The following is a 72,089-nucleotide window of genomic DNA, read 5'->3' on the forward strand; positions in this document are numbered from 1 at the left end:
ACCACAGTGTTATTGAATCAAGGACGTAGAGGAGGAAGGGATAATTAAAAATACTTCTGATTCATTGGTAGTTGTATGTAATTTTGAGCAATCTAAAATTGTATGTACCAGAATCAGAATTTATACGAGATATAAATGCATAAGAGCTGTTTCTGAACTGTGGCAAGCTCAGGCAAGGTTTTTACTGTTCAGGTGGTCACAACATCGATTAAACACAACATTCTCCCAAAAAATTATAACAAGACTATGCTATCTGTTTTCTCTGATTTGTCTCACAGAATCTGGCAACACTGCTAATGGCTCCCCATTGGCTTAGACCTGTTGCTTATTTCTCTCGCAGAATCTGGCAACACTGCCATAGAGGCGAGAGGCGTGTCTAGTACCATAGCTTGGGAGTTCAGAGTATGGGGAAGTATCCCCATTGGCTTAAAGAGCAGCCTATGATGAAAAAGTGTCTAGAAAGTGTTGACCTGACTCAGTCTCTTCTTAGACCAGCGTGCTTTGCAAGCTGGTAAAAATGGGAGTTTGGAGACAGGTGAAAAAAGACTATACATTTCCTGTCCCTTTGTCAGTCTTTGTTTATCTATGTTTGGTTGCTGTCCCCTCTGCAGGCATTATCGCGGTGGTGATTTTCAGCATTCTGTGCACTCTGGTGGTCCTGATTCGCTACATGTTCCGCCACAAAGGCACCTACCACACCAACGAGAACAAGGGCAGAGGAGACTCTGGTGGAGAGTCTGCCGACACGGCCATCATCGGCACCGACAACCCAGACACCATCAACGAAGCAAGGAAAGAGTGGTTCATTTAATGGCCACCTGTGACAACCCAGATACCATCAACGAATCAAAGAGAGAGTGGTTCATTAACAGTCAATCGTGACACATCAGGACATGGTTTTGCTTGGGGGCGGGGGTGGGGGGGTGTACAGAGATCAGGTACTTTTTTTTTTCAATCAACGCTATTGAGAGTGAAAAGTTGTTATTCAGAGGGAGGAATGCTGAGATGAGAAACTATATGTATGTACAAACTAATCTAAAGAGCGTGAACATATTTGTATTGTTTGGGAGTTTTAAGGAGTTCTTTGAATACTGTATATGACAAATAATTATAACTTCTGGGTTGTGTGCTAGCACATATTTATCACCAGTCTCCGTTGGATCTTCATTTTATTTAAAAGAGAATATAATATACATCAAACATTGAAGCACAATAAAATGAAAATGCCAAATGATTTCTTGATTAAGAACAGTATGCCAGCTCCAGTATCCATCACATTCAGCGTTAGTTCTTCATCCACTTATACTGTGGTCGTCTAGAGTTGGATATGGATGTTAAATGTGACTGTGTAAATACAATGTTGTGTTATTTTCTCTTTTTGTTACCGCCACTCAGTCCAATGCAACATTCATGACACATTTCAGATCTATCATGTTCCCTGCCTTTATAAATAATATTTGTACATACATTTTTTGTATTATGTCTGAAATGGAGTTTATATTTGATGACATTCCATTGTATCCATATGGGAAATTATGTCATGACATAATATTGTTGAGTTGAAATTGCTCAGCATGGCAGCTTCCTTTTCTTTTGACATGAGTGACTGCATTCTGCATTTATTGTTTGTTTCAGAAGTTTGCATACACTCTTTTACTCTGAGTTATGTAACTTTTTTCCCGTGCATGTGCAGTACATCGTAGTTCTAGTTGAAGTTGAAAAGTGTGCGTGCGTGCGTTCTTGAGTGTGTGTGTGTGTGTGTGTGTGTGTGTGTGTGTGTGTGCGCGTGCGTGCGTGCATGTGTGTGTGGTGCAGGTGTTATACATTTCAGGTATCAGTCACACCTTATTTGCAAACGCTAATTTGTTTGAGTCAGACTGCATGTAGGCATCTGATGATGTACTGTATGGTTTTATCCCCCCTTTTTTTAAATGGGGGTTGTCTACTTAAATGACAGTATCTGGATTGTCCCACTACAGTAAAATCCATGCACCCATTTAACGTTCCAAGCAGCTTTCAAGCAACTTCCCTGTAGTTCTCCATGACCACAGCATAGCCCGTACTCCTACAATAGACCAATTATTTGTTGCCAGACCCAGGGGGTCGGCCTACATGAGGCTTTGTCTGTCCCTCTTTCGTCCCTCTTTTGTCCCTCTTTTCCTCTTTTCTGTCCCTCTTTTCCTCTTTTCTGTCCCTCTTTTCCTCTGCACACACGTCATGCAAAGTCCGGCCATTCAGATTTCAACCACTAGGGGTCTGGCAGTACCAGGTCTCCTGGTTCTAGTTTACCAACATTGAGACTGTATGCACAGGTGATTGTTTCATGCAATCAATTCTCAACCTGTTGTTTTGGGGTGCGCTGGTTTCAGCGCACCCCAACCTCCTCTTGTGTGTTGGCTAGTGCTGCGCGCCCTAGCGAGACCTGACAGAATGGGTTTCATTTGCAACCAGTATGACGCTTGCAACGTCGTCTGTTAAGGGGTTTATTAGACAGACCGGAAGATTGCTTCCGATTCCAAGCATGTCCTGCACTCTGACTGCCAGTTGTCCTAAGACACTTCACACAGTGCAGCTCAATAGATAAACGTTTGTTTTACCCCTGTCCATAGAGCTTAATGAAAACAATTGGTTATTGATGGGAAAGGCCCATAGACAATGTTATGTTCAACATCTGGCATTGTACATTTAATTTGACCTTTTTATTTCTATTTCTTGTCCTGTATGAAATGTATGTTATGGAATGTTGTATGTTCGATACAGTAGACACTGTGTGTCAAATATCCTTCTGGACAATAAAGCTCATCTTATCTTAAATTATTTTATGTTGTATGGAGAGTGGAGAGTTGTATGCTTTAACCAGTGGTGGATGAAGTACAAACCCCATTACTTGACTCAAAGTATTGGTACTCCTGCGGTCAAATATTACTCCACTTACAAGTGATACCATTATTGAGTTAAAGTGCTAGAGTACTTGCTTCTAAAAATACTATAGTATTCATAAGTACATTTTGTTTTCAATATGGTGTGTTTGTGCATGTGAGCGTGTGTGTGTGCGTGAGTGTGAGTGTGTGATTACATGCACTCTGTTTTTAAAGGTGAAATTAGTGTACTGTACTTCTGCAGTCAATGTTAACAATTTGTTGGGAATGACTTCTACAGTGCTGTCCATCTCAAATTAGGTGGAACAGATCTGGAGATCCCTAGAGGTGACAGGTCAGAATTCTCAGCCTGGTCAAACTATCCAAACTTCCCTTGTGGTTAGAGTGTCCTCCCTGAGATTCTGAGGTCGGGGTTCAATCCCCTGTACGGGCCATACCAAAGACTATAAAAACGGGACCCAATTGTGGGTGGACGGTGGATGGTGTGGGCGTCACAAACTTAACATGCCCGTGAGACTATTATGGCGCGCAGTTATATAAACCTTGCTGGTGTTACTGATGCATTCCCAACTTGCATCATTCCAGACTTATGTGTTTCCCAAGTAGGCCGGTGCCCAAAGAGCGGTCTACAGTAGTTTTAACTGAGTTGTTATGACTACAGAATAAAACAAAACCCATTACCTTCTACAAGGAGCCATGACTCGATAGTCATAGTGTGCGTTAGTTGGTAGACTGTTTCAATTTTGGCTGCAAACATTTATGTTTTGTTTATTCCAATTATGTTTGCAGGTGTCACTGATATGTAATTACGTGTGAAAGCTCCAAGTATTTAATTGTTGTGTTTTCTTAAAAAATGTTTTCTTTTTTAATCTCTGACAGGCCTGAACAGGCAGGGATTATGTTTTTGCCCTGTCCGTCCATCTGTCTGTCTGTGAGCAGCTAATTTCGGGCACCGCTGTTTTGAAGAAAACACAAAATGCCTGGGCCACTCTGAAATTGACCGATATGGGGCGTTGTGTTATGATCCAAGGACTCCAGGGAAGTGAAACATTTTGATTGTACGACCTACGGTTCAAGAGTTATAGGCCAAAACCTGAAGTGGCCTACTATATTTGGGGCAGAGGTTCGTCCATCGGTGCCCGAGATTAGCTGCTCACAGATGGGCAGACAGATGGACTCACAAGATCGAAAACATAATCCCTCGCCTTCGGCCACTCCGGTCTGGCGGCGATAACAACCACATGACATTATAAATGTACTATTCATTGCATGACTGGTTGATTTCTATGTACGTAAAAATATATTATAATAATCAAATACAAAATATTGTACATCATGCTATGTAGTTCTGGGTCCGCCTTCACACTCTGAAGCCCATATAAAACATATTTACAAAGTCTAAATATTATCATAATTACATATGGAGGGCCCGGCCCATAGAGATCCATGAACTCTCCAAAGTTGGTGTGTCCTAAATGACTGACAGAACTGGCCTCCAAGTACTGTGCACTAATTACTCTTGACAACAGGTATCACTACACTAACCTGAAAAATGGCCTATATGAGATTAAGCTAACTAGATCAGGGGTTCACAAACTTTTTTATACCACGACCCCATTTTATGGGGAATATTTTTTTGCCGACCCCACGCTTTATTTATAGTGCTATTTCAAAGTGAAATGGAAATAAAGAATATCTGAAGATAAAAGGATACATTGCTGGCCTTATATATGAATATTTATTAGAACATGAAATTACAGCAGTGATTCCTGCTGATTTGTAGGCCGATGTTTTCAATGAAATTAATGAATAATATTGTAGCGATCGCGACTTTCCCCCACGTGAGTTTTCTTGACACAGCTGAGTCTGCTGATGACTGAGCTGGAGAACAGGGTTCGATTCCAACTCAGGGCACTAAAATTCCACAATATCAACTAGAAAAAGTGCTCCTCGGAGCACAAGTCTCAGCCAGGTCAGGTAGGTTATTATGGCCTCCTGGTGGCGCTATAATTGGCCAATGTGAAAAGGGTTCCATTTCTTCTTAGGCTTTTCACAGCAATGGGACTCATGATTTTGTCATGATTCATGATTTTGTTCCAAAAATGTGGTTTGCTATATTAGACCTGCTGGTGGCGCTATAACAGGCCAATGTGAAAAGGGGGGCATTTCTTCCTCGGCCTAGTGGGAATGTGCGTACAAGATTTCACGGAATTCGCACACTGCCTTCATGATTTGAGGAATTTGTAAGCCAATGTTAGGCAAGTAGGATGGAATATGAAATATGGGACACATCCATCTTGATCACATGACTATAGAGATACTGTGTACCGATTTGTGTGCTTTTTGGACAGAATCTGAAGGAGTAAGAGGAAAACATTTGTTTTACAAAAGTCAGCCTCCTGGTGGCGCTCTAAAAGGCAGATGTGAAAAATGCAGGGCAAAGGTTTTTCCTTGGCCTCTAGGGAGTGTGCGTGCAAAGTTGCACGCAGATCGGTGCAGCTTTAGGTAAAAACGTGAATCAGCCTGTTATAGCGCCACCATGAGGCTGATGTGAACGTTTTCAAGTGGCATTTCTTCCTGGGCCAACAGGGGACGGACAGGGGGCAAAACATACTCTCTCGCCATGCCTTTCGGCCTGGCGGAGACAATAAAAGCAGCGGAGGGGTTTCTGTAGGCTACACACATTATGTAAACTGCAGCATATTTAGCCAAAATATAATGCCAGAACCACCAGAGTTTCTTAATCCAGCTCTCAGTTTTTATCTTGGCCACTGACCGTGTGTTTTTTCCGTCCCTCCAACCTCACTTTTTCCTGAAAATGTCTTTAAAATCTTGGCTCCGGATAGTTGGTGTAACCGTCTTGGCACCTATAGGCTGGTAAGGTGTGTCGCGGGTTCGACTCCCGAACCCGACGACCTTTGCTGCATGTCACTCCCCATCTCTCTCCCCATTTCCTTTCAGACTACTGTCCTATCAATAAAGGCATAAAAGCCAACAGAAAAATCTAAAACAAAACAAAAACAAGCCATTTTTCATGCAACTTTCTTTTTTTTGTGGATCACCTTCATCTAGTAGTAGCTGAAGCTTGTTGCCATCCAATCACTCTCAAGTAGTGTGATATGACGTCATCACACATGTGGCTTAAAGTCAGTGACCTGCTGGACTTGGTTCAGTTTGAACAAGACATCCAGTACATAGCGTAGAATCTTACAGCAGGGATGATCGATGTCGTTGCCCATGGTTACCCAGACAAAATGAATTGTGCCTCTGATGACCACAATAAGTATGCGGTGACTGCCACCCCTGACTCCTTGGCGGAGGCCGAGAAGGCAGTGGAGCCTGCAGTCGTGGAGCTTAAAGCAGACACCCTGCTGGGGCCCCAGCCAGAGACACACATAGCTGAGGAGCCCCCACAGAAGACCCACAACCATGTCCTTGCCCCAACCGCTGCCGTCGCCTACGAACAGAATGGGCAATTACAACCTTTGCGACAAGCGGAATGTGATGCTGTGGCTGTAAAAAGCAATGGCGCAGAGTTGTGGCGTTTCTTGGTGGACACCGTCAAATCCGGCAAGTTCGAGGAGTTCAATAAGCTCATCATGCATTTTCAGACCATCGCCAATGCTGACGGCCATAATGACCTACTGGAGATCAGTGATGACAACGGAAAGGACGCACCAACGGCACACCCACTGCTGAGGAACTTCATACAAAGACAAGGAGAGGTTGAGAATGACAACTATAGTATGCTGACTTACAGGAAGGCGTTGGTCGCACTTTGGAAAGACGTAAGCAGCAAGCACCCGCACATCCGCATCAGCATGCCACAGGACGCCCGACACATATCCTCAATCATAGACGTGGACATCCTGCCCGAGTCGAGTGTGCACATCTACCGCCATGGCTCGGACAAGCCTCGTGGCCTGGAGATGGTCCCAGAGAACTTAAACTCCTTGATCGTTCCTAGGATGCTGGCTGTCACAGACGAGGTGCTGGAGGTCAACGGCATTGAGGCGCCAGGGAAACCACTGGAACAGCTCATGAGCATGAACACCAACAACCACAACTTGATCGTGATGGACAAGCCGGTGAACCAGCACAACGTTGTCAGGAGCAACAGGTTCATCTACGGCAGCTCTTGCCAGAAATCTGTGATGACTGCCAGCCCAGAACCCTTGGTGGAGGCTGAGAAGACAGTGAAGCCTGCAGCCATGGAGCTGAAAGCAGACACTCTACTGATTCCTACGCCTGTCCCCGCCTCCACTGCTGCTGCCTTCTACGAACAGAATGAAAAATATAATCTGAATTTTAATATATTTCAACCTTTGCAACATGCGGAATGTAATGTTGTGACCATGAAAAACAAGTATGGCTCAGCGTTGCAAGGCTCCCTGGTAGAACGGGTCAAACCCGAAAACTTGGACATCCTGCCCGAGTCCCAACACCATATACACATATACCCCCACGGCTCAGATCTGGGATTCTACGGCACCAGTGTCTGGCCAATACCACATGGCATAGAGAATGTCCCGGGGATCTCCCAGATGACTCCAGGGAGCTTGACCAAGAGCACAGGACTGCTGCCGGTCAAAGACGAGGTGCTGGAGGTCAAAGACATTGAGGCGACACAGAAACCACTGGACCAGGTCATGAACTTGAATTCCAACAGCCACGACTCTATTGTTCCAGACAAGTGGTTGAACCAGAGAAACAACGTGGTAAGGAGCAACAGGATCTCCAGAAGCTTGTGCCAAAGGTCTGCAGCAACTGCCAGCCCAGAACCCTTGGTGGAGGCTGAGAAGAGAACAAAGCCTGCAGCCATGGAGATGAACAAAGACTTTCAATGTCAAGCTTTTGAAAAGGCAAAGGCTGATGATCAGGATAAGCTTCCAAGGCTCTATGGCATTGACATGAACAATCACCTGGAGGTGTTTACTGCTCTATTCAACAAGGTGAGCAGCTCCCCAGTCTCCATGCATCTGTTGTCCATCCTGCAGACATTACTGCTGCTGGACTCTGAGAGCTGTGACATCTGGCAACAGGCTTTAGAGGCTCTGACTAACAGAGTCATCCTGCTGCCGCCAGACTCTCAGATGGAGCACTCAATATTCCCCAAAGGCAAGAGCAACATAGGTCATTATACTGCCCAGATGCCACCATGTGACTCTCCTCCTCCCCCACCGCCCTTACTCCCATGTATGACAGAGCCGCGACCACCAGGCACCAAACAGTGCCCAACACCACCCCCTGCCCCTCCCCCTACGCCCAACATAGGTAGTCATCCCGGGACCCCCCCTTCACCCCCACCTACCCCACCAGGCATCGGAGGCTATAGAGGGCCTCCTCCCCCTCCCCCTCCCCCTCCGCCTCCTCAGTGCATGATAGTGGATCAGAGCAGCCAGTCCCTGGGCCACTCCGACATAGCCCCAACCAGGGCAGGGCGACGCCCGACCGTGAGGATGAAGAAGCTCAAGTGGAGAAAGCTTCATGTTGTTTCTAATGGTAACAACTCCTTGTGGGCATTGGCTCAGAAAGACCCTCCCACCTTGGAGCCTGACTACAGCAGGATCGAGCAGCTGTTCTGTATACCGGTGGCCGAGCACAAAGACAAGGGTTCAGCTGTTCCTACCAAGGAGTCGAAAGCGATTACTTTCATTGATCCAAAGAAAAACTTGAATCTGAACATATTTTTGAAGAAGGTCAAATGCACGAATGAGGACTTTGTAGCTATTATCCAGAATGGGAATAAGGAGCTTGATAAGGAGCTGCTGAAACAGTTTGTAAAACTACTTCCAGAAGAATATGAGATTGAAAAACTGAAGTCATTCAAAGGAGAGAAAGAAAGTTTGGCTAATGCAGATCGCTTCTACAACTTACTTATCACTGTCCCATGCTATCAGTTGAGGATTGAGTGTATGCTGCTGTGTGAGGAAACAACTTCAGTGCTGGAGACGCTCAAACCTAAAGCCGAACTAGTCGAGAAAGCCTGCCAGTCCCTCAGGGAGTGCCACCTCTTGCCAGGTTTCTGCAGACTTATCCTGGATGTGGGAAACTTCCTTAACTATGGAAGTCGCATAGGGAACGCAACAGGGTTCAAGATCAGCTCTCTGCCAGAGCTTACTGAAACCAAAGCAAATGAGAGTTGCATCACACTGCTTCATCACATTGTGGAGGACATGGAGTTGAACCATCCAGAACTATTGGTATTAACAGATGATCTAAAGATCTGTGAAAAGGCAGCAGGAGTTAACCTGGAGAATAGCCAATCAGAGGCTCGTGACTTACTAAGACGACTGAAGTACGCCGCCAAGAAAGTCTCCAACTCTGATGAAGAGGTGATAGCGCAATATGCAGAAGTTATTGAGGAAAGCTTGCAGTTATGCAGAGCTTTAAATGATAAATTCTCTGGAATTGATGAAAAGAGAATTGAGCTGGCTTTGTACCTATGTGAAGATCAGCTCTCCCTGGATGAGCTCTTTGGAACTATTAAGACTTTTCGGGGACTCTTCATCAAGGCCTTGAAGGATAACAAAACCAGGAAAGATCTAGCAGCCAAGGCAGATAAAAAGAAGCAACTGGCAGAAGAATCCAAGAGACATAAAGAGGAGAAGGACAAAACAATCAAAATAGGTGTCCTGCCACAAAACGATGGCTGCATAGCTCTCCTGGCAGATCTCAAGAAAGGTCTCAGCATCAGGAAGACACGGTTCAAGTACGATTCGGACATAAATGAGGTCAATGGTCAGCTCAATGGAGGGCACACATCTGTGGACTTAGCGACTGCCAGCCTGGAACCCTTGATGGAGGCTGAGAAGGAGGCGAAGCCTGCAGCCATTGAGCTGAAAGTAGGACCTGCAGTACCAGAGCTACACATAGGTGGTGATGAGCCCACAGAAGCAAGGCCCACCCCGTCCCTGCCGCCTTCGCTGCTACTTTCTATGAACAGAATCAGGAAGTCACGGTTCAAGTATGATTCAGACATAAATGAGGTTAATGGACAGCTCAATGGAGGACACAAATCTGTGGACTTAGCGACTGCCAGCCTGGAACCCTTGATGGAGGCTGAGAAGGAGGCGAAGCCTGCAGCCCTTGAGCTGAAAGTAGGTGAGGAGCCCACAGGGGCAAGGCCCACCCCGTCCCTGCTGCCTTCGCTGCTACTTTCTATGAACAGAATCAGGAAGACACGGTTCAAGTACGATTCAGACATAAATGAGGTTAATGGTCAGCTCAATGGAGGGCACAAATCTGTGGACTTAGCGACTGCCAGCCTGGAACCCTTGATGGAGGCTGAGAAGGAGGCGAAGCCTGCAGCCATTGAGTTGAAAGTAGGACCTGCAGGACCAGAGCTACACATAGGTGGTGAGGAGCCCAAAGAGGCAAGGCCCACCCCGTCCCTGCCGCCTTCGCTGCTACTTTCTTTGAACAGAATGAAACTTAATTTCTTAAAGTTTGAATAGATTGCAACCTTTGGAACGACGTGAGCCGCAAGCATCTACACATCGACATCAACCTGCTACAGGACTTCTGGCACGCCTCCTTCATCATGGAGGAGTACCAGGAGTACAAGGAGTGAATTACTCATTGCCCTCCCCCCCCCACACACACACACACACACACACACACAGGGGACCATCTTGGGTTGTCCTTCCTGCCAGTGGCCATTAGGCTTTATAACAAGGCCTACGGGCATCCTTCCCTGTCATTGGATTAATGCTTAGTGCCTGCTCACCCATTCTGATGCCCTTGCCCATGGGCTACTGAGACGCCAGAGGAAAAGAATACGCCCTCTAGGACCGCCCACTCTGGTGATCCAGTCTATCTATATCTATCTATCTATCTATCTATCTATCTATCTATCTATCTATCTCTATCTAAGGCCATAATTACTGAACTCTTTAATTTATAATTGTTTTTTAGTTTTTTGTTGTCTATACTACCGGCCAAAGGCTAACCACAGTAACTAAATTTAGCGTTTAACAGCATTTAATCTTGCATGGCCGGGCCTCCAATCTCACTCCAAGCAAGCCTGGGATCTGAGGTTAGATTGCATTCAACAGTGCATACACAACACTGTAAGGTAACACTGTCTGCTAACTTATGCAACACACACAAAGATAAAATAAATAGTTCCCTTTAGTTGTAGTAGGGCTATTTGTCACAGTACATTTGCACGCAAATGAAATTTGTCCTCTGCCTTTACCCATCCTCGGAGCAGTGGGCACTATTAATTCAGAGCCTGGCAAGTAAGGGTTAAGTGTCTTATTCAGGGACACAGTCAGACTGGGTGAACTAGAGGGCAAACCAGTAAACTTCTGATCCCAGACTGCCTCTCTACCCGCTGCCCCATACCAGGGGCAGAAGTCACACTTCAACAAAATAGAAGGCAAATTGTCCCCAGTGTAGGATAGGTGGAACACAGTTACCGTTGCTCCTCGTCAGAGATGCTATCACATCTCAAAAGGTCGCATTAAACTGTCAATGTGAGCAAACATGAATGAACCATCGCAATATGTATTCAAGCTTGCAAGTGTCAAGTCCCAGAGACATGTATTTCTTTTCTTTTTCAGGCAAGATATGTTGCCATTTAATGCCATACATGGAGCCAGGCATGGTACACAGTTCCATCTAGAAAACACCTTCACTTCACATCTTGAAAAGACGCATGCTTAATGCGCATAGTCCGTGCACAATGCTTTAGCCAAAACGGACAGAGTAGCTATAGTATACCATGGACGCCTGGACCGAAAAGTGGGGCTTGGAGGGGTGGAAGGAAGATTAACAGACGTTCTTCTGTATTGATGGGTAATACAGGGAATAACGCAAATAATACTTTAACAACGTTTATTCAGGCCTGGGGAACTTTTACAAATCATGCATGTTTGTAGCTGCTTTTCCAGTGTGAGCTAGTAAGTTCAAATAGGACTGGTCAGCATATATATTTGACTTTACAACACTTCTGGGGTCTATTAACGTCTACTCTGGCTTTTGTGTGCACCTCAGAACCTTTTGAAGTTGCCCCCTTCATGCCCCCTTCCTATATGAACCCATTGTAACTTCAAACTCAATTTGAACCATTTTAGAATCCTGGTTCTAGTGACTGATATTTTCCTTCTAATAAGTGAGGAGGCCATGTTTTTATATCACTTTTTAAGTTAACACGAACCCTAGCATCCCAACTCTGTGCACGCACTGTAATAATATGTAAAAATAGGTGAACATTCTGTGACTAGGGGTCCCTGCTGACAGGGACCCTAGTCAAGGAAGTACGCTATAGAGTTTAAGTGGTTTTAAGAAATCTGAAAACAATGTGATGTGATATGAGTTACAACTCAAATAACAGGCAAAATAATCAAAACTGCAGGATGAATTGCTTTACTTATCAATGATGTTGCTCGTGAAATAAGTGTTTTGTAAATTATGTTAGATCACCCAATTTAAAAGAGTATACTTTACATCATAGAAGTAAAGTTATCTCCATAATTGCCATGACTAACTGACTGCTGTGTAACTTTTGAATAATATGGGCTTCCATGGTTCAATCAGGCTGATGGTCCACACTACACAGAGCCCACATCTTGTTTCCTTGTATGCTATATGAGAGAGAACAATGGCAGCAATCACTAGGCACAATCATGAGCGACCACAGATTCTTCCCCGCTAGCTTTAATTCTCGCTGTCGCCCAGTTAATGACATTGCCTCTTCCAGCATTCAGATTATCCTGCATGGCCCTAATCCTGTCAGGGCGGAGAACATGGTCCCACATGTTGAGGTCGGTGATCTCTCCAGCGAGACTCTGATGCCAGTCAAAGTGACCCAGGAGGCTGTCTGCGTCCTGCCCGAGGATGATCCTGCCTCCGGCTGTGAGCGTGTAGCCCCTCTGGAGACTCGTCATCATGGACCTCTGGCCGTTCCAGTAGGCGGTTGTCACGCCCATGTTTGACTCCCAGGTGAAACACATGTGAGACAGAAGTGCAGTCATCTTAGGGAGCTTGAACGGAGCACTCTTGCCGCCCACGTAAAGTCTGTATCTAGATTTGAGAAACAGAAATGTAAAAATGTTTTTTTTCATTTGTGCTTCGAACTGCTGTTTGCGTCATGAGCAGAATGTGAATATTATGCAGCGATACAGCAACATCATTGTGATTCTGAACTAGGTCGATTTTTCACTAAAAATAAGCCATTATGAATGAGGCATCTTTGAACAGTTTTGATGTTAAATACTCGCCGGTGATGTTCGTTTCCAGGGTTCAGTTTGCTGGGGGTGTAAAAGGGGGCATGCCTTTGCTCCCTTTTGTTTGTCTAAGAGCCTGCTCCACTGCACATGTTTGGACAGTGTCCCAGGGTTTGTTGTGTAGCCTCTAATTTACCTAGTGATCCATCAGGACTGACACTTGCATGTGTTAGAGAAGTGCGCCCACGCAAGTTCCCGTCCCAATTGGACGTCAGGCGGCACAGGACTTGGGGCATACTTTGTTCTTGAATATGTCCACATATAGCTTATGTCTGTGTGCCAGGATCAGTGTAGCATTTTTATATCCCGTATTTTACTTTGTTCTTCTTATGCACCTCAACAAAAAGGGTATGCGCCCTCAGATCGGGGCTCGTTCTGATGGTGAGACCATTTGCAAACGTATGGCAACTTTCAAATATTTTTTCTTTTTTTCATTTTATTTTTGATTGATTGATTGATTGATTGATTGATTGATAATTTTGCCCAATCAATCAATCAATCAATCAATCAATCAATCAATCAATCAGCCAAGGTGTTGCATAGCAAGAGTTGGTGCAGGCAGGGTTTGCACTCTTCACAGTCACCACCACTAACATGAACTTGTTTAACAACTAACTAAAGCCCTATTTTATACTTCATCATATGACGTGTTGCACGAAAATGCTGAGAAATTAACCGCATATAGCCACAAATTGCTCAAAAAATGATTCAAAATAAGCCTATTGGCGTCTCCTTCCCTTCCCGTTTATTTTCACAATCATTTAATTCATGATTAAATAAATTACAACCTGCTCCTGATGAGCAGGTTGGTGCCTTGCATGGTTTCCTCCGCCATCGGTGTGTGAATGTGTGTGTGAATGGGTGAATGTAATGCACAATCTATGTAAAGCGCTTTGGATAAAAGCCCTATGTAAATGCACCATTTACCATTTATGGAGAAATCAATGAGCCTACTGTATAGAACCCTGTGGGCCATCAACAAAGTATATAGGGTTTAAGTGGTTAACAAAAGCACAGGAGACAACCAAATGTGTCCATCTACTGTACCTGCCATCCTTCATGCGCCAGATGGTGAGCTCATCACGTTCTTTTGTGCGGTATTCAAAGAGGATGGTTTCCTTAAGGGGCAACGATGAGCCCACACGCATGCACAGAGTGACGGCCTTCAATGACATGGTCCTCAGTGGGAACAATTCCACGTAGCTGTCGTAGTTCTGCCTCGGGAACATCACAGACCTGCCCCCTGTGAAGTGATGGATGGACGTTGTATTGAATAGTAGCCCGTATTGTATTGGGATCAGCAGGGATTCATGAGTACTTCCTCTTGCTGTCAATGTCAAACACACCCAGTGGTGGAAAGTAACTAAGTACATGTACTCAAGTACTGTACGTAAGTATAATGTTTAGGTATTTACTTGAGTATTTTCACATTCCAATACTTTTACTTCTACTCCACTACATCTCAGAGGCAAATATTGTACTTTTACACCACTACAATTATTTTAAAATTGTAGTTAGTTACTTAGTAGATTTGTATTATCAATACAAAACATATATTAACCACTTCAGCCTATATACATTTCGGCCATTTGAAAATAGCCGATCTACAAGTTCACAATGCGTCGCGATGCGACGCATTGTGAGCTTGCAGATCTGCTATTTTCAAATGATTTTTAAATAATTGAAAACTTGAAATGGGGCATTCGTTCTAATGAGTATTTTTACTTTCGGTACTTTAAGTATATTTTGATGCCAATACCTTTGTACTTATACTGAAGTAAATTTTCAATTTCAGACTTTTACTTGTAACAGAGTACTTCTACATTGCAGTATTGATACTTTTACTTAAGTAAAGAATTTGAGTACTTTTTCCACCACTGAACACACCGCACACACTCACGCACACAATCAAGGAACACCATGAAATGGCTTTTAGGATATACCTAAGACGCAGTAAAACAAGTGGGTGCTGAGGAAAACAATGGCCAAAAGTTTCATTTTGTCTCAGCAAGCCTAGAAAAGAATAAACAGAGACAAAACACACTCTGTGTTAAATGTATTAATTAAACCATGCATTAGAACAGTACCTTCATGAGCTACATATTCTGTGTGTCTATACAGAGAAAACGAGGCTTAGACATAGAAGTAAAAAGACAAGGTGTGAAGTCAAAGAAGAGTGACAAATCAGATCCCCTATATCTGTATAAACATTGGCGTGCAGTAAAAGCACTTGAGAAGGATGTTGCATTGATCCTTCCTATTAAGAAAGAGAGCAGACTGTACTCGTTCTGACTCGAAAATCAATAGTGCTGTAATAATAATAAGCCCTGAAGGAGACGGTTATTTTTACCCACACAATTTAGTTGTTATGAAAATGAATTTTCCTCCCCACACAGCTCTGTGTTGCCACTTCTGCACTTCTGGTTGTACCCTACCGGCCAGTGAGGAGCTCCCACCGCTCCCACAGCTCCCAGTGACAAATTATGTTATCACGCCACCATATTGTATGCTTGTCATTTCCTTTCACGAGGGAGTGTGACAGCTAAAAAAGTACGGACAATGGCTTTAATAGCAGCTCTTTAATCTAAACTTAGCCCAGTATTTGCATGTTTAAACATATTGTCATTGAGACCTTTGACACACAAACCCAGAAGTGACTGACAATATTGTTAAAGCATAATGCAGAACACTATGATAAAGAAAAGCTGTATTCTGTACCACAAATCCATGTGTTTGAAGCTGGAAAAGGCGACGCAGCAGCCCTGTGTGCAGAGAGCCCTAAACTAGCATATTTTTATACCATTAAACCTGTCCTCCTACTTTAGCTCAAGGCGTCCTGCTCAAATAAGCTCAAACAAGCAAACGTGTCAGAATGTAAATAAAGAAACTACAAAATTATAATTACTTGAGCACGTATGCACATAATTAGAATGCACTGTAAATTGTAGAATTTCCCTATGTTGACCGGGGTCAACTAAGTCTGTAATTGGACCCCTCCATTATTCCCTACACCAAATCTCTTCACCGAAAATAGCAGATCTACAAGCTCCCACCGTGTCACATATGCTATTTCCACCAAATGCTCACATATCAGGACATGCCCAGAATAGGGCCAAGCAAATTGGCTGATGGCGAATGTATTCACAGAGCTTTACCAGCTTGTTGAATGTAGTCACCATGTTCAGTCATGCTGACATAGTGTTTTCATTGTATCTTTTCCTATGAAAGGCCAGTGTTATTTTTATAGTGATTCCTTTCATAGTTTTTCATAGTGATTCCTCGTGCCTGTTCCTATTGTTTCCTTCGTCGATTTTCTGTAAATAAAACCCATTGCATCTGAACCTTCCTGCCTCTGCTTCACTTTCTGCACTTGGGTTCTTCACTCCTGCCTTGCACCGTGACATGATTTTAATTCCTTAGATATAATATAATGCAGTGTTCTAAGCATACCAGTTAGTATGCATAAGATAATCGAACTCTCATTCCAACTGTAGCAAATAATCTGGCTGTTCTAGCACCTGCTGTTTATACTATGCTCAGGGAGAACGTGCTTGTGTTTTAGTAGCCCCATTAAGAACCTCCCACTCCGCTGTACAGGTGTCCCAGAATCGGTTGAACGGCCGCAAAGGGTCCGCTCTATTACCCTTTTCGCCACATTGTATCCAAAAATCACACCCTGTGTGAAGGTAGCGGCGCCTTTGATACATTTTGTCATCGACATGTGTTTATAATGTGTTTATAGCCATGTGTCACGTGAAGCTTGACCAATCACTTTGTTGACGGGTCTGACCAATCAGAGCGTTGACGGGTCTGACCGATCAGAGCGTTGACGGGTCTGACCAATCAGAGCGACCAATCAGAACGTTGACGGACCTGACCAATAAGAACCTCGACGGGCCTGACCAATCAGAACGTTGACGGACCTGACCAATCAGAACCTTGGCGGGCCTGACCAATCAGAACGTTGACAGACCTGACCAATCAGAACGTTGACGGAAAAGACAGGTATAGAGCAGGACCGCTCTATACTATGTATAGAGCGGCGCCAGCGCCGCTAAAAACGAATGGTAGATTCCAAAGCGTACAGACGTTTAAGGTTTGGAAGGGCACAAAATATTTTAGGTCGGGGAAGAAACAACCTGTTTAAATCGATTATTTAGTCAGCCTGTGGCCGTGTCAAAACAACAGGAGAGGGAATCAGCTATGGTGTTGTGGTGACCGGGGACTGTTTTCACATTGGCCTATTATAGTGCCACCAGGAGGCCATAATAACCTACCTGACCTGGCGGAGACTTGTGCTCCGACTTTTTCTAGTTTAACTATAGGTTCGGTTCAGGCCGCTACCCGGCCTTCGCATCTAGAGTCTAGAACATCTAGCAGCTTAGCTGCAATGGTAAGTCCTTATATTGTTATGGCCGAGTCATGGTGACCTGGGCCACCCGTCTGCCGACCGGCCCATTGGCTGATTTTAATATAGGAGTAGGAGGATTGGTGTCAAAACTCAGATTTGATGTGGTTCAGTGCTGCAGAGAGACAGACAGACAGACAGACAGACAGACAGACAGACAGACAGACAGACAGACAGACTACTAAGCTACAGACAGACAGACAGACAGACAGACAGACAGACAGACAGACAGACTACTAAGCTACAGGTCTTGTCTTGTCTTGTCTTGTCTTGTTGGGGTTCCTACGGCGTTCAATTTGCCATACAAAGAGATCAACAGGCATCTGCTTTTCTGATTGGTCAACCCAACCCATCGGCTTTGCGGCTTGGCTGAGCTTTGCATGATGTTTGTGCCGCCATACTAATAAAAGTCTTTAAGAGAGCAGGAGAGGCTGCCCTGCTACTGAAAACCAAAAAGGTTGAGAAAAGGCAAGTAGCTCACCAGGTGGCTTAATTACATTGAGAGGTATTGGTTGAACACAAGTCAAGATCACTGTCATGGCTGATAACGCAAAACTGGACAATCAGCGGCTGAGGAATTTCAAGAACACAGGTCGTGATTTGGAGACTATGAGAAGACAGAGGACTGAGTTGCAAGTGGAACTCCGCAAGATCAAAAGAGATGAACACCTTCTCAAGAGGAGGAATGTGCCCCTTGAGGACATCTATGATGACCCTGATGCTGATGGCGATTTACAATTGCAAAACGCCTCTCTTGAAGCAATAGTACAAAATGCCACTAGTGACAACCAGGGTGTGCAAATGAATGCTCTTCAAGCTGCCAGGAAGTTGTTATCTAGGGACATTAACCCTCCCATAGATGACCTGATCAAGTCTGGGATCATTTCCATTCTGGTGCACTGCCTTGAGAGAGATAACAACCCCGCTCTCCAGTATGAGGCAGCCTGGGCATTGACCAACATAGCGGGAGGTACCTCAGAACAGACCGAAGCTGTGGTCCAGTCCAATGCTATACCACTGTTGTTGAAGCTGCTTCACTCTCCTCACCAACATGTGTGTGAGCAGGCTGTCTGGGCCCTGGGCAACATCATAGGTGATGGTCCCCAGTGCAGAGACTATCTGATCAGCTTGGGTGTCGTCAAGCCCCTGCTATCATTCATCAGTTCCTCCATTCCTGTCACATTTCTCCGCAATGTCACCTGGGTTATGGCCAACCTCTGCTACCACAAGGACACCGACCCGCCCATGGAGACTATTCAGGAGATACTGCCGGCTTTCTGTGTGCTGATCCAGCACACTGATTGCAGCATCCTGGTGGACACTGTATGGGCTCTGTCCTACCTGACAGATACTGCAGATGAGCTGATCCAGATCGTCATTGACTGCGGCATCGTTCCCCACCTGGTTCCACTGCTGCGTCACCCGAAGGTCAAAGTGCAGATGGCTGCACAGAGGGCAGTGGGGAACATAGTGACCGGTACGGATGAACAGACCCAGGTTGTGCTCAACTGCGATGCCCTCAGTCACATCCCCGCTCTCCTCACACACCCCAAGGAGAAGATAAACAAGGAGGCAATGTGGTTTCTCTCCAACATCACAGCGGGCAACCAGCAGCAGGTGCAGGCGGTCATTGATGCTAAGCTTGTACCCATGATCATCCACCTGCTGGACAAGGGAGGCTTTGGTATTCAGAAGGAAGCAGCCTGGACCATCACCAACGTGACAACAAGGGGGAGCATAGACCAGGTGGCGCACCTCATTGAGAAGAAGGTGATCCCTCCATTCTGCAACCTGCTGACGGTGAAGGACGACCAGGTGGTGCAGGTGGTCCTGGACGGCCTCAACAACATCCTCAAGATGGCCGACGACGAGGCTGAAGTCATTGCAAACCACATTGAAGAGTATGGCGGTTTGGAGAAGATGGAACAGCTGAGGAACCATGAAAACGAGGACATCTCTGAACTGGCCAATGAAATTATCGATGAGTTCTTCCCATCTGACGATGCTAGCCCAGCAGTTTTCGGATCATATGGAAGCCGGTCTGGATATTCCACATTTGGGAGTGATGACGTCTTCCATGCCCACCATTCGCAGGGGATGGCTGCTAGAACCCATTCGGGGCAATGACGCCATAATGGTGATGTCAGACATCTCCATATTTGGGCACACAAACACACACACACACACACACACACACACACACACACACACACACACACACACACACACACGCACACGCACACGCACACAACAGACATGCACACACACAACATACATCCTATAAACCTGGAATTTATAGTTTGAATAGGGCAATGCCCGTTGGCACGCATGCCCCTCCGGTTATCCAATACCCACTGGAAACTTTATCAGAGTACGTGTTGAGTCCATTGTCAGAGAGTACTTAGTGCAGTAGCCATTAGGTACTGCGTCAAGTGTGAGTTTGTGTGAGCAAGTGTGTTCTCATTGTTTGGGAAAATGTGATGTATTTTTTTTGCAAAACATGTGACATGATGAACACAGTATAACTTCCATTCAACATTTTGATGTGATAAGGAAACCTTTAAACTAAGTGTTTTGCAGGGAAAAAAATGGGCAATATTGCAAATATCTACTGTTGTAATATAACATAATAATAATAATCCTCATCATCATCATCATCATCATAATAACTTTTGTTTATATTGCACTTTACATTTGAAACAAATCTCAAAGTGCTAAGGTACAGAATAAAAACATTTGCAAAAAAAACAATACATCTAAATAGTCTTAAAAAGAAAAAAAATCCCATGGGGGCATAAGTCCTAGAGTGTGAAACCGGAATAGCTAAACAAATGCTTTGTTGAAAGTAGTCATGGCTGATTACATGACCAGGGCGTAATTGTTACTAAAGAGTAAAGTCTAATAATTGGAATGGATTCAGCACCCCCACAAAGTAGACATCCCACAAGCTCGTAATTCAGTTTTTTCACCCTGGGTACCCCAACTTTGATTGGCTCCCACAAAGTTTCCCAGAGCAGTTGGGTTGAGAGGTGTTAGTAGACAACCGTTATGAACACATTGGTGAAGAAAGCTATTGATAAGCATTTAGTTTACTGATGCCTAAAAAAGTTGGCATAATAATAATTGGTCATAAAAAATGGAGTATATTGTAATAGCACTGATTTGCACACCAGGTAAGATCTCAAAATATAGGTCTAGATACCTTATTTGTCCAGTTAAGTGCAATATTGGCTGTGATATAGTGAAAATAAATGTTTCGATACCCGGTACTAATTTGCATACAAATGGTAGATAGGACATTTTGACAATAGCTCATCATTTTCAGCACATTTTTTCCAATAAGGAAACACTGCTTAGAAGTACAGTATATTTCCGTGGGTGCATGGTACCCCCTTATTCCCACTAGACTTACAGTAATACCAAAAGCTTTCTTTTCCTGTGTAAAGAATTTTTAAACCTGTTAATATCACATAAGAAATATTCTGTTTTAATCAATCTGGTAAACCATAGTAATAGCCCTCTGCTGTTTTTTTCCTTTAAATTTGCTCCGGAGCTCTGAATCTGTCTTGAGAGATTATGTTTTAATAGACATACTGTTAGATGGATGTTGTTTTAGACAGAAATTTGGTTGGTTTTCCTCGTCTAAGATCCAATATTAGTATTTATATTACTGCTCATCTGCTGTGTGTGTTTTTAAACATAATTTCATATCAAAATAAATATTGACTTTCTGTGTTGTTTTTATATTTTTTACACTATTGTTAGCCTGCTTATACTGGGAATTAGGCTTAGATCTCCTGATGTAAAAAAAAAAAAAAGGAAAAAGGACCAAAGATAATTAATACATTGTGTGGAAAAGTGTGTTGCTGAGAAAAGAAAAACTCTTGGTCCTAAACAGCATTGACTTTTTGTTATTCCATTAATTAATTTATTGCAGGGTTTATGTCAACTTGACAAGCCATCAGCTGTTGTTATAAGAGCTAATTCTGTAAAGCATGGCATTTCTCTTGAATTTACATGACAAATGATTTCTTGTTTTCCTTTCATGAGCCATCTTCTCACAATGGAGTGGAAGCTCAAACAATATGAGAATATGATGCAGTGTGGGTTTCTTGCATGACACTCACGTCAAAGATCAAAAGTAAAGAAACTCGAAAGTATAGAAATGCAGACACAGTAAAATGCAGACCCAGTAAAATTCCTTCTAGAGTCCTAGAGGAACATGTGAAAGATTAAGGAACATGTGAAAAAAACTGTTGACCGTCCCTTCAGGGGTCTCCTCAAAAGTCGCTCCCTTACAAAAGGAAGGCAGGGTAAGGAGATCAGGGTCCTTAATCCCAAGCTCCACATTGATGTTGCTGTGGAAAACATGACACAGATTACATACGCTTCAAATTTCAACAAAATAGCCGATAAAATAGGCACTTAATGTTAGTTCCATTGATCCAAGCCGGAACACGTACATGCTCTGAAAATGCACGTGATTTCGAGATTTTCAAGTGGACCCTGATCCAGGAAGAGTTGAGAACCGACTGATTTAGAGAAAACCACAAACCTAATCATGACTGTAGTTGACTCTGAGGTATATGTAATGGTCAGAGGCAAACATCCATCTATGCTTGTGGACATCATATACGATGCTGAATTGAAATGACGGAGAGAAAGGAGTATAGTGAAAATTTGTGCAAATCTTTGATTGTATATTTTTTAAAGCGAACATTTGTAACTCAAATATTTGCTTTTCTGGGGGTCTTAAAGGGGAAGACCACTCACGATGTACTTTTGGCTCCGCCCCCTGAGTACTTTTGGCTGAGGGGGCGGAGCCAAAAGTACACCGTGCGTATGTCACTGATCACATGACCTCAATCAATTATCCTTTTCTAGGCAAAATAGAGGGGGAGGGGACTTTTTTCTTATTTCCACACACCAGCTGTAAGGTGTAATAAAGACATAGTTCAATGTTGAAAATGAGTGGTCTTCCCCTTTAATGGGTTAAGCAAGGCTCAAGAACCCATTTCAACCCATCAGATTGCTTGGTAGGAAGAAAGAGACTGAGAAATTCAAAAGTATACCATTTATCATTAGTATTAGTATTAGTATTAGTAGTAGTAGTATATCTTTTTTAATTCAATGTGGTTTATTTTCCTGCCTGTCTTGCCTTTCAATCCTGGGACTGCCACCTGCCATACAGTGAATTGTAGACCTTGATGTTCAACAGATGCACGTCCAAGTTGATACGTTGTTAGGTAAAGAGCATTGGAGGGAAGTTGCAGAGGATTCACGGCTGGCTGCATAGATTTCTTCTTGCAACTCTGGTTTGTGCCATGAATTTCATAGTACACGCCCTAGCAGACACAAGTTGTGAGAAAACATTTTCTCTCTCTGACGCACACACACACATACAGTGTAAGTATAAATATATATATATATACTATGTATGTAGTGTGGCTACAAAGCGTTCCCCACAATAACAGAAAACAGTGAAGACACTAGTATAGAGCCCTCAGGGCCTCCGCTTAACCATTATGTGGTCTAAGTGGTTAATTCAAGTTGACCGTACGACCTGGAGTTGGAGTAAATTAGTCAATATTTTACACAAACATTTTGCTTAAATATACATCAAGCTTAATTATTAGTGAAAGTTCAATCGAATTAGTATTACATTAAAACCTCATTCGATACAGATTTTTCAAAATAGAATAGAATTATCTTGGAGACGTGAAATGTACCCGCTATTCTGGAATGACCCATACACACACACACACACACGCGCGCGCGCGCATACACACGCACACGCACACGCACACACACACACACACACACACACACACACACACACACACACACACACACACACACACACACACACACACACACACACACACACACAAACAAACACATACATACATACATACATACATACATACATACATACATACATACATACATACATACATACATACATACATACATACATACATACATACATACATACATACATACATACATACATACATGATATAATATATGAGATTAGATACATTTCCTGGTCTTTGTTATACTTACCTCTTCAAAAAACATCAGCACATCCATATCCACATACATCATATTAGCTGTGGTGTAGTTGAAACCGTCTTTTACTTTGAGACGTAGCCTCTTGGCCCCACTATCGTAAACGTATGGACCCACAGTCATCTTGTGCTCATTTGGGTTTGACTGGTTTGGAAAACACATAGCAGATTTTTAACAGATATTTGGATATAAAAAATAAGTACAAATAAAAATGAAATAGTCCATAACAAATGCTATAGTGCTAGCATTGGTTTTCGATCAATGAAATCGGTAAACTCACCACTAATAGGTCCCCCGTCATATTGGGTGACTCTAAAAGAAAACAATATCAGAGAATATTTTAGAGCCTTGCCAATAAAAAATATAGCTATTCCATAGTCTGCAATTTAATTGGCAAATTAAGTTGTAGACTATGGATTATAAGACTATACATTTCCTCAAATAGGAAAACATATTTATTTAAGAGGACAACTTAAACAAAACTACTTAACAGACCAATACAGTACTAGGTAATTACATGTCATTACATTTACGGTATTATATAAATCATCAAACCAAATAGCCTATCCTTACGACACAGCTGGCACGCTGGAACGTTGGCACTCAAACACATAAATAGGAGTATGAAAGCTGCAAACATTGTTCTTGGAGTCAGGAGTCAGAAGAGACTTAAAAGCAGTGATGACAGACGCAACTCTAACTGTTTCTACCAAAGTTGAAGTTAGCCCCCGTTTAAAAGACTGTGCCTGTGTGTAGAGTGTATATTTGTGTAGTCAGGTATTGCGTAAGGATCCATGCCAAACCTTTGACCCCAAATCTCTGACAACCCTCGACTGGAAGCACCTGCACAAATACTTCTGATTTCCAAATTCAAACACATTATTATTACGGGGCCAGAGCTCAGCTCTGGACCTGTTTTGTTATTGGCAGTATTCTGTCACTTCTTCTTCTTCTTCTTCTTCTTCTTCTTCTTCTTCTTCTTCTTCTTCTTCTTCTTCTTCTTCTTCTTCTTCTTCTTCTTCTTCTTCTTCTTCTTCTTCTTCTTCTGCCACTTTTCGCAGTTCTGGCTGAACCGTGCAGTCGCTTTTTACGAAACTCGGCCATATGGTAGATGGTCATGAAAAACGATCAAGAAATAATTCTCACAATCTTTCGTCCAAAGGTGGCGCTATAGCACTCAATTGAAAATGGCAACTTTGAACAGGTACAACTCATGCCCTGTTTGACCTAGAGCCATGAAACTTGGATACACATATGCGTCTCCTCATGCTGAACAACTTTCAACCTCTGACTTTTGACCTCTGACCTTTAGATCTCCCACCATTTTGAATTATATGAAAAACAGTCATTGGCTCCTAACTTCTGCATTTTTTCACTTATGGAAAATCCGCTCCCATCATTATGTCGGCAGAGGTCCAAAGATCAAGTGTTAAACGTTTCGTGCAGATTGCTCCAAAATCCCAGGATTCCATAGATTTTAACTATTGCAGTTTTATGAAAATTATTCATCTGCGCCTAAACATACATGCAGACTCACATTTCTTTGAAACTTTGCAGAAATGTACAGGGTCATTCCAAATATCACTGAAACCAATCTTACTCCAATTGGCCAAAGGGGGGCGCTATAGCAATTTTTTGAAAAGGCAGACTTTAAACAGGCATAAGTCATGCCTCGTTTGGCCGAAAGTCGTGAAACTTGACTCATGAGGAACACACGTATCGATTTGACCAGTAAGCTCCGCCCTTAGATTGTCCGCAATCCCTCTCTCTCTCCAGTTTCCATGTCTCTCTCTCTCTCTCTCTCGCTCTCTCTCGCTCTCTCTCTCTCTCTCTCTCTCTCTCCAGTTTCCATTACTCTCTCTCTCTCTCTCTCTCTCTCTCTCTCTCTCTCTCTCTCTCTCTCTCTCTCTCTCTCTCTCTCTCCAGTTTCCATGTCTGTCTGTCTGTCTGGCCCCATATTATCACTGCTTGCAGCTATATTTATTATAATTATTATAAATGTGCTTTTTTGTGATTGTGTGATTGTCCTGCTGTGCCTCATTGTAATTTATACATCTTACTGCTGGTGGTGCTGCTGTAACTTGCAAAATGCATTTTACACCATAGAATATGGTGGATAGAATACACTGCATTTATAAATTTTACCTTTAGGCCTATTTAACGTTTAGATGATCTGGGATTAACCTCTCATTTGCAATATGGTGAAACTTGGACATTTGAAAAATACAAACTAGAATGCCCTGAGTAGCTGAAGCAAGAGAATTGCACAAAATGTGTTTGTTCAAAGAAGTGCACTCTGCCCAGCTGTTCTCTGTTGACATAGCCTGTCTGTCCCTCCTGTTTTGTTTTTTACTGAAGAGTTTTTGATATATTTTGTTTCAAAACGCAAGATTTCCAAAGACAGTAAAATTATTGGTGCACTATGCAATTATACTTTTTGTCTGCTCTTTTCCAGTAATATCTCATCAGTCTTCTAGTGCCATCTATTGGCCTGGTATATGATTGCTTTACAGGACACGTTTCTCACACACACACATGCGCACGCACACGCGCGCGCGCGCACACACACGCACGCACGCACGCACGCACGCACGCACGCACGCACGCACGCACGCACACACACACACACACACACACACACACACACACACACACACACACAGTATGCTTTCAAAACAAAGCTGTAGTCATCTTCTGTAGTAGGGATGACATTTGTTACTTCACCTATAACAAAAAGGGTTAGTAGCCTAGTATTGTCTTTGACATAATTACAGAAATATAACAGCTAATTTATTTTATTGTTTTATTTATCTTTGCAAACTGTTACATCAACAGATTACGTGTCTCTCTTATATTCTTAAGTTACATAGTGTAGAATATTAGTAGGAAGTAGAAAGGTCCAGACCAGTAATGTTCCTCAAGTCGATTTATTGGACAAAACAGAGTACAGAGCACAGGAGCACATGTCAGCCTTGCTGCTACATGGTGTGGCCGGAACAGAACAGAGCAAGAAGAAGAAGGGCAAGGCAAGGGCAAGAAGGGGAAGAAGGGGAAGAAGGCAAGAAGGGACGGTTTCTTTGTCCTCACTAGGTGTGTGTGCTACATCTCTTCTGTGTGTGTGTGTGTGTGTGTCCATTGTGCAGAAGAACAACACCCCAAGATGCTAGAGGTCAGCTAAGGTCAGATGCCCTCTGGGTAGCCTCCTTTGAACTGGACATCTAGTGTTAGAGCAACCACTCTGGAATGTGCACTGTCGACCACTCAGTATCAGCCTCATGTCTCTGTGTGTGTGTTCAAATTGGCTCTATAAATCCATAAATGTGTATCAATTTACCACATTCCCCCCTACGGAGGGCCCTATTGGTCCTTCGTAAACAAGGGTACAACAAAGAAAATCAAACACTAGTAAGAAAACCATCATTCAAAAACATACACCTCAAAGAGACAGAACTCATCACACCACAACATCTCATAGGCCCCCCTTGATAGACAAATTACTGTGACACAATCAGACAAACATAAAACAGGCATTAAGATTACACAGTATTGTCATATGGTGATTCACATTCAATTTCAAAATAAAAATAGACAAACTGTTCCACAAATCATGCAAGAATATCAGTATTTAGAAACGTGTCGGCTTACGATCACTGCGTAGCCATGGATCACATGACGCTCGTCTGACGATAACCGGCAACACTGGAACTTATTTCCCAATAAAACAAGCTTAAAAATAAAACAACTCAGAAAATCTTATTCACAGAAAATACATAGGATGCTCACGTCTATGGGCTTAAATTAGTGTCAATAATATTTTGTACTTGTAAAAATAATTTGTATTTGTAAACACATTTTGCATTTGTAAAAAAAATATTTGTACTCGTAAAAATAATATGTACTCGTAAAAATATTTTTTGCATTCGTAAAAAAAATATTTGTACTCGTAAAAATAATATGTACTCGTAAATAAAATATTTGTCTTCGTAAATAAAATATTTGTATTCGTAAATAAAATATTTGTATTCGTAAATAAAATATTTGTCTTCGTAAAACAAAGTTTTGTATTCGTAAGATAAAAATGTGTGTTGTAATTGTAGAATTACATTTACAATGAACATTGTGACCAGAAAAAAACAACAGCTTGCTCGCTCGAAGATCTGTTCTACGGATTGCAAAACTTTATTTTTGGCACTCTGCACTTCCGGGTCTGAGCCAATCACGTGAGGCCTTTTCCACTACCCAATCATAAAGCTCCATAGGTCTCCATGGCAACATGGCAAACGGGGTTGCCATGTTGCAACCCCAAGAGTTTTAACTGCAACATAATTCCATTGCTCAGGAAATAAACAACGGATTACAATAATATAACATTCCCTATAATCAGTAACATGTAGGTGATACCTATGTCTATCAAATATGGTTTTATTGAAAGGCAATCAAAGGCTAGATCGAGTTTAGAAAGCAAACAGGTCATGTCTGGGGGCCTCAGTGCGGCTGCAGAGTTTGATTGAGTGTGAGACTAGGACCCACATGCCATATGTCAAAATGAGCGGCTTCATCGGGAATCGTGCGCGTGTATTTTGCTAAGAGATTGGTTACATGGTTTAATTGATATTAATTTATTAGTGCATTAAATTTCCCCATCCACTTTAATGGGAAAATTAAAAAACTCGATTTCAAGTATTTTTTTTTACAGGAACTGTAAGGGCTAGAGTTACAAGACTTGGAGGGGAGGTTCATAATTTATTCCGAAATTATCAAAAAAAGAAATACACTTTCCTTTCCATTCCTTGGGTCATGACGCAACTCCCCATATAGGCCACGCCCATTTGCGCTAGGATAAATTTTCCGCCATTTTGAATTTTCTTCAAAACACACTTTTAGCTCCTCCTCCCACATATTTTGTCCACATTTCACAAAAATCGGTACACATGATCTCTGGACCCATGCGATAAACATCTCCAAACCGAATTTTGATAGTCCATACGGTTCTTCCATAAATGGCTTCCAAAATTTGCGGGAGGGGCCTGTTTTACAAAAAAGCGCCCACCCCCCCTCCTCCTCCAGCATTATAGGCTTGACAGCACTGCTACTGACCTATAGGGTGTACCAACGTCGCGTCACCAAAAGTTCGCCACGCCCACCTTTTCGATGCTACAGCCCTTGAGGGGTCAGACTGTACATAGAGACACGCTTAAGACTAGAGAGTGACGGTGGTTTGTGTTTGTAAACATTAACTTCTTTGCCGACTACATAGTGATCATTGCACACTGCACATGTGTGGCTGGTCTATGAGAAAGCTGTCGCAGCTCTCCTCTTCAAGATTGAATACAGTTTGAGGCTAACAATGTAGGCTATTCAAGAGACGTAGTATGGCTTGGATCTCAGCTGTACCACACAAAGATTTAACGTTCAAGAACCTACCCAAATACAGCCGTGTTTGTTCACGTCATTTTCTCAAAGGTCAATTTTTACCAAAAACATGAAACTGCTATTTTGTTTCTGCTAACTAAAAGTAACTAGGTAATGCAACTATAGGGTGGTCCACAGTGTTAAGTGACTTTTTTTTCCCTCTCTAACGATTTGACACGCGGGCTGCTCTGCTCATAGACCGAACATTCCACTACCGTGCGAGGTCTCCAACTTTAATAAAAACTAGACGCGTAGCAATTCTGGGAAATTGCAAAGTGTGGTTGCGCCGACGCCGGTCGCGGGTCTCGGCCGCCGGGACTCGAGGGATACGCCGGGAGGAATACCGTCGCAGGCCGCGCGACGTGCCATTCAAATCGGGTGCCGGTCGGATCCTGCCTTCGTGATGCGTGCTGTTTTGATTTTAAGAAATAGGCCCCTCCCACTAAATAAATAGGCCCCTCCCACAAATGTAACGGGCCAATCATATTGTTACGTCACTCCTGATATCGCTTTTATTACATTTTGAAAGGATTGTTCCCCCCAAATATCATGTTTTTGCATCAAACGGTTACGTTTTGTGCATTTGTAAGGCCCCTATGGGTCAAAGTGGAAATGCTTTTGGGGATTCGTTGAGTAAACCACCCTCGACATGTGATTTAAATTTGGGATTGACCGGACGTTTCGTAAAACAGGCCCCTCCCACTAACTTTGTAAGCCATTTACGGACGAACAGTAAGGATTATCAAAATGCTGTTTGGATATGTTTATCGCATGGGCCCAGAGATCATGTGTACCGATTTTTGTGAAATTTGGACAAAATATGCGGGAGGAGGAGCTAAAAGTGTGTTTTGAAGAAAATTCAAAATGGCGGAAAATTCTAAATGGCGGAAAATTATTCTGACGCAAATGGGCGTGGCCTATATGGGGAGTTAGATTTTTATTTTACGACCTACGGTTCAAAAGTTATAGGCCAAAATGTAAAGGGGGCTTTTATAGCGCCACCATGAGGCCGACTGGTGTATTTCTTTTTTTGATAATTTCGGATTAAATTATGAACCTCCCCTCCAAGTCTTGTAACTCTAGCCTAGTAGCCCTTACAGTTTTTGAAAAAAAAATACTTGAAATCGAGTTTTTTAATTTTCCCATCAAAGTGGATGGGGAAATTTAATGTACTAATAAATTAATATCAATTAAACTATGTAACCAATCTCTTAGCAAAATACATGCGCACGATTCCCGATGAAGCCGCTCATTTTGACATATGGCATGTGGGTCCTAGTCTCACACTCAATCAAACTCTGCAGCCGCACTGAGGCCCCCAGACATGACCTGTTTGCTTTCTAAACTCGATCTAGCCTTTGATTGCCTTTCAATAAAACCATATTTGATAGACATAGGTATCACCTACATGTTACTGATTAAAGGGAATGTTATATTATTGTAATCCGTTGTTTATTTCCTGAGCAATGGAATTATGTTGCAGTTAAAACTCTTGGGGTTGCAACATGGCAACCCCGTTTGCCATGTTGCCATGGAGACCTATGGAGCTTTATGATTGGGTAGTGGAAAAGGCCTCACGTGATTGGCTCAGACCCGGAAGTGCAGAGTGCCAAAAATAAAGTTTTGCAATCCGTAGAACAGATCTTCGAGCGAGCAAGCTGTTGTTTTTTTTCTGGTCACAATGTTCATTGTAAATGTAATTCTACAATTACAACACACATTTTTATCTTACGAATACAAAACTTTGTTTTACGAAGACAAATATTTTATTTACGAATACAAATATCTTATTTACGAATACAAATATTTTATTTACGAAGACAAATATTTTATTTACGAGTACATATTATTTTTACGAGTACAAATATTTTTTTTACGAATGCAAAAAATTTTTTTACGAGTACATATTATTTTTACGAGTACAAATATTTTTTTTACAAATGCAAAATGTGTTTACAAATACAAATTATTTTTACAAGTACAAAATATTATTGGCACTAATTTAAGCCCATACACGTCGCATCGAAATGCATTCCCCTTCCAATCAGTGTGCAGGTCTCTCTGTTCCTTAAACTCTGGGAAAAAATGTTAACCAGCCAACAATGGAAGCTGAAAGAATACAATGAATCATACACTCAGTAATCGATAACACCACCCTCCACCAATGCCCCCTCCGCCGAGCGTAAAACTTTCCACAGTCTTAATACTGGGCAAAGCTAACCCTACCAACGGAAGCATACACATTGATAACAGAAGGGAAAGTGTGCCGTAAATGAAATAATAAAACACAAAGTAAACCCACATTAAATACAAGAGACCAGAGAGTGAAAAATAATCCTTTACAACACTGCAATAAAACGGCAGCCAAACACTCCGCAGTTTAAATCACCATTATCACAAACATATAACCAACATACATTCAACAAAACACAAGTTGATACAGCTTCGTCTTCACTCACTTACAGAATAGTAGATCTGCTGGTTTGTGTGTAAAAACTCTCCCCAATCTTCAAATTTAGGACATGTAAGATAATACATCTGTTTGTACTTTAAATCTCTGTTTTCCAAGGCCAAGAGCTTCCGAACCTCTGTCGGACCCGCTCAATTGAAATGTTAAAATGCCAGAGGTTAGGCCATAAAAACAAATAATCTTCACATTCGTGGCAAATACCTTGTTGACTCTTTTTATTTCACATGTCAACTTTCCTCTAATACTCCTCATGTCAATTTAGTCAGCGAAATATCAACAAACATATAACATCAACAAACAACCTGTTGAAAAGACAGACAAACATTGAAACATGTTAAACCTTCCATCCAGTCCACAAACTCAAAGTCCAGTCACACGGAGGAGAGATGGATCCTGTGGCATAGGCAAAGAATGGGTGGGGGCCATCTGTGCCCCTCAGTGCTGAGTGCTGTTCCCTGGTTGCATCCTTGCTGCAGCTGTCTGTGCAGCTAGCAAGCCAACATGCTGCTGTCCTCTGTCCATACTACTCTGAAGTTTTCCTGTAACCCTCTTTTTACTTCTTGTCTTCCATGTCGTCACAGGGGTTGATGCTGTGAGGCTGAGTTCTAGTGTCATCACAGGGTTAGTGCTGTGAGGTTCCATCGTAGATCAGTTGAAAATCAGTTCTTGTCAATTTTCCATAGCCTGCTCCTCTGGTGGGTCTGCATCTGTGTAGGAAGATGGTCTGCATCTGGTCCGGATGAGCTTTCAAAAAAATCTTCTTCCCAAAAGAAAATCACAGCTTGTACTCCTCTTCGCAAGTTCTTCTCGTGTGGAACGGTCACAGACACTCCAGTGTCCAGCACTGTTGTCTAAAGAAGACCAAACCATTTACACGTCCTGGCTGGTTCGCCAAATGTAGAATATTAGTAGGAAGTAGAAAGGTCCAGACCAGTAATGTTCCTCAAGTCGATTTATTGGACAAAACAGAGTACAGAGCACAGGAGCACATGTCAGCCTTGCTGCTACATGGTGTGGCCGGAACAGAACAGAGCAAGAAGAAGAAGGGCAAGGCAAGGGCAAGAAGGGGAAGAAGGGGAAGAAGGCAAGAAGGGACGGTTTCTTTGTCCTCACTAGGTGTGTGTGCTACATCTCTTCTGTGTGTGTGTGTGTGTGTGTGTCCATTGTGCAGAAGAACAACACCCCAAGATGCTAGAGGTCAGCTAAGGTCAGATGCCCTCTGGGTAGCCTCCTTTGAACTGGACATCTAGTGTTAGAGCAACCACTCTGGAATGTGCACTGTCGACCACTCAGTATCAGCCTCATGTCTCTGTGTGTGTGTTCAAATTGGCTCTATAAATCCATAAATGTGTATCAATTTACCACAATAGTACTTGAGACAAGCTGGCTGCTGATACCATTTTATACTCTGTCATTTGAAACAGACTATATAGGCCTCTGTTCCAGTGCTTTTGCCAGGGTCCATCAGGCAAAAGAACTTCTGTCATCGGTGCAGTGCGCGGTTCTTGTTGTCTTGTCATTCAGCTGACAGGACACACAGGTGGCAATGACATGCTGTGCAATCTCAGGCCACCAGTACAAGTATCTGAGTCTTTGTTTTGTATAGACATTGCCTTGGTGCCTCTCATGCACTCGGTGCACCGCGTGGGGACGTTGCCTTACTGCCACCACTATTCTAGACTCCCTCTCAGAATAAGTGACTCGTGCACAGACAGTTCCTTTCTAACCCGGTGATATGATATGGCATCATGTCTGCAGGCTCGCAGACCCTTGGATGATGCAGCCCACCCTTTGGCCATGTAGGTGTGCAGCAGTGGTGGAAAAAGTACTCACATTTTTTAAGTTAAATAAAAGTATCAATACTGCAATGCAGAAATACTCTGTTACAAGTACAAGTCCAGAAATGGAACAATGTACTTGAGTAAAAGTACAAAAGTTGGTATCAAAATGTACTTCAAGTAAAAGTACTCATTGTGCAGAATGTCCCAGTTCACAAGCTCAAAATGTGTTAAAACATTGGAAAATAGCAGATCGCGATGCATTGTGAGCTTGTAGATCGGCTATTTTCAAATGGCCGAAATATATATAGGGCTGAAGTAGTTAGTGTATGTTTTGTAATAATGTCTACGAAGTAATTAGTAACTAAAGTTTTCAAATAATTATAGTGGAGTAAAAGTACAATATTTGCCTCTGAGTTGTAGTGGGGTAGAAGTAAAAGTACAGAAAATTGGAAATACTCCAGGAAAGTAAAAGTTCCTCAAAATTGTACTTTAGTACAGTACTTGAGGATAGTTACTTTACACCACTGGTGTGCAGCTTGCATAGCTCTGAGCAGGAAGTACAAGTATCTGTGAAGTCGGACATGGGAAAGACGGGGGGAGAGTCCCAATGTATGGCAGTGGCAAGCAGGAATGGCAGTCTGCGACATGGTGAATCATTGTCATGAAACAGAAATGTAACAGTGCCTGCCCGGTGTAACTTCAATGTAGCACAGAACATAGTACATATACATACACACACACACACACACACACACACACACACACACACACACACACACACACACACACACACACACACACACACACACCACAAAACAGCGCTGAAGTTAACAATGAATTCACTAACTTAATATCACATTGGGATTTTGTTGCTTTGTTCATGAGCTAACACACCTGGTGACTTCACTATTAATAGCGATTGCACAGGGAGGCCACGTCATTATTATCAATAATGGTGTTAACAATGTTGTGTTCCTTTTTCTCTTCTCTCTCTGACCCTCCAGCAGGTTTTCTATTCTCTGTCAACACAAGGCTACAGTACATTGAAATTAGTAAATGGTAAAAGGATTTCATTAATATAGCACCATTCTAGTTATTTTCTTCTTTTATTGTTTTCTTTGAGACTGCAACGGCACAGATCACACCACTACACACTTTGCATGCTAATGTGAGCAGTGGTGGAAAGTAACTAACTACATGTACTCAATTACTGTACTTTTTACACATTTATACATTTGAAAACTTGTGAAATGGTACATTTTGACACCAATACCTTTGTACTTTTACTCAAGTAAATTTTGATTTCCGGACTTTTACTTACAGAGTATTTCTACATTGCAATATTGATACTTTCACTTAAGTAAAAAATGTGAGTGTTTCCACCACTGCACACTTTACATGCAAATGTGGTACACACTCACACACCATGGAGGCAACCAATCAAGGCACCAACAGGAGCAGTCAGGGGTTCAGTGCCTTACTCAAGGACAATCCGACATGCACTATAGGACGATAAAAGCGGGACCTTCCAGCTCCCAGTGGCCACACTTCCTCCTGAGCTACCACTGCTTAGTTGTACAACAAACGTAATGGCTTTTCATCTCAGAGAAGTGAGATGTAATATGTAATCAATATTAGATCATAATTGTATGTACGTGTTATTTGTTTTGCTATTAAGGCATTGTGTGCACCCTCTACCCATTTGTACTGCAACTTCATTACACAGGCTAATGTTCTTCATAAAATGTTATTAATTTGTGAAAGCACTCTGGGCATGAGAGAACAAGTGTGTGTGTGTGTGTGTGTGTGTGTGTGTGTGTGTGTGTGTGTGTGTGTGTGTGTGTGTGTGTGTGTGTGTGTATGTGTGTGTGTGTGTGTGTGTGTGTGTGTGTGTGTGTGTGTGTGTGTGTGTGTGTGTGTGTGTGTGTGTGTGTGTGTGTGTGTGTGTGTGTGTGTTTGCGTGCGTGCGTGCGTGCGTGCGTGCGTGCGTGCGTGCGTGCGTGCGTGCGTGCGTGCGTGCTACTATATTGTGAGGGCCAAATGTTTTCCTTGTCCTCAGAAGAAAATGTGTTTTTATGGTTTAAAAACGTTTTGGGGAGTTATAGGCTTACAATAGGCTCTATGCACAACAGCCGCATTGGAAAGACATTGGGCCTCTTCCTTACTTCCTTCACAGGTCTTACTAATGATACTAACAAAGGCTCTGTCGTCCATTCTGCTCAAACAGATAATTGTGCATGTAGGCTCACTGGAAACACTCTGCTACTCCAGTGGGTCTCAAAGTGTGGTCCAGGGACACTCATGGTTCCTTGAGGGGGTTCCAAATGGCCCCTTATGGGTGTGTAACTATGAGAGTGTTCTAGTCTCGCGTTACCAGACTGTTGCCTCCCACAATTTTCAAATGTTTCCGACATACAGTCTGGGACTCGGAAGCTCTGATCATGATTAGAATATAAACCGGATGTGGAGCCTCCTCTCCATTTCCGTTTCGTCTTTACAGTCGCGCAAATTTATCCTAATATAAATACAAATCATCTAAGTATACATAGCTTAGCAGAAATGGAAATTAAAAAGTAAAGTGTAAAGATGTTTTAAAAAATATTTTCATGAACGGAAGTGTCAGTTTCCTCTCTCGGATTTTGGGAGTTGTAGTTCCAGACTCTATATAGCATTCAGAGATTGTGGAATAGTTGTCTGGCTACGCAAGTGATTGAACCCATTCGTACACTCTCAGAGTTATGGGGGTCCTTGAAATGAAAACACTAAATGGAACAGAGCCTTAATTAGTATAAGTGGTAAGACCTGTGAAGGAAGTAAGGAAGAGGCCCAATTTCTTTCCAATATGGCTGCTGTGCATAGAGCCAATTCTCACATGTCCTACTTTGAGCCTTAATGATGTTCAGGGGTTCAGGGGTCAGGGTTCAGGGTTCGCCAACTACCTGAAATTCCAATAAGGAACACGTCCCTTTATTTCTAATACAAATAAGGGACACCCATAAAAAGATACAATTTCACATGGCCATGCTGGTCCATTTGGTTCCATACTTCCATTTGTACCCTCTCAGAGTTAAGCGGGTCCTTGAAAATACCAGTTGACTCCTAATGTATCATAGTGTCATAGTAAATCAGTGTCATACATATTCTGAAGAAAACCTGGAGACTGACTCTCAGTAATTGGGTCTTATGATCAAAATAAGAACATTATAATGTGTGTAAAAACAAAATGTAAACACGGACATATTGATGACCCCTGATTATGTAAAGTTATATTAACCACTTGAACCCCAGCATCCATATTCTGATGGGGTATTATATAGTGGTGGAAAGTAACTAAGTACATTTACATAAGTACTGTACTTAAGTAACATTTTGAGGTATGTGTACTTTAAGTATTTCCAATTTCCAATACTTTTACTTCCACTCCACTGCATCTTGGATCCAAATATTGTACTTTTACTCCACTACATTTATTTGAAAACGTTAGTTACTAGTTACTTTGTAGATTTTGATTATTATTACAAAACATACATTAACCACTTAAGGCAGGGGTGGGCAAGATTTATTTCCAGTGGGCCATACTGACTTCGATAAAGTGAGTGAAGGGCCACACATTGTACAATTGAATTGAAACGTGAAACACATGGTGCTGAATTATGTTACAACTGCATGAATTTGGTAGACAGCCTACCTTACTACAATAAGGTACTTGTCTTCACAACAATATATATATATATATTTTTAGAGCTGCACTGTACTGTATCACTCTGGTGTACTCTGGCCTTACAATAAAAAGATTACTTGCATAAAACAATCCACGTCAATGCCGTATCAACTTTTAAATGAGCCTATAAATTTAGACGGTATCTTATCTTATCTGACATGCACCACACCATAGGTCACTGATCAAACACATTGCATTATGGCATTATGGACTCAAGGTTGACTGTTTCACTGTTCCATTATAAACATAAAACATTTGAGTACATACGGATGGAGGAATGCAAGGTATAGTAGCCTACTCAAATAGTAAATATTAATTACTATTAATTGGAGTCGAGTTAAATCTTTTTTTCTCAAAACCATTAACATATGGCAGCCTTTTAGAATGTAAAGTTTTTTTTTGGGGGGGGGGGGGGGGGGGGCATTTTGTTTTTCTTTGAGGACTTGGCGTGAGGACTTGGCAGGCCGGATTAAGATGGTCAAAGGGCCGGGTCCGGCCCACGGGCCGTATGTTGCCCATGTGTGACTTAAGGCCAAATACATTTCGGCCATTTGAAAATAGCTGATCTACAAGCTCACAATGCGTCGCGATGCGACGCATTGTACATTTTATTTACTTGTAACAGAAGATTTCTATGTTGCAGTATTGATACTTTTACTTAAATAAAACATGTGAGTACTTTTTCCACCACTGATATTATAGTAGCCTACTGTATGAGTTGTTGGAACTTGTGAGATGTGTGTCATTCATTGAATTCCCCAAAAATAAGAAACACATTGTGATGTCTCCCAAACAGTTTGGGAGACTCTTACAAACATACATTACGAATTAATTAATTTAAGCCCCATTTCTTTTCTTTCTTTTTTGTTAAAGCTCACTACAAGCTCAAAACACATGAGCGTGTAGATAGGCATTTTAGATTTATTTTTTGTAAAATGGTAAAAACAAACAAAAAAGACCTTTTAAAACCTTTTTATTACAGATCAAATAAAATAAAAATAAGACCATTACAGCGTCAAAAGTAATCAACAAACTATACTATAAAAAATTGTCAAACATTGGCCAAATTGTCAAATATGACCTCGGAAAGAGGCAACAAAACTTAAATGGCAGATAAATGCACACAACACATCGCATTTGTGAGGCTATTTTCACAATGTATCTGTGGAACTGAGTCAAACTAAATGTAATGCATCAACTCCTACAATTTATCAGAGTGGGGGTCCCCAGTTCAAATATGATTATTTTGGGCGGTCCACAGTATATGATTATTTGAACTGTGAACTGTGACGTTTGCTGCGTGTCACTCCCCGTCTCTCTCTCCCTGTTTCCTGTTTCCTGTTTCCTACACTGTATACTATCAAAAAGGGCAGAAAATCCCCCCCAAAAAAATATTTTAAAAACATTATAATGAAGAAACGATTCTGGACTTGTGACACGAGAGACAAAACAGAAGTGATCTACTTGAGGTTACACAACTCAGCAGTGTCTCCTCCTGCATAAAGCCTAAGTCCAACATGGAGGTTGTGTGTAAACATAGTGTGGACTGTGTGGAGGAGAGTCATGGTGTCAGACACAAAGAAGGACAGAGTACCTGCACTGTGGTCCAGGTACACTCCTACTCTGGAGGACACCCGACCTGGGATGTGAGTTTCAATGTCTCTGTGTCTGAAAATATAATCTAGTTTGTTACACTGTAAAGACCATGATTTATCATTGGATCCAAATCCACATTCACCACGAGACCCTGTTCTGCTGATATCTTTATATGAGACTGCTATATTAACATAGTCTCCACTCAACTCTACCTCCCAGTAACAGCGTCCAGTCAGACCCTCTCTACTCAGAACCTGACACCATTCAGTGAATCTCTCTCGGTGACGAGGATATGATTGTTCTTTGTTGTTCATTGTTACTTTTCTGTTCTCTTTAGACAGAGACAGGCATCGATGAGCTGTGTTTGGATCCAGTGTGATTGGACGTGAATATTGTAAGAACCCAGCTCTTTGTATTGACAGTAAAACATCCACTCTGTTCACTGACTCTGAGACGTTTGTCCCTTCCTCTGTAAGAATGTCCTCTAGTTTGTCTCTCATCTTGGACACGGCCACAGTCACATTTTCAAAGTATCTCAGAGGACGGACATTGCTGCTGACTGGGTGTGAAGATTTACTGATCCTTGAGAGGCAGGAGGTGTAACATTGTAGAAAATGGATGTGATCCTCTGTGAGTGAGAGCTGCTCCAGCTTAGCATGTCTCCTCCTCAGTTCAGTGACCTCCTGCTCCACTCGCCTCCTCAATTCTTCAGCACGACTCACTTCACGTTCCTGCTGGTATCTGATCAGCTCCCTCACCTCAGTTCGTCTTCTCTCCATGGAAGAAATGAGCTCAGTAAAGATGGTGTCACTTTCCTCCACTGCTCTGTCAGCACAGTGGTTGATGGACTCCACCTCCTGGTGAAGCACCTTCACATCTTTCTCTCTCTCCTGGATTCTCTGCTGGATGTTCTGTTGACTCTTATTGAGCTCTTTTTGTCTCCGCCAGGCCGAAAGGCATGGCGAGAGAGTATGTTTTACCCCCTGTCCGTCCGTCCGTGTGTCCGTGTGTCCGTCCGTGTGTCCGTCCGTCATTCGATCTGTCTGTGTACAGCTAATCTCCGGCACCGTTGGCTTGCTCGCAGCCAAACTGTGCACACACAGTCCCTGGATACCAGAGCAGAACCTCTGCCCCACATTTTTCACAGGGGCCTGTTATAGCGCCACCAGGAGGCCGATTTGTGCAAAACACATTTTTTGACAGTACTCCTACAGATTTTGTCCAAAAATCCCACAAATCGGTACACAGTATCTCTACAGTCATTAAACGAAACGGGTCTTTCAGATTTCTCATATTCCATCCTGATTGGCTAAAAATGTCTTCCAAAGTTTGCAGGAGTGCTCCGTTTTGAACAAAATGCCTCAAATCATGAACACAGCATGCACTTTCCGAGAAATTTTGCAAGCACATTCCCATTAGGCCGAGGAAGAACTACCATTTGAACATTTTTAAATCAGCCTCATGGTGGCGCTATAACAGGCCGATTCGTGTTTTTACCTATAATTGCACCGATCTGTGTAAAACTTTGTATGCACACTCCCTATAGGTCAAGGAAAAACCTTTGCCCTGCAATTTTCACATCTGCCTTTTATAGCGCCACCAGGAGGCCGACTTGTGTAAAACACATTTTTTTATACTACTCCTTCCAATTGTATCCAAATTTCACGCAAATCGGTACACATGATCTCTATAGTCATGTGATCACGACGGATGTGTTTGATTTTTCATACTCCATACTGATTGGCTAAGATTGACATCTAAAATTTGCATTATTGGCTTGTTTGGAACAAAATTCTGCAAATCATGAACGCACCGTCCAATTGCGCTCAAACTTTGCACGCACATTCACACTATGTTGAGGAACAAAAGCCACCCTTTTAACATTGGCCTGTTATAGCGCCACCAACAGGTCTAATTCAGCAAAACACATGTTTTTGACAAAATGCCTCAAATCATGAATGCAGTCAGTGTCCGATTGTCGTGCAAGGCCTAAGAAGAAATGGCACCCTTTTCACGTTGGCCTATTATAGCGCCACCAGGAGGCCACAGTAGCCTACCTGACCTGGCGGAGACCTGTGCTCCGAGGAGCACTTTTTCTAGTTGTCTCTCAGTCCGTTCTGCTGCAGCTGATGTTGTATTGTGACCTTTGTGTTCTTCCACGGAGCACAGAGAGCAGATACACTGCTGATCGGTACGACAGAAAAGCTCACTCACCTTGTTGTGACGAGAGCAGATGTTCGCCTGAAGCTCGCTGGAGGCTTTGACCAGCTTGTGTTTCTTAAAGGCAGGAGACTGATAGTGAGGCTGGAGGTGAGTGTCACAGTAAGAGACCAGACACTGAAGACAAGTCTTCACAGCTTTCAGTCTCCTCCCAGTGCAGACATCACAGGCCACATCTCCAGGTCCAGCGTAGCAGTGTTCTGGAGGAACATCTTGGAGTCCTGTCTTCTTCAGGCTCTCCACCACCCCAGCCAACATGGTGTTTTTCTTCAGAACAGGTCTTGGGATGAACATGTGTCTGCACTGTGGACAGCTGAACCTCCCTCTCTGATCATCCTGGTTCCAGAATCCCTCGATACACCTCCTGCAGTAGCTGTGTCCACAGGGAACAGTCACTGGATCCTTCAGTAGATCCAGACAGATAGAACAACACAACTGTTCCTGATCCAGTTGAACTCCCTGCTGCGCCATTTTAGTACAACTGTCTGACTGACTTCTGTCTGTCTGACTGACTGACTGACTGACTGACTGACTATCAGATGAGTTTAGTTTGGTTGCATTTCTCCAGAAATCACATGACATGGGAGGTTCTTCCTGGCTGTGTGTGTGTGTGTGTGTGTGTGTGTGTGTGTGTGTGTGTGTGTGTGTGTGTGTGTGTGTGTGTGTGTGTGTGTGTGTGTGTGTGTGTGTGTGTGTGTGTGTGTGTATGTGTGTGTGTGTGTGTGTGTGTGTGTGTGTGTGTGTGTGTGTGTGTGTGTGTGTGTGTGTGTGTGTGTGTGTGTGTGTTTCTCCGCCTCCTGTACATCTATTGTTCCAAGTCCATTACTTGTTCCTACCTAACCAGTCCATCCAGAGCCCTTCACCACCGACAGTGTTCACATGTGTCATACCGTATCTAAGTGCAACACCACGTGCAGTGCCATTATGAGTGTGTGTGTGTGTGTGTGTGTATGGGTGTGGTGATTCACAATGATTAACTGGTAGAACGTGTTTCCATCCTGTTGAGACATCAGTCAGTATTTTCTTCTATCTTCCCCCCAATATGGCTGCTGTGCATAGAGCCTGTAAGGAAAATATTGAAGTTGCGGTTTAGGTCAGGATTGTTGGGCATTTAGAGGTTATGTTTAGGGGTTGGAGTTATGCCCGAGTTGTGCGGCAACTTGTCACACACAGAAAATAGCCGATCTACAAGCTACAGTACAAGCTGTTTGATTTGTGCAGCAATGTCTCACACAGAAAATAGCCAATTGCGTTGAGAGCTTGTAGATCGGCTATTTTTGACTTCAGGGTTTGGGTTAAAAATGGCCCAAAGTTTTACAAAAGCCATTCATACAATTTTGGTCCTAAAATAATGATGTATGATACAAACGTGCGTGTGCGTGTGTGTGTGTGTGTGTGTGTGTGTGTGTGTGTGTGTGTGTGTGTGTGTGTGTGTGTGTGTGTGTGTGTGTGTGTGTGTGTGTGTGTGTGTGTGTGTGTGTGTGTGTGTGCTTGTACATTATCATCTACATCTGTGCATGTGTCTGGGTTTATTACTGAGAGGAACTCAGCAAATTCATACTGTTCTCATGTAAGGCCAGTGCATCGACACCAATATCATTGGCTCTGGCTGGCTGGCTGTTACCTTGATGGCACGTCATTGACTGGGATAATGGAGTCATATGTTGTGTTGACAGAGATGTGCTTCGCTCGGTCTACCGGAACGCTCCACTTACAGCTATAAACACACTGGTGTTGTGTGTACAACTATTCCACAATCTCTGAGTGCTACAGTATATAGAGTCTGGAACTGCGCCCCCTGAATGCAGATTCTGGAAGCTTCAAAAATATATATTTTTGTCTCCGAACCAAACCTCATACAAATCGGTACACAGTATCCTGATCTGTCCGATTTCCCATATTCCATCCTCATTGGTTAAGGATGCCATCCAAAGTTTGCAGGATTGGTCCGTTTTGAACAAACTGCCTCAAATCATGAACACAGCTTGCCATTTCCATACAATTGCACACCCACTAGGCCGAGGAAGAAATGCCACCCTTTTTCACATTGCCCTGTTATAGCGCCACCAGCAGGTCTAATTTAGCAAAACACATTTTTGGAACAAAATGCCTCAAATCATGAATGCAGTGTCTGATTGCCGTGAACGACCTAAGAATAAATGGCACCCTATTCACATTGGCCTATTATAGCGCCACCAGGAGGCCACAATAACGTACCTGACCTGGCAGAGACCTGTGCTCCGATGAGCACTTTTTCTAGTTTGAATTTCCATTTCTGCTTAGCAGCAAGCTAGGCTTCGACTAATGGGGAGGCCATCCGCTTTATCCCCTGAATATTTGAAAATTGTGTGAGTCAACAGTCTGGCTCGAAAGAGTACAGTATAAACACGCACGCACACACGCACGCACGCACGCACACGCACACACACACACACACACACACACACACACACACACAGCACACAGCACACAACACACACACACACACACACACACACACACACACACACACACACACACACACACACACACACACAATGGCTGCTTTCATGCCTCTGTTCTGGAGCCGCCGGTTGCGGAAAACATAACCATGAACCAGGATTGAATCCTAAATGATCTGTTCTTAACCACATGAGTTTCGCTATTCTGGGCATGACATAATAGGCGAACATTCCGCAAACATAAGTGAACGTTTGGCTAAAATGGTTGAACTATACGAGCTTGTTGATAGGCTATTTTCAGCTAAGAGTTTTGGTGTGGAGGGGGCGACAGTTGGTCACGAGGTAGAGCGTTTGTACTTCAACATGCAGCCAGGCGGATCGAACCGGAAACCTTCTTACTCCCAGACAGACGCTCTACCTCGTGACCAACTGTCGCCCCCCTCCACACCAAAACTCTTAGGTTGATGCCTTGCATGGTTTCCTCTGCTCTCAGTGAGTGAATGTGTCTTTATGGGTGAATGTAATGCACATTGTAAAGCATTGGTTCTCAAACTGGGGTCCGGGGACCCCCAGAGGTCCTTGGGGTGGTTCCAGGGGGTCCCCAGCAAAATGTGTTAATATAGAATATCATTTTAACCACTTTAACCTTTTATACTTTATACTGTTTTTGAAAAATCGTGAACATTTGTGCAAACCTTTCAATATATATTTTTTAAAGCGGAACAGGTGGTTAAGAACATTATTCCTTTCTTGTAGCCATTCATTTAGGCTGATCCATATCAGACTCAAACCACAGAACAATGACAGAACGACAGCTCCTGTGTTGATGATAGGTGTGTAAAATGAAATGGAACGTTTTCAGCACTTTAGGACAATAGGACAGTGACCATCCCTAATGTCATCCCTAATTAGTGGGATTGAGCCCATCTGTGCTTAGTACGCAAACAGAGACACCTGCATTCAGATCTGCTTTGATTTGTTTGAACAGTGACATGCCATTATTGTTCCACATCCCTTTCCCCCTATTTTTAGTATTGTCAAACTTATAGGCAATACATGAATTTTAAGTGCAAAGTAAAGAATGTGTCGGACTCTGTGATATTTGCACCGCAAGTGACAGAAACTACTCAGACCGTTATGAGAAACAGCAGTAAAAGTTTCATTTGAATGCAAATAAAAAGCCGAGACCCTGGTAGTATTATTAAAAGCCATGAATTGACATAACTTCCTGCTCTTTGCCAGGCTCTTGGCAATCAGCACACAACTTGCTCATTGCAGAGGCAATAACTGAGAAGTTATTCTTAGTGCCAACACAAACCAAAATTGAATCCAGCCATTTCAAGGAGATTTATGATGATGGAACTTCGCCTGCGGAATGCAAAATGTATTTATGTTAACTGATGATTTGTAGATGGATCTTGTGAAATGCTATCTTTGCCGCGTCAGGTTTCGGGGTCATTATTCAAAAGCTCTGTGAGTTGTCCTGACTGTTTGGCAGCAGATGAAGTAATTCAGAAAGGTGAGCAAAAAGTGTATCGCATCCACAAGTGATGAAACTGTTTCTGTAAAGGGAGGGTATGGAGTCCTCCCCCCTTTCTTCTTCTTCCCTTTCTCCTATGTAAATAACAAAAACGATGGAGCTTATGCAAAAACGAATTGCACCCACTGTTTTACACCTGTAATCCTGTGATGTGACAATAAAGTTGATTCTGATTCTGATGTGAAACATGTGTTTAGTTTTGTGTGTGTGTGCGTGTGTGCGTGTGTGTGCGTGCATACGTGCGTGTGTGCGCGCGCGCGCGCGTGTGTGTACGTGCGCGCACACAATGGGTGCTGTCACCGTGGGGTTGCGTTGAAGAATAGATGCCTCAGTTGGGAAGGATACAGAGAAAACATAAGTCATCAAACATGATTAATAATACCCACACACAGACTGTGGCATGGGCAAGAAGAAAGGTGGAAGGAAATTAATTTACCAATGTTGATACTGTACGTGATTGATGCATTTGAAAAACATGAAAGCACCTGTGTAAATCATATAATACCATATTTCACATGTCAGAATTGTTAATGAATTGTACATAATGTAATATGTACTCTGTCACAGGCAGAGCCTTTGACTCCACTCAGACCGTGCAACTTCCAATGTTAAATCAGCCATTGCCCCTGGCAGTGGTCCACGCACGCACGCACGCACGCACGCACGCACGCACGCACGCACGCACGCACGCACGCACGCACGCACGCACGCACGCACGCACGCACGCACGCACGCACGCACACACACACACACACACACACACACACACACACACACACACACACACACCTAGAGGGAAAGTCAGGTCACACAAACACACACCCACACAGTTATTATGCAGTGCTGCCAAGTAGACTAAGGGTTATAGGGCATGTTTCCACAGAAATATTGATTCAATTTGATTTCTTCAGCAATAACAATAATGACACCATGAACTGTTATTACTAGCAGCAATAATATTTCACTTAATCTAACATATTAAATACAGCTTACTTTCTTCTGCTGCCCGTGAAAGGTTTTTTAGTGCAGCTGGATTGATCTTCAGCCCAAGAAGGGGAATAAATAATTCACACAACATTGAAAACAACTTCTAAACTTAAGTTGACTTAGTACTTCTTCAAGTTTGAATAGTTGAATAGAGGATTTTCACCTGTCGCCACCAGAGACCTGTTTCATATCATTTGAGATGGTGAGATGGCACCAAAGAAGTTTGGTGGAAAATGTAAATGTAAAGGAAACTTTATTACCTTCTTCCAGCTAAAGTTGATACATTAGAAACAATCCTAAATATATTAAATATGCCATGTGCCTCGAGGCCTCGGATTCTAGTGTGTTCTCGCATAAACTATCATGGGAAAATTACTTAAAGGGTTTCATTTACCAAAGACGATTGGTTAATTATTCTTAGAAAATAATATGTCAAAAGAACTGCACACAAGATTAATTCAATTTAAAAGTCTTTGTTTTGGAGGTGTCACGACAACGATGGTACTTTAGTACACGTGCTCTGGAGTTGGCCAAAAATTCAGGAATTTTGGTCTGCTATACATTTAGCAGTGGAAAGGATATCCCCTTTCTTCCCAGTCTGTTTATTTTGGGTAATCCTGCTATGTTGAGTGACATACTCCTTTAGCTTTGGATTCAAACGGCTCTTATGTTCGGCTCTTGGTTAACGGATGGAAAGCCACCTCTGCACCTATATCACACCTCTCATGGCCAGCTGCTTTAGAGCGCTTGTCATATAAGTTGCTTGATGAATTGGAATGTGGGCAATACCGACTTTAGATCAGGTAACGCTCCGGCTCTGGGAAGCAATAACTGCAATAACTCACTGGATAGTGTGTGTGGTACAGAAGATATTTTTTTTGCTGAAGCTGTGTTTGATGAGGGGTGTTGTCACTGCTGTGGGCTTCTAGGGGCATTTCTTTTTTCTTTTTGGGGGGGGGATTTTTGTGTTTTGTTGATTGTGTTCTGTGTTTTTGTGTTATTTCTGTTTGTGTCTATAGTTTTGAATGTTCTGAATTTTGCAATTTAACTGTTGTTAACACTGTTGTTATATGTTTGATGTTTGTGTGTTTTTATGTTTGAAAAATGATAAAATACTATAAACGATATTGAAAGTTATTTTTCACTCCAGAGAATGAGCTGGATCTGATGCCAGCAGTGGGTTTAGTCCTCACCCCTTCACCTCATCAGCAGTGCGCTTGTCAGTCGCCTGTAATATAATATGCTGAGATCGATTCCAGGTTGATTTCTTTCCAGATATAGGAAATAAAACAATGTATACAATGTACAACTATACAGACACAGAGCTTGTATCATCATTTGGACAGTAGACTATACTTTTTTTGATGTGAGTTACTACTGTTGTGGTGCAAAAACCATACACTCTGACAACTTATGTTCTTTTCAATTTAAAGTATTGCCTATACGTTTGACAATACTAAATTTAAGGGGGAAAGGGAGCTGGAACAATATGTTGGCATGTCAAGTCAATCAAATCTGAATGCAGGTGTTTATGTCTGCCTAATAAGCACAGATGGGCTCAATCCCACCAATTAGGGATGACAATGGTCACTGTCCTATTGTCCTAAAGTGCTTTTTTTTTCTTTCCCACAACTATCTTCAACACTTACTATCTGTAAAATACAGTGATTGCATGTGTATTTTTATTATGCAAATTGTAATTGATCATACACACAGTTTTTCAGTAGTTCATATATTCAATGGGCTGGCCAGCAAAAAAACCTTTATCTCCTGTGTCCTCCAGTACCTTGACCAGCAGGTGTCGCCTGGTCCTATGCTTCCCTAACTGAGTAGAGCTTTGATACTAAGGAGGAAATTCACATTCGCTTATTTGCAAACCACTGCCATATATAAAACTTGAACTTGCTGCCAAAAGAAGAAAGTTCTACGCAAAAGGTGGTGTGAATGGGAAAAAAAACTAAATGTTCTGAATTCACTGCCACAATGATGAGTAGCAAATCTAATAGACAAGATTGAAGATGAACTAGAAAAGTCTGGTAAACCATCCCAGTCACATGAATTCAAGCAAAAAGTGGAAGAGCCAATTAGCGTCCGTGCTCTGTGATTGACGGACGCTGATTGGCTCTTCCTCTTTTTGGTTTCTGCAAAACGCCCACCCAGCGATTGGGGCCAGACCGGTCTACAGAAGGCACATGATGATGTGAATTCACACGACAGGGATGGTATACCAGGCTACGGGATGGTATACCAGGCTAGAAAAGTGTCCTCCTTGGAGCACAGGTCTCCGCCAGGCCGGGTTGCCTACCCAGGGCCCGCAAACTAGCCACACACACGCACACGCACACGCACGGTGGAAGGAACTTTCAGTGGAAGGGATACCCTTCCAATGAAAGTTTCAACATTTATCCTTGTTAACTATTTTTTACTATATTGTGTGCCATTTGAAATGGATAGTGTATATAACAATGCTTATTACAGTGCAGACCTGCCTCTAGCTCACTGTTCCATACAGAACAGACACCTACAGAAAGCAGCTCTTTGAAGGGACTCACAAAGTGGGTGTATAAAGCAACAACTAGACACAAATTGCATCCTTTGATTGATTGGTGGCACAAACATTAATCACACAATTCATTAAACATCAGAATTTATGGATTACTGAGATATTTGAATGTGGGATATCTACATATATTGGTGCTGAGAGGGTCACGTGCACACAATATTGAGAGTGTGAGTGAAGGGATGGAAAGGAGGACCAGGGATCAATAGGAAACTCGTGAACTGGAGAGATAAGGCTGATCTGTATCTGTACTGCTCTCTCTCTCTCTCTCTCTCTCTCTCTCTCTCTCTCTCTCTCTCTCTCTCTCTCTGTCTGTCTGTCTGTCTGTCTGTCTGTCTGTCTGTCTGTCTGTCTGTCTGTCTGTCTGTCTGTCTGTCTGTCTGTCTTTCATTCCCTGTTTAGTTAATGAAGAAGTTCATTAAACTTACCCGGTTATGCCTTGAAATTATTAAAGGAGAACTTCACCCATTTTCATTTACAATTGGTCCACACTAATGCTGATAAAACGGCAATAGTAGGCTTCCGTCTACACACACACTCTGCATTTCATTGGTGGGCAATGGACAGTCAGCAACCTGCTTACCAATGCCATTACGAATGGGGATTCCAAGCAAATAGAAACTACAGCTTTTTTCTTCTCTCTCTCTCTCACACACACACACACACACACACACACACACACACACACACACTCACACTCACACTCACACTCACACTCACACACACACACACACACACACACACACACTCACACACACACACACACACACACACACACACACACACACACACACACACACACACACACACACACACACACACACACACACACATATATCATCATAGGCATCCGTCCGTCAGTGATGACGATGGATTGCGCCTGAGGGGTCAGTTTCTCTTGCAGCGGTGACTGTGGCTGTACAGCCCCACTCTGGAGTGGCAGTCTCTAGTGCAGTTGGCGCAGACGAATGGAGAGGGGTCTGGCACTGGCAAACATATTATTTTTTTTATGACTAAATCCTGCCAACCAATGACGGTACTGGTAGGCATGTTTCTGAACTGTCCACAGCCCTCTGAGACACAGACCAAAATGGTGCCATCTTATAATGAGCATTTGTGGGGACCAGTTATATTAAGTCTTAAATCCTTTAAGATACTGTGCACATACTTATCTCTCTCTCTCTCTCTCTCTCTCTCTCTCTCTCTCTCTCTCTCTCTCTCGCGCGCTTGCGTGCGTGTGCGTGTGCGTGTGTTTGTGGGGGGAGGAGGATTTAATCAGTCACACACCTGGTGTCGTGTGATGACTAGCCTAACAACATCCGTAAAACAGACAGACAGACAGACAGACAGATAGACCTGGTCGATCATGATAGACTTATTTTTAACTCTATGAGATAGACAGATAAGTTCAGCACCAGGGATAGCGCACTCTCTGAACGCCGTTTAAAAGAACCACAGCTGGTCTCACTTCACCAGTTACTACTGTACTCTGAGGTACAGGCGTTAGTCTCCTCTGTCAGACGTGTGGGGGGACAGTTTAGCCCTGGCATCATTAAATTAAGAGGTGAAACAACTACTCTCTCGTCTCTCCACCGCTTCGTATCGGCTAGACTCGACCCTTACATCATAGAGAGAGAGAGAGAGAGAGAGAGAGAGAGAGAGAGAGAGAGAGAGAGAGAGAGAGAGAGAGAGAGAGAGAGAGAGAGAGAGAGAGAGAGAGAGAGAGAGAGAGAGAGAGAGAGAGAGAGAGAGAGAGAGAGAGAGAGAGAGAGAGAGACTGTCAGTTCTCAACTAACAGCCTCGTCAGACGGACAGACTCCTCGTTCTAAAGGTTCCTATAGTCTGCGTTCAACACCCGGTGATGAAGATGCCTGGACTCCGTCCTGTAGGATTTACCTTCTTCTTATGGATTTACTGCCATGTCAACGCCGTCCACGGAGCTTCGGCGACAACCCGTAAGTTCAGTTGTGCTTCTTCTCTTTTCTTTATGCATTGACCTGATGAGCTGATGGGGGTTCAGTTCTGTGTGGTTGGTGTTGGAATGGACAGTAGAACAGGAGAGGACCTGGTGGTGCAGACATGTAGGCACGGGACCGTTACCAGTGCATGGGACAGCCCCGATACATGACTGTCATATCGACAGTCATGGATGAACGTCAACCTGGTGTTTGTATTTGAAATCAGAACGTTTATGTAGATGTATGGGCCACAAGGGGAGAAAGTGCAAAGTACTGACCCCATGGCCACGCCCACGGGTGTTACAATTATGTACGGCACCTCAGAACTACCCGTATCTTCAGTCTTGTTCAATAAAAAGCATTTTAATCCGATCGGTGGCCATTTTCAACTATGCTTTCAACTACGCGAGCCTATTGGTTGGGAGGTGTATTGCACTCTAATACATTATAACTGTATGAGAAAATGGCCACCAATCGGATTAAAATGCTTTTTATTGAACACTACGGAAGATACGAGTACTTTTGAGAGCCCGTACATAATTGCAACATCCGTGGCCATAGGGTAAGCACTTTGTATTTGAAATCTGAACGTTTATGTAGATGCTCGGGTCAAAAATTGAGAAAATGCAAACACCAGGTTGAAGTTCATCCATGACGGTCGTGTGCTCTGCGTGATCCATGGCTAGTGCATGGGTCTGCAGGGAGCCTACGATGATGCCAGTCTATATTATGGGCTTTTGTAAACAGAGGGACTCATTCATTTTTAGCCCGAGACTTTGAGCCACATGTGTCTGCTCATGTGCATGTATTTTAAACACTCAGACCAGCTCTATACATCGTCAGATAGACAGGGTGGTTTGGATACAGACCCATCACCCATGGCTCTGATATTCTTCCTTCAGATAGAGTGTTTTTTGGATAATATGACTGGAGTCTATTGACTATTTGATAGACTTGTTTTGTGCTGGTGGCCTGAATTGCAAGAACCATCGAGCTGAAGATATCTCCAATGTGACAAATTCAGACAATATGCCAAGCTGTGAAACAATGTGTGGAGCAAGCATCTTGGATCTGGCAGCATCAGGTGAAATGAGACATCAGGCATCCTTTGAATTGCTTTCTTCTTTCTCTTTTGAGCAGTTTGAAGGGAATTCAAATACATCCCGTTTAACCTGTGCATTGACACATTGTTTAATTGTGTATTTAACCACTTTCCACCTAAGTGCCCATTTTTTGGCATGTCCTAGGCAACAAAAAATAGCAAAATATATATATATGTATTATGAGCCCACTGTGAGCTTGTAGATCAGCTATTTCACTGTATATTTCTGAACATGTTTGAAAGTATCAAATGGGGCTTAAGTGGTTAAAATGTTGAAAATGTCACAATATCTTGAAATATTGCAAAATCCACGCTGGGACCTAGCAGCAAGCAACTCTTCAGTTCTATTTTTTATATCTGGAATCTAGAGTTGCAATACCAACCCTTGACAGCCCATACATCTAAACAGAAAAGTCCTTTCTGATTGTATAGACCCCTTAACAGACGACGTCACACTGGTTGCAAGCGTCATACTGAGCAAGCGTCAAACCCATTCTGTCAGGTCTCGCTAGGGCGCGCAGCACTAGCCAACATACAAGAGGGGGTTGGGGTGTGCTGAAACCAGCGCACCCCGAAACAACAGGTTGAGAATTGATTGTGTGAAACAATCACCTGTGCATTAAGTCTCAATGTTGGTAAACAAATAATTGGTCTATTAAACAATGTTCTACTCACCAACATGGCAGCTGTACGGAAAGCTTGAATTATCCTCTTTCTATCTGCAAAGTTTTTGTTTAATAGAAATCCACCATGTACATGTTATGAGTTACTTTGTGTCAATAAAGTCTGTGCAGGTGATGATTTTTGAAAGTGTTGGAGTTTAACGAAAATAACGCAACGTCCTGCTGCCTCCAGCATTATGTGCAATTTTGAAACAGAGTAGCCTACTACGCCGGACCGTGATTTACAACGAAAGCTTCCAAACTCGAAACCCTGAGAAAAACTATCACCTGCACGGATTTTTTTGACAGAAAGTAGCTCATAACATGTCTACGGTGGATTTTTATGAAACAAAAACTTGGTTGATACAAAGAGGATAATCCAAGCTTTCCGTACAACTGCAATGTTGGTGAGTTTAAGTCATTTAATACAATCAGATCAGACTTTTCTGTTTGGATGTATGGGCTGTCAAGGGCTGGTATTGCAACTCTAGATTCCAGATATTAAAAATAGGATCTAAGAGTTGCTTGCGGCTAGCTGGGACATACAATACTGATATCATTTTTTACCACCCATCTCTAAAAAAGAAAGCATAAGACAAGACAAAGAGATCTGTGTGCTCCACTTGTGCAGTCCTCTCATGAGGAACTGTTTCTGTGTGCATTCCCATGAACAGGTGCTCTATCACATAGCGTGGAGCGCCGTTGGCTCCCTGACATCAGAGCACAGGGCTGCACACTGTGAGCTACATCACTGTCGCGTGAAGTAAGACTACTACATAAGACCAGTGGTGGAAAAAGTACTCAAATTCTTTACGGTCCAGAATTAAAAATGTACTTGAGTAAAAGTACAAAAGTATTGGCATCAAAATGTACTTAAAGTACCAAGTAAAAGTACTAAAATATGTGAAAATGGACACTGCATAAGACCTCGCACCGGGTACAACCTAACCTATCACTGGAACGGTGCAGATGGTTCTGGGACAGGCTTTAGAACAGGGGGCTTCAACGTTCTTTTCAGGCCAAGGACCCCATAGCTGAGAGAGAGAAGAAGCAAAGACCCCCACTACATATTGTATAAAATAGTGTTGCAACCTTTTCATAGATGGCTTCATAGACTTGTTTGACAGCACTATTGTCAGTAGTGTGCAAATTAATGTTCTTTGTTTGTTTACACGTGATCTTTTTTATTAATGTGTGATACATTTTAACGTGTACTATTTGGCTCCGTACTTGGTCTGGTCTTTTTTTTGCCACTACACTGACCCTCTTTGCCGGAAATAGCAGATCAACACGCTCACAACGCGTCACAGCGCGACACAAAGATATGTTGTGCAGATTTTTCACACAAAGATTTAGCGGCCCCCCTGTAACTCTTGAGGACCCCCTGTTGAATACCCATGCTTTAGAACAAAACAGAATGGCAGGCAGAAAACAGCTGGAAGAATGTGAGAATATTGACTTAGACCTTCAGGACACACACACACACACACACACACACACACACACACACACACACACACACACACACACACACACACACACACACACACACACACACACACACACAATTAGAGAGACGAGACTGTCACAATTTGTCACACTTATGGCTGTAACCTCTAATGAGCACATGTGCATGTTACAGTGTTTGCCTGCACTGTTTGTGTGCTTTCTTAAACAGCAGTTTGGAGTTGTTACGGTGTCTGACTGCCTGGCTTGTATACCCGTTCTTAAGGTCATTACACACCGGGGGTGTTTTTTTCATGCGAATAATACTTAAAAAAAAAAAAACATTTAAAGTCAATGCCAGCTTCCACAGAGCGAGAAAAGCGAGTCGAAAAAGCGTCTCTCATTCATTCGGAACGAGTCAGAATTTTGCGTATATTCGCATAATCGGTGGTGTGTAATGACCTTCACTCCCAAGACGTCACATTTTGCAGCTCTGTCAGTAGACATCAACATTTGACAAGACGGGGTGCCAAAGCGACGTTGCATGTTGACAAAACCATGCATAACCCTAACCCAAACCCAGACCATAAACTCACAAATACTGTGCCTAAACATAACCTTAATCCTTACCTTACGTGCACAAAACTATGCCTGAACCTTACGCCTAACCTTAAACTAACACTTAAACTTTTTTTTTTTAGAGAGAGAGAGAGAGAGAGAGAGGGGGAGGGATTGAGGGGGAGAGAATAAGATTTGATCTAATACAGATGGTTCTCTCCAGAGTTTGCGAAGTTCACCTTCTCATCTTTTTGGATGGCAACTCTTTATTTTCTTTTAATCCCCACTTGAAACATATTAAGGGCTGTTGCTTCACCGCTACCCAGCTGTGTCGTTGTCATTGATAAAGTACGACTGTGTAGTTAGTGTCCTGCAGTCCCAGCTGGTGCAAAAAAAAACGATTAAAAGGTCAACTCATTAGAACAACTGAGAGCTGTCTTTAACCCATTCAATCCGGGAACGCATCTCTGTCATTTTAGATTTCTTTTGGCTATTCAAAAATAGCAGATATACAAGCTCATAGCGCGGCACCGAGTGCCGCGCTATGAGCTTGTAGATCTGCTATTTCTTGAAAAATCGTGGAAAATAAGTGTAAATATAAAAAAAATACATATATTTTAAAGCAAACATTTGTAACTCAAATCTTCTTCTGGGGATTCTACAAATGTATTCTAAATCCTAACAGTTTTTTGAAAAAAACCTTTGTTGCTGTAATATCAGTGGTGCTCACCTTTTCATGTCAAGGACCACCCAGAATGATATGTAATTGGCCACAGACCCCCATCTCAAAATATGTTGTTCCAGGGACCCCAGCAAAGATTTGAGTTAAAAATGTTCGCTTTAAAAAATCTATATATATATTATATTCAAAGATTTGCACACATTTTCAATTTTGTTTTCAAAAATAGCAGATCTACAAGCTCGTAGCTTGTAGAGCTTGTAGATCTGCTATTTTTGAATAGACAAAGTATAAAAAAGAATGGTTAAAGTGGTTACACAGACGCGTTCCCGGTTTGAATGGGTTAAGCCGGTGTGCTACAGGGACGCCGTGGGAGGTTAAATGGGAGGTCCTGAGAGTCTAGCTGACACTGAATTAGATTAACATTTACCCTTCACATTAAGTATGCCAGCCAAGTCGACACAAGCATCAGTGTCGCTTAAGCTACAGGGATTTACACAACAAAGCACTAATTCACTTTTTACCATTGCAAACAAACCTCCTGTTTTGTGATCGGTCTCTTCGTTGCACTCCCTCCATTAAAAAAACATTTATGATTATAATAATTCTGTCTCTTCCTCAAGCAGAGGGAGGGACATCAACACAGGTCTCCAGCCAGAATCAAACCAGTGTAAATCAACTACTCAGCAGACCGGAAACTTAACCACTTAAACCCTATAGTTAATTGATTGTATTCCCAAGGGATCTCTACTACAGTAGCCCCTTCCTGTTTTCGCTCTACACTATATCTTCATCCAAATTGTTTCTGGAGCTTGTAGATCAGCTATTTTAACCGATTGTTAGCCCCAGAATATACTGTAGGGATGCAAGGATTTCAAGTGGTTAAGCCTGATTTATAGTCGTACGAGGGATTCCTGTGCCATAAATGGTGCACGACACGTCAGGGAGAAGTCACTTATTGTCTTCATCTTATTCAAAGTCAATCTGGCTCCGCTGATGGAGTCCTGCACTTTGCAGATGAGGCTGATCCTCCATCCACACCAAGGAATCAAGAGACGTGACTACCAGCTTTTCATGCTGTTTTTAGAAAAAGCCATGCCCCGTGCTGTACAGCATGTGGTTCTCAAACCTTTTCAGGTCCCCAGGACTTTGTTGTGTTATCCCTTTAGCTTTCATGTCTCACTGTACCACGTGCTGTTTACATTTCTGACTAATGAAGTATTCAATCAATGAATCAAAGGTCAAGGACCCCCAACTTAATATTTGGCTGCAGACCCGCATTAAGTACATTGAAAGATTTTGACAAAAATACTTCCTATTTTGTAGGGAATTGAGGAAAAGGTTGGTTGTTGCGTGCGTGCGTGCGTTTGTGCGTTACGACCCTGTATGTGTATAAATCTGTGTGTGTTTGTGTATAACTGTGTGTGTGTGTGTCCGTGAGAGAGATGGGCTGCAGACGTGCCTGGCTGAATCAAAGATGCTTAATTTAGGTGGCTAGCGCACCGCTTAGCCACTATGAGAAATGGTACACAAACGGTCTCCGATGTGGGGTGATGGCAGATCATGGTGTCATGGTGCTAGATCTCGCAAGAGTGTTTAGCTCGGACAGAGAAAGGTTGATGGCAAAATTGATTGGTGATTAGGTCCCATTTTAACATGTTGCGCCTAGGTTTACCCGGGTGTGCGTGCGTGCGTGCGTCCGTCCAGTGGGAGTTATGTTGTGCAAAGACTTGGTTGGTTCATACACAATGAAATAACATACAGTAAGTGTGTGTGTGTGTGTGTGCCAGAGAGACTAATGTACGGTCGGTAGGTGTGCGTGCATGTGTCTCGATGAGCTGTCATTGATGGTGTTGTGCTGGAATTAAGATCAATTACAATATTATTTTCAATCTTCGCATTCAATTAGTTTTGTATCAATATATTAGAATTGAATGGCTCATTTACAGTCTGAGATGAAGTGAATTCATCTTTGCTGTTTCAGTGAAGCAAATAACCACTCACTTTGAAAGTGTGTGTGTGTGTGTGTGTGTGTGTGTGTGTGTGTGTGTGTGTGTGTGTGTGTGTGTGTGTGTGTGTGTGTGTGTGTGTGTGTGTGTGTGTGTGTGTGTGTGTGTGTGTGTGTGTGTGTGTGTGTGTGTGTGTGTGTCTTTATCAGCAATGTGTGTGTGTGTTTGTGGTGATCTTTTTGTTTTATTCATTCTGAACCGTGCACTTGGTAAGAAACTATTCGTTTGAGAGGAGTGCTTGCATATAGCTTTGAAGTCACTTTGTGTTTCTACTCATCTCATCCTCATTTATTTGGTCTCACTCCCTTTATCACTGTCTTTGTATTTTTCTTCCCAGCATCTAACTCACAGGCTATTTATTCACCCAACCTTGCCTCTCTTTCAATGCTATCCCTTAATCATGTATTTGTTTCTCATGTATCTCTCTCTCTCCCTCTCTCTCTCTGTGTCAAACTCTGTGTTTTTAAAAGTCACCTACAAACAATTTTGTCTTTATCTTGTTTATCTCTCAGCCCACCTGAGAGCTCAGTTTAACTTCCTTATCATGTCTAGACAAACACAGACCATTAAGACATTAATTTGAAAGGCTACCACTACTGCCTACCAGAAACCAAGCTGGCATTTCGTGGTCTCCCTTGGACCAGGAAAACGCACACACGCAGGCACGCACGGTACGCTACGTTACTGGGGGCCAGCACTTAAGCTAGTGCTGGCCAATGCGTACACATTTGCACTTCTTCATGACTCCATTTATCTGTTTTACAGAGTGCAGCATGACATTGTTATCATGGTGTTAATAAAATGTAATTTGATTTTGATCGATCGTTTTGGTCATTTTACTGCCTTTAAAGGAAAATCAATCAAGCACTCTGCAGACACCCTGTAATACTCTTATGAGGAAACAGTTCCATACTTTCATGTCTTTACTGTTGATAGAGTGTAAATGCAGTGGTTTTCAGTGGTTGTTATTTACAATGCTTGTAATCACTGTGGCTTGGTTGGGTTTAGGGAAAATGAATATTTCACGATACTGTACTTTGAACTAACGGCGCACAAATTAAACGTTTAATTCATTACATGGCTCCAACTTGGGCTGAGAATTCAATATTTTTTTAAATGAAAGATAGAAATTCATAATTCATGAACAGATTCAGATTCTCTACAGGTCAAATATGGGGTCACTGGTATCTACTTTTAGAAACATAATTTCTATCTCAATAGTAGTTCATGGACAGCCAGCCACCGGTGTCAGCTGCCCTGCAGGAGATAAGAAAACAACGCTACTACTAACTTAATCCAATTTAAACTATCACCGTACCTTCTCAATAAAATAATGACCACAATGTCTTGGCACAAATATCTCCATTAATGCCATTAATAAGCAGCAGCACAGTATAGTTTTTTTTTTCAACTGTAATACTTTATGTAATTCAAGTACTTGGGAAAACCTGAATGTCTGAGCTGACAATCCCAGGAGCAGATGATGACATCATTGTGTGACTTCATTCGTGGCAGTTCCACAATCAGTCAACACACTGTACTGTAAAACATGAATATCTGATTTATAATTACTGTAAAACATGAATAGACCTATCATATAGATCTGATCCATATCTACTGTAAAACAAAAACAATCTCTGAACCATCTGTACTGTAAAACAAATATCCGAACTATCACTGCTGTAAAACATACAGTATCTAAACCATGTTTAGAGTAAAAACATGAATAAACCATCACACTGTCATATCAGATTATAATAATCAGATGTATTTGAGCACAGGAGAAGTGTGTGATGTGTGCACAAAGTGCATGTAGCCACACACTGTGATATGTGCATGCTTTAGTGTGCCTGTGTATGCACGTGCACACATAGACATGAAAGGGGGCTTGAGCACCTGCCCTTTTACCCGTCTGTAAAAAAGTGCCCTCTCCAGACTAGAGAAAAAAATTAAAATATCTATTACCCCCAAAAAGAAATTTCAACTGCCCCTAGCGGCCTAACGGTAAGGCCCACTGAAATGGTAATGGATGTGTTGGATGCAGTTCAAAGTGAACTTTACTCACGTATCTAGTTTGTCGCCGTCCGATATTCCTAGCATGTGTTATTAAAGAAAAATTGTCGGCAATGGCCAAAACTTAATCGAAAATTGACGATCGAAAATCGGCAAAAGTGTCAGTTTTCAAGACGTTTTGGCTATTATCTCTGGAACGGAAGGTCCAGTCTGCTCAGTTCAAATCTTGTTGGATGCGTGATTTTGAGGACATTAAGTACGCAATGACACCTTTTAGTTTTTTGGGGGGGTTTTGGGCCTAAAAGTATGGTAATCGGGCCGGCAATAGGTGCCCTTTTGAAATTCCAACCCCTGCCTCTCCAAATCCCTCTGCACGTCCCTGTGCCTGTGTGCTTGTTCAGTGCATCTATCTTCACACTTGGAAGGTGAAATGGTGTCTGACCTCAGTGTCTGTCCTGGGACTTAACTGTGTAAATGAGACTAAGAGTGGATGCAGTTTAATCAGCAAAACTGCATCAGCCCCCCTCACGATTTTTACTTACTGTAAGTAAAAATATCAATAATGCATTGTAGAAATACTCTGTTACAAGTAAAAGTCCTGTAGTATTGCATCAAAATATGTTAGCACTGAAAAGTAAAGGTACACATTATGCAGAACGTCGCATTTCACAAGTTTTCAAAATGTATACACATATTTTGAAAAAGCAGATCTACAAGCTCACAAGAGCCTGTATATCGTCTATTTTCAAATAGCCGATGTATGCATAGGGCTCACATGGTTAATGTATGTTTTGTATTAATAATCAAAGTCAACAAAGTAACTAGTAACTAACGTTTTCAAATAATTGTAGTGGAGTAAAACGTACAATATTTGCCTCTGAAATGTAGTGGAGTAGAAGTATAAAGTATTGAAAATTTGAAATACTCCAGTAAAGTACCTGGAGTAACAATTTAAGTACCTTTAAAATTGTACATAAGTACAATACTTGAATAAATGTACTTAGTTACTTTACACCACTGCCTGATACAACCTTCACCCTCTCTCTTCCTATCCTCTCTCTCTCTCTCTCTCTCTCTCTCTCTCTCTCTCTCTCTCTCTCTCTCTCTCTCTCTCTCTCTCTCTCTCTCTCTCCCCCCCCCTCCCCCTCCCTATAATCTGTCCATTTCACTGTGCCTCCAGCCGTGCCGAACTGTTAAATCCCATAAACACAGTGTGCATCTGACTAATATACATTTTCTATTTTGGTGGCTTGTGTAGCTTATGGCTGTCATCCATGCCGTGATAAGTACATTAATTTAGCATTTTACATATTAGACACTTTTCTTTTCCCCAGAGCAACGTGCGTAAAGCATGCATCGAAGAACACAAACCTCGCATAGTCATTACTAATTACTAATTATGATAAATTAAGCAGCAGGCAAGGACATTAGAAGGGAACTTAAAGTTATCTCCCTTCCCTCAACGGCAACTTCAGTACCCCTCAGCAAGGCACTTCCACCCGCAGACTGTGGAAGAAGATGTCAACGGGCATACAGTTTCCATAGAATGTAGAAATGGCTATGATCATTATGCACTGACAGTGGCATAGATGAGAAAACCCTGGAGGACATATCCTATTGTAAAAAAAGAAAAGTAAAAGTGCTATTAGACAGAATATGCAAAATAAAACAATCACAGCCTTGTTGGATTAAAGAACAGAAACAAACAAACAACAGCCCTTGAAGTTCAGGGTGCTCATTCAAAAGCCACTGGCCTTAATGTCTTGAAATGCTGACTTTGGATATGTGGTTTCATCAAAGAGCACAGCAGCACCTAAAACAGCCCCCCCCCCCCCCCCGCCTTTTTGTTTTTTTAGACCTCCATTTGGGCTCACGGAAGTCCTCATTATGGGTGGAAGGATGTCAAGTCATGTACTAATCTGGGTACACTTAGCTTCCTCTCTGGCATGGTGAGAAATGCTACATTTGCTAAAGTAGTTTTCTTTTTCTTTTCTTTTTCCTTTTCCAGAGTAAGCAACATCAACCAATAACACATTATGCTTGTGCAGCAGTTTGTTATTTTGCCATTTTAGATGTGGATTAAATGTTCTAATACACACTTACACACTACAAGTAATAAGCCTAACCCTTGGCAGAATTTGACGAGAAATTTCATTGTTGGCAGGCAAAGAGTTTAATACCATGTGTACTTTAGGTGACTCCACCCACCTGGGTGTACTTGATGTCTGAACAAACATACCTTTCTTTTGAGCCAAAGTACCGCCCACCCCCATAGTGGTTCCAGGAAGTGCTGAAGTTTGTTGTCAAGTTTGTTATCTGAGAGGCTTTTAAAGTCATCTTTATACACAGATCAAATGTCAGTTTCTTGTTTATTACCAATCACACATTCCACATTGCAAGTCTGCAACTAGCAGTAAGTGGTAAACACACTTTCTTCAGGTAAGGTGTACTCTACAGCTGACTATTGAACTATTGAGAGAAAGTTGTTGACTCTGCTTATGTAGGTTAAAATGCTTTTCGCAGTTTTGCATGTTTTGCAGCTCTGTAATTTTAAACCGTAGCAAATTGTTTTTGTTTTTGCAGATCATTTAGCTTTGTAGCTTGTCAGGTTGGATGCATAATTGCAGATTTACAATTAGAATATAATGTCCACACTTGGCTAGACGTAGTTTATTCTTGGATGTGAGGGGGTTGAGAGAATTAGAACTCATTACTGTAAAGTTTGATTTGGTTCAGTCAAGTGTCCTTGATCAAACAAGATTGAAAACTCAATGGATGCCATGTTGACGTTCTGGCTAAGAGATGGCTCTCATTAAAAACTGCAGCATTCAAACTACAGTATATCTGGATGCAGGCGGACGTACAGTACACAGGCTACAGACATACTATATCACAATGTTCAAACTTAATCAATGTATAATGTAGGCATTTAGCAAACGCTCTTAGAGTAAATGGCATAAACATAAACTACAAAGTAAGTAGGATATAGCAGTATGATATCAAACTTAGCATCTGTCCAAATTATAATATTCAATCATCGACAACAACCTTTATTTTACCAAGCAAGTTAATTAACACATTCTTATTTATTCTTAGTTAGCGTCTGTGGACAAGCAATCAGCATACATCAGTCAGTGGTTCTCAACCAGTGGTCCGGGGACCACCAGTGGTCCTTGAGGGGGTTCCAGGTGGTCCCCAGCTAAATGATGGAGAGTTGGTAACCAAATGAACCCCTTACAGATCTTCTAACTCTTGAGAGCGTAAAATGAAACCAAATGGACCCTTACGGGTCCATTTGGTTTCATTTTACGCTCTCTTTCATTTTACGCTCTTTGCCTTTTATCTCTCCTATTGGTACCAACATCAATACAGCATGGAATTGTGGATAAAATCTTATCCAACGATAACAAAATATTCTAAGTCTGAGAGGCTAAATCTCATCAAACGGTGGTCCGTGGCTCAAATGCTGGCACTTGACCACTGGCATACATGGCATTATGAATGGGGGGGGGGGGGGAGGTGAGGTGGAGTCTGAAGAGATGAGTTTGGGAGTGAGTCTGCAGGCCTGACAGAATAGTCTAGGTCACCTGGAGGAGTACTGGCCAGGCTGTTGTAAGGATGGGTGGGGGGGTAGAATGGATGCAGGTTGCGGAGGTACAGTAATAGATACAGTACGGTAGAATGGATACAGGTACTTAATAGCATGAATTCCAAAGCCTCAGTGCACCAGGAACAAATGATCGATTGAACCTCTCATGCATTTTAGTAGGAATAGCAAACCGATTGCCAGAGAGAGTCCTGTGTTGCATCAGAGCATTTAAGTGCAATGCTGCACCTACTGTACCTCCAGCTGCCCAAAAGTGTCAGTCTCTCTCTCTCTCTCTCTCTCTCTCTCTCTCTCTCTCTCTCTCTCTCTCTCTCTCTCTCTCTCTCTCTCTCTCTCTCTCTCTCTCTCTCTCTCTCTCTCTCTCTGGTTGGAGGGGGAGGTCTCTAATCCTAACCGAGGCCCTGCTGAGGGATTTGGCCTAAGGGTGTCTAGAGAGATGGATCGACAGAAGCAGGGAGAGAGAGATGTCTAGTCTATAGAGTCAATAGGATAACAGCAACACACTCGTACGTGCGCGTACACACAGCGGCACTCTCACAGATTCTGCTGTCCCGTAGAGCACACATGTGGTAGTGTACAATACATTCAATAAACACGTATTTGCTTTCTGTGTCTGGAAACAACTCAACATTTCAAAACCAATCTCTTAACCCCTTAAACCCGCTAGTTCCCCCGCGAATCTATACTGTCTAAGAGTCCTCCTTTTTTCCTCTCTACACTACATTTCTTCAAAAACAATGTGTCTGTGATGTGCTATTTTCTCAGAATGTTTTCCCCCATAATAGAGATGCTACTGTAGGGTTCACGTAGTCTCGTGTAGCCAAACGATCAGAGATCTCCACCTATACTGACACATTTGGGTACATCTAAATTCAATGAATTGGATCAAACAATTTAGAGGTACAAAAATGTATACAAATAACAGCTTCACAGAACCAAAGACTTTAGGACGGTCCTTTTTGTAATGGGATGGTATCCATTACGCCCATTCATTGAATTTAGATCTCTGATCATCTGGCTGGACCAAAATCCTTATCAAGACAATTAGATTATTCTATAGTAATACATATTGTTATACATTCAATACACTCTTTCTTTAAGTGTCTGGAAAACAACTCACCTTTAAAAATCACTTATCCACTCAAACCAGTAGGGGTGGCCAATGTCCTCTGTGTGATATTATAAAAAACAAAAAAACTCATTAATTGTGTGTGTGTGTGTGTGTGTGTGTGTGTGTGTGTGTGTGTGTGTGTGTGTGTGTGTGTGTGTGTGTGTGTGTGTGTGTGTGTGTGTGTGTGTGTGTGTGTGTGGGTGTGTTCATGCGTGCGTGAAGTACAGTGCATGTGTGGAGGATGTGAGTTGCATTTAAAATGTTGTATTAGGTTCCGGGGTAGCCTTATTATCTGCTAAACCAAGAGGGAGTTTGAAGCTAAGCTTCACAGTGACCTGTGTGACCCAAGCTGCCAGGCTTCAAAGTTCAAATTGAATTTATACTCGGTGCTTAGTGTGCAAAAGGTCAAAGGTCTCTCACTGTTATAAAACAGCAATTGTTCTGATTGGAGATGAAGTGAATGTAAAAGAGGAGGGCGGCAGAGAGCGTCGTATCTGCTAGAACAGGGGTTCCCAAACTCAAAAGATTCATTTTGGCTACCTGAGAGCCAAATTTACAAAAAAGAAATAATGATCACTTAAGCCCTATTTAAAAATATTAAAAATAAACAATCTAGAAAAAAAAATGTAACTAGAAAAAGTGCTCCTCGGAGCACAAGTCTCCGCCAGGTCAGCTAGGTTAATATGGCCTCCTGGTGGCGCTATAATAGGCCAATGTGAAAAGGGTGCCATTTCTTCTTAGGCCTTGCACGGCAATCGGACACTGCATTCATGAGTTGAGGCATTTTGTTCCAAAAATGTGGTTTGCTAAATTAGACCAGCTGGTGGCGCTATAACAGGCCAATGTGAAAAGGGTGGCATTTCTTCCTCGGCCTAGTAGGAATGTGTGTGCAAAATTTCACAGAAATCGCACACTGCGTTCATGATTTGAGGAATTTTGTTCAAAACGGACCTATCCTGCAAACTTTAGAAGCCAATGTTAGCCAAGTAGGATAGAATATGAAGTATCGGACACATCCATCTTGATCACATGACTATAGAGAGACTGTGTACCGATTTGCGTGATTTTTGAATAGAATCTGAAAGAGTAAGAGCAAAAAATGTGTTTTTCAAAACTCAGCCTCCTGGTGGCGCTCTAAAAGGCATATCGTCGGTGTCCAGCCGGGACCAGCTAACTCCATTTTCAGTTTTTTTTTTTTTTTCATAAATCAATGTTATAGAACCCCCTTTACATCTGTGTAACGTTTTTTTTTATAATAACCCATGAAAAGTATTAAAAAGCGCCTCTGACGAAAACTCCCAACTCCATTGGATCCTCAAACTGTCCGTCAAAAACAAACAACTCCCCCCTCCTCTCATGCTCTCCACTGCTCCATACTATATATACAGGGTTTTTGCCAATTGTCAAATATAAATACTACAGATTTCAAAAAACGTAATTCAGACTTTTTTTTTGACCAATTGTCAGATATAAATTTGGACAGTTTTCACTGTGTAATTTCAACGTTAAACCAATATGCAGGATGTGACTGAATATCACTCATGTCAGACTGCATTCATGCTTTACCCTCCACCTTTAGCAGAGACTTTAAGTGAACAGTCATTTGCTCTCGGCTCTGATCACCGTTTTGCGGGGTGTTTTCACCAAGTTTTAGGCAACACACAACAGTGTAATAATAAAATGTTGATGGATAGGTAAATGCAACTGTGGTTGTTATTGTTAGTGCAGTAGGCTACAGATTTGATAGGCTACAGATTATATTATTCATGAATGTATTTTTTTTATTGATATGCCATTTATTTATTGTTGGTGTGCCATGATTGCTTTTGTTAAATACATTTAGTATTGAGTGTTGAGGCAGAATTGTTTGTTGTACTCAACTGTAGAAAAACAACAGTGGTAACAGTTAGATCCATGGATGTTTCCAATGCATGTTAAAATAAAAGTTGTTTAAGTACAGTATTCAGCTTGTTCTATACTTAGTATATGAGGATGGCGCACACCATAAATAGCTGATCTCCAAGCTCACAATGCGTTGTGGTGTGTTGTGAGCTTTGAGATTCATTGTCAGCTGTTCTTATCAATGATGGACAAAACCTCCTAACTCCACTCAATGATGGACAAAACCTCCTAACTCCCCTTGAGCTGGATTTGGGTAAAGTGGTGATAATATAATGACACATGCAAGTATCTGATAATATATAAAGTCACAATACCAAGTTTGATGAGGCAGTATTGCTTTGTTTTAAAAATATAAGGTTTTCTTCATTTTCTGAAAAATTTATATTTTGTTTTTCATTTCCTGAACAATTACCATTTTGGAGTTAGCTGGTTCCGGCCGGACAGCAGAGATATGTGAAAAATGCAGGGCAAAGGTTTTTCCTTGGCCTCTAAGGAGTGTGCATGCAAAGTTGCACGCAGATCGGTGCAGTTATAGCTAAAAATGTGAATCGGCCTGTTATAGCGCCACCATGAGGCTGATTTGAAAGTTTTCAAGTGACATTTCTTCCTGGGCCAAGTGGGAATGTACGTGGAAAATTGCACGGAAAGTGCATGCTGCGTTCATGATTTGAGGCATTTTGTTCAAAATGAACCAATCCTGCTAACTTTGGAAGCCAATCTTAGCCAATCAGGATGGAATATGGAAAATGGGACAGATCCGTGTTGATCACATGGCTATAGAGATACTGTGTACCGATTTGTGTGTTATTTGGAGAAAATCTGTAGGAGTAACATTAAAAAATGTGTTTTGCAAAAGTCGGCCTCATGGTGGCGCTATGACAGGCTGATCTGAAAAATGTGGGGCAGAGGTTCTACTGTGGCATCCAGGGAGTGTGTGTGTGTGCGCAGTTTCACACCGACCGGGCCAACGGTGACGGAGATTAGCTGGTCGCAGACAGAAGGACGGACGGACGGACACACGGACGGACGGACGGACGGACGGAGGGTAAAACATACTCTCTCGCCATGCCTATCGGCCTGGCGGAGACAAAAAGAAAATAGGAAAGGTTAAACTGGCTCTTCACTTACACAAACGTGTCCTGTTTGGGAAACACTGTGCTAGAAGATAACATGGAGGAGAGAGGGGGGTGCGGGTTGGTGGAGTTGTCTGCCTGTCTGCCTGTCTGTCTGTGTTTTTTGAAAGCATGCATTATAGAATCCAATATGGAAAATGTTTTCCTCATCTCATTTTGACTACCAGTACTGTATGCGAGTCATTTCTATTCTGAATTTCTGACAGTTAAACACCAGCAGATAAAACCCTGGGTTGGGGTTAGCTGAATAAATGATGTGCTCCTGTTTACATTTTCAGACCCCTGGCACTCTGTCTCCGGAGGCATCTTAGAAAACACAGATTTGTATTGAGAATAGACGCTCTGTGATAGATTAGTTTAGTCTGGCACTTCAATTTGTGTTTGTATCCATATTGTTGCTCTGCAGGCTGATGATGCATGAATGTGAAATGTGTGTGTGTGTGTGTGTGTGTGTGTGTGCGTGTGCGTGTGCTTGTGCGTGTGCACGTGGCGTGCAAGCATTCCTTCAATAATATACCAAGGACACTCTGTCATTCTCCATTGTCTAGAATCTCCTCATCACAACTTGTGCTATATTGTTACTTGTTGCAGAGTCACATTCTAACAAATGTTGATGCAACTTTTCTACAGTTATGCAAAACAACTGTTATTTTTTTCTTCATCTGCCCCTTTAGAAGACCGGATCAGTCATGGAGTCCATGAGCAACAATCTCGCTGTCGCATTCAACCTGATGTCTCTTTTGCACCCGTCAGTGCATTGGGTTTATTTTAATTGATTCAATTCCGTTTTCATAAGTGTTTCTTTTTCTTTGAAGTTATCTGTTTGAAATGAGCGAACTTGCCTACCGATGATGTCACTGGTAGGCAGGCTTCTGGAACTGTCCACAGCCCTCCTCTGTGACAGGGAGTGAGTAGATAAAAATGGTCATAACACAATGAGCATTATGGAGCGTTCACACGGGCCAGATACAAAGATACAAAAATACACAGCACCTTTGTCGCGTGTGTTGCTCAACATGGTCGTTGAGGTCATCTTCATAATCATCATCATCGGAGCTACAGTTGTAGTTTTGTGTCTTTGTATCTGGAAGTTCAACCCAGCTCAACTTGAATTCGTAGCTTTGTGTCTTTGTCGCTAGAGCTACTGCTGCAAACGTTGGATGTATCTGTGTATCTGGCTGGCTTCCATTGAAAATTAATGGTAGCATCTTTTTATCTGCCAGTGTGAACGCACCATTAGTGGGGACCAACCATAATGAGGATAAGTTGAAAACGAGTGAAGTGGTCCTTTAGCAAATGTATGGTTGCAGACAAGAAAAGGCATATCTATAAGATGTGTCACATCATGTTACATGTAGATGGATGGGCATGGACTCAGTGTTGATCTGAAATCAGATGAATCTCTTCAGAGTTGGGGAAAATATGCATAAAACTAGAAAAAGTGCTCCTCGGAGCACAGGTCTCACATTTCACGGCAATCGCAAGCTGCATGCATAGTTTGAGGCATTTTGTTCAAAACGGACCAATCCTGCAAACTTTGGAAGCCAACCATAGGCAATGAGGATGGAATATGGGAAATCGGACAGATCCGTGTTGATCACATGACTATAGAGATACTGTGTACCGATTTGCATGACATTTGGATAAAATCTGTAGGAGTAATGTAAAAAAATGTGTTTTGCACAAATAACAGGCCCATGTGAAAAAATTGGGGCAGAGGTTCTGAATTGGCATCCAGGGAGTGTGTGTGCACAGTTTCGGAGCGAACGGACCAACGGTGCCGGAGATTAGCTGGTAACACACAGACAGGACACACACACGGACACACGGACACACGGACGGAAGGACGGACGGAGGGTAAAACATACTCTCTCGCCATGCCTTTCGGCCTGGCGGAGACAATAACTACATTTGAGGTTAAATGTAAACAGTAGGGGGTGGAAATTGCCATCCCCTGAGACTCCAAATGACACCCCTGCCTCCAAGTGCTGCCTGCACTGAAGGATTTCATCTTTCCAGCCTTTCTAGTAGCATCTGTTCTGTTGTACTGCAGTATCTGACACAATGATCTCTGTGCATGTGCAAGGCTGAAAGGGACTTTTTATATTCACTCACATGCAGGTTGCTCCAGCCTGATGGTTTTATTGAGGTTCTCTTCAGTGGGACCAAACTGAAATATATTATGAATTATTAACCACTTATACTGTAAGCTCTATTTCAAATATAGAGAACATAGCCGATCTACAAGCTCACAACGCGTCACACTTAGTATTTACTTTGAGTCCACCACTGGTTCTATTGTACCTGATGGTTCTATTGGGGTTCTATTGTCTATTGGCTCTATTTTGCTTCAAAGCTGTACAGTCAGTAGGAGAAAAGAGTTATTTGTCATTTAACAAGATTCAACCCATTATACACATAGTCTGAGAGCACACATGTTTGTATGTACACAACTTTATTTTTATTCAGTGTTTTTCCTTGTTTAGTTTACAGTTGATTTCATGTCTCTCTCTTTAGGTTTCTCACCTTTTAAGCAAATTACTAGTAGTACCGGTAGTCACAGTGTTTAATTTGTGCTTAATTGTAAACCTGTATCTTTACATGCAAAATAATCGAAACTAACCACACCACACACACACACACACACACACACACACACACACACACACACACACACACACACACACACACACACACACACACACACACACACACACACACACCCAGCCACCCACCCACCCTGTACTCACTGATGATTGTCCCAGTGGTATGAATGAGCAATCAACATTCAAAGTAAGAGTCCTGCTGACTCAGTCAGCTTGTGTGTGTGTGTGTGTGTGTGTGTGTGTGTGTGTGTGTGTGTGTGTGTGTGTGTGTGTGTGTGTGTGTGTGTGTGTGTGTGTGTGTGTGTGTGTGTGTGTGTGTGTGTGTGTGTGTGTGTGTGTGTGTGTGTGTGTGTGTGTGTGTGTGTGTGTGTGTGTGTGCGTGTGTGCGCACGCCTGTGTGTGTATGCTGATACACAGTGACTTTGACTGAAGGGTGTGGATAAATAAGCTCCTATGAGAAATACTCTCAAACAGAATTTGGCTTGACTTGGAGGTTATCATTATTTCCATGTGGTGACATCAGACCATGACTCATTCTGTGTAACCTTGTACAATATGGTTATTTCTAATGTGTTTTGTGTGCTGCTGTGTTGAGATGATGGACTACTACAGTATGTAGGCGTGTAACCTTTTTATCCTCCCAGAGGACGCTGTGTCAGAAAAGCTCAGGAGCTTGTGAAACATCAGGGACTTCCCAACTATTTCAAAGAGAGCCAGACCGATATGTTGGCCATTATTTGACTTTGTGATACCCCCTCACGCACTCTTATGCACCCGTACACAGAAAACCTTGAACCTAGAAGTTGCTGAACACTTCCAGTGGGATGGATGATTGGCATAGCGTGTGTTTTATTGGAGTCACGGGGTGTGAAAGCCTAGCATGATGCCAATTTTCAAAGCTCATACTAGCCTATACTGTATTAATAACCACTTAAGTATATGTATTTCATACATATATTCCAGGGACCTCCAGAAACAAAGATCTGAGTTAAATTGTTCACTTTAAATAAATGTAAACGGTATATTCATTTGCACAAATTTTCAAGATTTTTCAAAAATAGCAGATCTACATGCTCATGGCACGGCACAAAGTGATGCGCTATGAGCTTGTACAGTATATGTGCTCTTGTTGAATAGAAGTATAAAATAATGGTTAAAGTGGATACAATCTAAAATGACACAGATGGTTCGGCCGTACTCCGTTTCAGCTGTAATGGTGAATTTAGGATTCCTTTAATTTATTTAACCCATTAAAACCGGGAAAGCGTCTGTGTCATTTTAGATTTTTGCAAAAGATTTTAGCCTATAGCAACATACGTTTTTTCAGAAAACGCAACAGTGGTTCTCAAAAATAGCAGATATACAAGTTCACTGCCAGCTTGTACATCTGCTATTTTTGAAAATCTTTGAATAACTGAATTTTTTAACACAAATCTTCTCTTCTGCGGGTCCTGGCACAAAACATTTTCAATTTTCAATTCCAATTTAAATTTTTGGGGTCCTTGGCACTAAAAAGTTGAGTGAGAACTACTGATTTAGAGGACATTTTTAGAACCGGCCTTAAAGGGTTAATTCTACTTTGTTCATTATGATCCATGTGTCCTGGGGGTCTAGTTGGCCGGCAAGTCGATGTCCAGGAATCTTCTCCATCATTGAACAGTGTGTCCTGTGGGTCTTGTTGGTGGTGACGGGTTAGATGTCCAGTGAATCTGCTCCATTACTGTGCCCAGTCTGGTCCTGGCACCATACCGCGACCCACAGCGGGTCCGACCCAAAACAAATGTTTGTCATCAGGTGACAACATTGGAGGACTCTGCAAGTCTTTCTGGTGTTGTGAACAGTGTGGGGGAACCCAGACGTGCAGTATGGTTGAGTAAACCACGGAGATGTACAGGATTGACACATCACAGATGGGCCACTTCATCACTTCCACACACAGACACAAAGAAGGATGAGAGATGGAAAGCTGGACAGGATACACACGCACGCACGCACGCTAGCACACACACACACACACACACACACACACACACACACACACACACACACACACACACACACACACACACACACACACACACACACACACACACACACACGTTTGTATTACTATACTTGTGAGGACATCGACATTTTAGCAGTTTTATGAATGCCTTTTTAAAAATGTTGGGGCATTTTAGCCGTAAGCCTAAAGACAAAAAAAATAGCAGACTTACAAGCTCGTGAGCTTATAGCATCAGCATTTTTTTTTTGGTGCATGACGCTGGCAAATAATAATAAGTATATACAAATAATAATAAGTATATAATAAGTAAATAAATCATGTTTAACTCTAATTCCAACCTCAACATCTAACCTCTAAATGTCTAAAGGTCCTTTCACACGGCAAGCGGCCAACACGCTTATGTAATTCATTGTCAACTAGAAAATGTGCTCCACGGAGCACAAGTCTCCGCCAGCAGACTTGTGTTCTTCCAGAGAATGTAGCAATCTTTGCTGTGTCATGTTGGCAGCATTTGTGGCTCGTCTTTGTTTTTTGTCATTTAGGGATTCAAGTGGTCTTTGTCTCTGTTTCTTAGCTATGGCTTTCTGCTGTCGGCATTGCGCCTTTGCTTCTTCATGAGGTTTCAGACGATAATTTCCTGCTTCTTCAGTTTGCGTAATGAGAGTTAGTTGCATTGTGTGATCTCAGCTGTGATCTCACTTTGTACTGGTGTGCTCCTCTATTCTCGGTGTGCGCTCCTCTCTTCTCACTGTGCGCTCCTCTCTTCTCGCTGTACGCTCCTCTCCTCTCGGTACGCACTCCTCTCTTCTTGGTATGTGCTCCTTGTACTGGAAAGTACTGGAAAGTACTGTTCCTTGGTATGTGCTCCTTGTACTGGAAAGTACTGTTCCTGACTGTTCCTGAGCACAAGTCTCCGCCAGCAGCAGGATTTTGGGTAAGGAATTTATTCCAAGATTGGAACTTTTTCTGCTAATATCTC

General features: G+C 42.3%; 4 protein-coding genes and 1 long non-coding RNA gene across 5 annotated transcripts in view; 2 read left to right on the forward strand and 3 right to left on the reverse strand.

Annotated features, from left to right (window-relative positions):
* The window catches only part of LOC311038544 (contactin-associated protein-like 2), a gene marked incomplete at both ends in the record, with an annotated part of 156,534 nt that extends 155,723 nt beyond the window's left edge, over positions 1 to 811 (forward strand). The window contains one exon of the mRNA XM_084048117.1: positions 612 to 811. Within this exon, the coding sequence (XP_083904243.1) occupies positions 612 to 811 (200 nt within the window). The remainder of the gene's footprint in view (positions 1 to 611) is intronic.
* Positions 812 to 12,499: 11,688 nt separating this feature from the next.
* Positions 12,500 to 14,340, reverse strand: LOC311038546 (C-reactive protein-like; the record flags this gene model as incomplete). Its single annotated transcript, XM_084048119.1, has 2 exons — positions 12,500 to 12,908; positions 14,159 to 14,340. The coding sequence occupies 2 exons, from the start codon at positions 14,338 to 14,340 to the stop codon at positions 12,500 to 12,502; spliced, it is 591 nt and encodes a 196-aa protein (XP_083904245.1).
* Positions 14,341 to 18,049: 3,709 nt separating this feature from the next.
* Positions 18,050 to 19,646, forward strand: LOC311038547 (importin subunit alpha-3-like; the record flags this gene model as incomplete). Its single annotated transcript, XM_084048120.1, has 1 exon — positions 18,050 to 19,646. Exon 1 carries the CDS (start codon positions 18,057 to 18,059, stop codon positions 19,644 to 19,646), a length of 1,590 nt encoding a protein of 529 aa, XP_083904246.1. The 5' UTR covers positions 18,050 to 18,056.
* Positions 19,647 to 22,683: 3,037 nt separating this feature from the next.
* Positions 22,684 to 24,011, reverse strand: LOC311039279. Its single transcript, XR_014600155.1, has 3 exons — positions 23,872 to 24,011; positions 23,586 to 23,735; positions 22,684 to 22,864 (listed from the first exon to the last, which is right to left on the reverse strand). It is a non-coding gene; the product is annotated as an uncharacterized lncRNA (long non-coding RNA).
* Positions 24,012 to 37,989: 13,978 nt separating this feature from the next.
* LOC311039277 (E3 ubiquitin/ISG15 ligase TRIM25-like) lies at positions 37,990 to 41,276 on the reverse strand. Its single transcript, XM_084049032.1, has 2 exons — positions 40,663 to 41,276; positions 37,990 to 39,491 (listed from the first exon to the last, which is right to left on the reverse strand). The coding sequence occupies exons 1-2, from the start codon at positions 41,260 to 41,262 to the stop codon at positions 38,436 to 38,438; spliced, it is 1,656 nt and encodes a 551-aa protein (XP_083905158.1). The 5' UTR covers positions 41,263 to 41,276; the 3' UTR covers positions 37,990 to 38,435.
* Between the last annotated feature and the right edge of the window lie 30,813 nt (positions 41,277 to 72,089).

This window comes from Gymnoscopelus microlampas (genome assembly GCF_963454915.1).
Source record: "Gymnoscopelus microlampas genome assembly, chromosome: 22".
NCBI classification, from domain to species: domain Eukaryota; kingdom Metazoa; phylum Chordata; class Actinopteri; order Myctophiformes; family Myctophidae; genus Gymnoscopelus; species Gymnoscopelus microlampas.

Coding starts and splice junctions, on each gene's coding strand:
- LOC311039277 (XM_084049032.1), bottom strand. CDS start 41,262: ATGGCGCAGCAGGGAGTTCAACTGGATCAGGAACAGTTGTGTTGTTCT. Junction 39,492..40,662: donor CTGAGAGACAACTAGAAAAA/GTGCTCCTCGGA, acceptor GAGCTCAATAAG/AGTCAACAGAACATCCAGCA.